Source organism: Vitis vinifera, chromosome 8 (assembly GCF_030704535.1).
Source record: "Vitis vinifera cultivar Pinot Noir 40024 chromosome 8, ASM3070453v1".
In the NCBI taxonomy this organism is placed as follows: Eukaryota; Viridiplantae; Streptophyta; class Magnoliopsida; order Vitales; family Vitaceae; genus Vitis; species Vitis vinifera.
This window is the reverse complement of record NC_081812.1, coordinates 13,334,205-13,406,293: the sequence shown is the minus strand read 5'-3', so window position 1 is coordinate 13,406,293 and position 72,089 is coordinate 13,334,205. Positions and strand designations below refer to the sequence as shown.

Here is a 72,089-nt window from a genome sequence, read left to right as displayed (position 1 = left end):
GCACGTGCTATCAGTCGGACCATCATCATCCGGATTCTCCTAAAGATATGCATGGTGCGGCTATCCTATCCGGAACCCCTCAAGGAAAGGCAAACGACGTTTCAGCTTCTCCTATCCAAGGAAGAGCAAACGACGCTGGCAGAGCGTAGACACCCGGATAGTCTCCACAACACATCCGGATAATCAGCATGATCCATCCGGATATAAATCGTCTGGATGGTCAATTAAAGTAAAGCGAGTCTTACACGCAATCACAACAAGCAGCCATGGCCCACATCCCATTACCTGCAGAATGAGAAGACAAGAGGAAGTGACAGCAAGTCACTTCCCACGATCATTCTACATAATCACTTCCCACGATCTCTGACAGCCGCATCACCTACCATGGTCTCTGACAGCCATTCGTAGGATGATAATGCTCCTACTAACACCTATTGTCATCATCACAATAGAAAATATCTCCTCACCATTAATGAGAGGAACAGTACCCCTGAAGCTGTATATATATGACTTCACACGAAGAAGAAATGGATGATCTCCTGGTAACCTCTTGATACCTAGTAAAAGGCCAACTGCCTCATATATCTTACTCTCTTACTATGGCTAACAACATCATCGGAGGGTGCATCCGGACACCCTGTCCGGATGCCTTTTTGCAGGTACAACCACTGAATCAAGAACCCCTTGTGTGTTGAGAATCGCGTGTCCATCCATCTAGCAGCAACGTGGACCACCGGATACGCGAGGTGACAACATTGGCGCCGTCTGTGGGAAGCTTTTACTTTTTATTTTGATTCAGTCACTAGCAAAGATGGCCACACCTTCCCAAAGTCGATCATCTGGTAGAGAGGAAGAAGATAATCACGAATGGCGTCAAGCCATCGAAAAAAGACAGTTGGCGAGCGAAAAACAGCTAAGAGCTCTTTTCCAGGAGACGGAGAGGTTAAGGGAAGAAAACGTTGTGTTACGATTCAAGCCTCAACATCAGGACCTCCTCGTCGTCAGCGCTCAAAAGGTCAGGTGGCAAACTCAAGGCCAGAGCCAGAATCAATATATCCTGGGTCAACAGGAGCTGTCCCAGGAACATACAACACAAGGCCCCATGAGCCACGCACACCCATGCCTCGAGCTCCCCGTGAGGAAAGCTCAGATTCCACTCATTTTTCAGCAAAAAGACAACGTGATAGAAAATCACAGTTGTCAAGTTCTATGCGCGCAAGACTAGGCCCACAAGAGCCTGGGAGATCAAGGCCACCAGTAGCCACAACCCGGGCGCCACGCCCCGATCTTATGATTGCTCCCATGGTGCAGAACGTACCTCCGCATCGTGACCCCATGGTCACCCCAGCGATGCGGAACGTTCACTCACACCTAGCGGAACGACCAGCTGGGAGAAACCTCCCAAACGAGCTACCCATTGGCTCCATCAGCAAAAGGCTGGATGACATGCTCTCCACGCCCTTTTGCTCTCATATCACCCATTACGAGCCCCCAAGAGGATTCCTCGTACCAAAGTTTTCCACATACGATGGGACCAACGATCCCTTCGATCACATCATGCACTATCGACAGCTTATGACGCTCGATATTGGCAACGATGCATTATTATGCAAAGTATTCCCCGCCAGCCTTCAAGGGCAGGCCCTCTCATGGTTTCATCGCCTACCTCCTAACTCTGTTGACAATTTCAGGGACCTCTCTGAAGCATTCGTGGGACAGTACTTATGCTCTGCTCGACACAAGCAGAATATCAGCACCCTCCAGAACATAAAAATGAGAGACAACGAATCCTTGAGGGAATTTGTGAAACGATTTGGCCAAGCCGTACTCCAAATAGAGGTTTGCAGCATGGACGCTGTCCTACAGATCTTCAAAAGAAGCATCTGTCCAGGCACCCCATTTTTCGAATCGCTGGTAAAAAAACCTCCTACAACGATGGACGATTTGTTCAGACGCGCTAACAAATATTCAATGCTCGAAGATGACGTACGTGCAGCCACTCAGCAAGTTTTAGTTGCCGGACGGGCTTCTAGAGATAACGCGGACAGACATGCCAAACCTCCGGACCGGCCAAAACCAGTTGACCGAAGGCAGGAAGGGCCGAGTCATCCGGATAGGCCGCCCATCACACCCCTATCCATATCATACGAAAAACTTCTCCCAATGATCCAAGGGTTGTCCGACTTCAGGTGGCCTAGACCCCTCGAAACGGACCCATCTATAAGAGACCGCAGCAAGAAATGCGCCTTCCACAAAGACCATGGTCATACAACAGAGACATGTCGGTCCCTCCAGTATCTAGTTGAAAGGCTCATCAAAGCAGGACATTTAAAACAGTACCTCCGCTCAGATACTGGAGGAAGGGACGCATCACAGCATCATAACTCTGGGGCCCCGAGGGCCCCAGTCGCCCCCAAGGCTGTCATAAACTATATCAACGGGGGCCCATCTGACGAGGAATACGATTCCAGGCGGAAAAGACAGAAATTGCTGCGAGCCGCGTCAATACGCGAAAGCATTAATTCCATCCGGCCGGGTCTTACTGGGGAGGGCCCTCGCCCCATTGATGGGACAATCATTTTCCCACCAGTAGATCCCACCCGGACGCTACAGCCACATCGCGACGCCCTCATCCTCTCTCTAGAAATAGGAGATTTTGATGTAAGACGTATCTTGGTTGATCCAGGCAGTTCAGCCGATCTAGTACAAGCATCAGTCATTGGCCATATGGGACATAGTCTCGCGGGTCTCGAAAACCCCGGACGAATCTTATCCGGATTCAACGGATCATCAACAACATCCTTAGGAGACATTATACTGCCGGTTCGAGCTGGACCAGTCACTCTCAACGTGCAATTCTCGGTGGTGCAAGAGTTGTCACCCTTCAATGTCATCTTGGGACGCACATGGCTTCACTACATGAAAGCCATCCCTTCCACATATCATCAAATGGTGAGTTTCCTCACCAACGAAGGGCAAACTGACTTGTATGGCAGCCAGTTAGCCGCTCGCCAGTGCTACCAAATAGCACGTGAAGCAGTCGCTAACCAGGAGGATGCATCTCCCCCTGAACCTAGCATTGCACACGACCAATAGCAATTATTGGGTCCGGTGGACAAGGATCCCCCGGCAGCAGATCCCTTACAAACAATCCAAATCTCAGAAGAGAATGATCACCTCACAAACATCAGTTCCCTCATGACACAAGAAGAAACCCAGAGCATACAAAATATCCTTCGAAGCAACCATGACATCTTCGCATGGACACATTCGGATATGAAGGGAATTCATCCCTTTATCGCCTCTCACAAGCTTAACGTCTTTCCAACAGCCAGACCCATTCGACAGAAGATTAGACGCTTTCACCCGGATAGACAAAGAGTTATCCAAGATGAAATTAACAAATTGTTGGAAGCCGGGTTCATCAAAGAGGTATCTTATCCGGATTGGTTGGCAAATGTAGTAGTGGTACCAAAGAAAGAGGGCAAATGGCGAGTCTTTGTTGATTACACCAATCTCAATAATGCATGTCCAAAAGACAGTTTTCCCTTACCACGGATAGATCAAATTGTGGATTCCACTTCCGGGCAAGGGATGCTCTCTTTCTTGGATACCTTCTCCGGATATCACCAAATTCCCATGTCTCCGGATGACGAAGAAAAAACAGCATTCATAACGCCACACGGCCTCTATTGCTACAAAGTCATGCCATTCGAACTCAAAAACGCTGGCGCCACGTATCAAAGATTGATGACTAAAATCTTCAAACCTCTGATAGGCCGCTCGGTCGAGGTATACATTGACGATATCGTGGTAAAAAGCAAAACTCGAGAGCAGCATATCCTCCATTTACAAGAAGTTTTTTACCTCTTGCGAAAGTATGGCATGAAGCTAAATCCTTCCAAATGTGCCTTTGGCGTGAGTGCTGGCAAGTTTCTGGGATTTTTGGTCAGCCAAAGAGGCATAGAAGTCAGCCCGGATCAAGTCAAAGCAGTCATGGAGACACCTCCTCCCAGGAACAAAAAGGAGTTACAACGCCTCATAGGCAAGCTCGTTGCGTTAGGGCGTTTTATAGCCCGCTTCACTGATGAGTTGCGACCCTTCTTCTTAGCGATATGAAAAGCTGGAACGCAGGGATGGACGGAAAATTGCCAAAACGCGTTGGAAAGAATTAAACATTGTCTTATGCATCCACCCATCTTGAGCAGCCCCATCCCAAAGGAGAAGCTATATATGTATCTAGCTGTCTCAGAATGGGCAATCAGCGCCGCTCTATTCCGCTGCCCTTCACCAAAGGAGCAGAAACCTGTCTACTATGTCAGCAGGGCATTGGTAGATGTAGAAACCAGGTATTCAAAAATGGAGCTAACAGCCTTAGCTCTTCGAAGTGCTGCCCAAAAGCTCCGCCCCTATTTTCAAGCCCACCCAGTGATTGTACTAACCGACCAACCCCTTCGTAGCATTCTACACAAACCAGATTTAACTGGGCGAATGCTACAATGGGCCATCGAACTGAGCGAATTTGGAATCGAATTCCAACCCAGATTATCCAAAAAAGGCCAAGTAATGGCCGACTTTGTGCTCGAATATTCACGAAGACCCAACCAGCACCACGAATCAAGTGAACAGGACTGGTGGACACTACGAGTTGACGGAGCCTCACGCTTATCAGGCTCTGGAGTTGGGCTCGTATTACATTCCCCAACTGGGGAACATCTGGAGCAAGCCATCCGGCTGGGATTCTCCGCGTCTAACAATAAGGCAGAATACGAGGCCATCCTGTCCGGATTGGACCTCGCCCTTGCTCTATCCGTCTCCAAAATCCGGATCTACAGCGACTCGCAACTAGTGGTAAGGCACATCCAGAAAGAATATGAGGCTAAGGACTCACGCATGGCGCGATACTTGGCCAAAGTAAGAAGCACCTTACAGCAATTCAACGAGTGGACAATCGAAAAAATTAAGCGAGCTGACAATAGGCACGCTGACGCTTTGGCCGGCATAGCTGCCTCTCTACCTATCAAAGAAGCCATTCTATTGCCCATACATGTGCAAGCCCATCCCTCTGTCGCAGAAAATTCCACTTGCAACACCGTTGAAGCAACCCAAACGGATAATCAAGAATGGACGCATGATATTGCAGAATATCTCCGGACAGGCACTTTACCCAAAGATCTTAAACAAGCGCACAAAATCCGGGTGTAGGCTGCCCGCTTCACCCTGATTGGGGGGCACCTGTACAAGCGATCTTTCACAGGGCCTTATCTTTGCTGTCTTGGGCATTCAGAGGCCCAGTATGTGCTAGCTGAATTACATGAAGGAATATGCGAAAATCATACGGGAGGACGATCCCTAGCACATAGAGCTCATTCACAAGGGTACTATTGGCCAACAATGAAGAAAGACGCGGCAGCATATGTCCAAAAGTGCGATAAATGTCAAAGATACGCTCCCATTCCACGCATGCCATCAGCCGCATTAAAATCGGTCTCAGGCCCATGGCCTTTCGCGCAATGGGGCATGGACATTGTAGGACCCCTCCCAGCAGCACCTGCCCAGAAGAAATTCCTCCTTGTCGCCACTGATTACTTCAGTAAATGGGTAGAAGCTGAAGCATATGCAAGCATCAAAGATAAAGATGTCACCAAATTCGTATGGAAGAACATTGTTTGCCGCTTTGGAATTCCCCAAATCATCATAGCTGACAATGGTCCACAATTTGACAGCATTGCATTCAGGAATTTCTGTTCGGAATTGAATATCCGGAATTCATACTCCACGCCACGTTATCCTCAAAGCAATGGCCAGGCGGAAGTCACAAACAAAACTCTAATCAATGCCTTAAAGAAAAGGCTGGAGCAAGCCAAAGGGAAGTGGGTGGAGGAGCTACCCGGCGTCCTGTGGGCCTATTGAACCACACCCGGACGACCAACAGGAAATACTCCTTTTGCCCTCACATATGGAATGAATGCAGTCATTCCCACTGAAATAGGTCTTCCTACTATCCGGACTGATGCAGCAAAGCAAAAAGACGCCAACACGGAACTAGGAAGAAATTTGGACTGGGCAGATGAAGTCAGAGAAAGCGCGTCCATCCGGATGGCAGATTATCAACAAAGGGCATCAGCGCATTACAATCGAAAAGTCAGGCCCAGAAACTTCAAAAATGGTACGCTAGTACTTAGAAAAGTTTTTGAAAATACTGCTGAAGTAGGCGCAGGAAAGTTTCAAGCCAATTGGGAAGGACCCTACATAGTGTCTAAGGCAAATGAAAATGGAGCCTATCATTTACAAAAGCTAGATGGCACTCCGTTACTCAGACCATGGAATGTGTCCAATTTAAAGCAGTACTATCAGTAAAAAGTATACACAAGTGCAAATGAGAAAGAAGTATGTTTTATTGATATGAATAAATGTAATTACAAAGAGATCTCCGGACCACAAGAAAATACAGAAGGAAAAATTACAGCAGAAAAATTGCAAAAAGAGATAAACTATCAGGGAGCAGGTTTCTCATGGAGCTTCTTTTCTTCACTTGGAGGAATTGAAGGGGTATCTCGCTTTATACCGTTCTTCTTCATGCAGCAGCGATACCCAAAGATAAATGTATCATCCACTTGTTTCTGGTAATCCGCTGCAAGTTCCTCCCTTTCCACAGCAAACTCCCGTTCAAGTTCCTCTTTTTGCACATCCAGACGCAGCTGCAAGTCTTCCTTCTGTTTCTTTTCATTCAAAACCTCTGTCCGGAGTTGACTCAATTCATCCCTTAGCCGGGCTGCCTCACCCTCCGCCTCATGAAGGCGACCCGCAGTTGATTCTTCTCGACCCTTTGCCTCAGCCAACTCCACCCGGAGGGCTTCATTTTCCTCTCGCATGGTGGATAGACTGGCCTCAGCCTCCTCCATTCTCAGACGCAGTTGATTTTCAATCTCTTGGCGCCGAGAGGAGAAGGTCCTCATATAGTCTGCAGTCTGCAGCAGCTGAGTAAAAAGATCGTGTTGTTGAGACATGCTACGGAGGCCCCTCACCAGCTGACACACAAACAAGAAAAGCAAAGACATAAATCATACTACAACAAACACATCAGTGCAACAAAAAGTCAAAAAGCAAAAACACAAGACAACGATATACCGTTTCTATCATATCAAACATCTGAGCAGAGGGCTTGATGGCTCTCCAATCAGGAGTAATCTGCTTTAACTTAACTTCCAACTCCGCGTAGCTGAAAGGGCTAGTAGGAGCGGCATCGTCAGCAGATTCCTCCTCAGGTGAGGAAGCAGAGGGTAACTCTTGTCCCGGAATCGGAACCCCCATATCTTCGTCCGGACACATAGGTCCGGATGCATCCTCAGCCGGAATTATTGCCGGGGCGGCTGAGGTCTCAGTAGCCATCTCCACCTCGCCTCCATCCGGATGAGCGTCATGGGCAGAAGCGCAGCTAATTTCAATCTCTTGCTGCCGCTCTTGAAGCCGCTCAAAGAGTCCGGACTGTAGATCGCGCGTCAAACGCGACTTCTTGAGGGGAGGCCCTTTCACCAGGACTATGGCCAGGCGATCCGGGTCGTCGGAAGGCTGACTTTGGCTTTCTGCTCCCGCTTCCTCCAACGGGGCCGTTTCAGCTGCATCAGCATCCGGATTAAGGTTGCCCGGACGGTTGATAGATGCAGCTTCCTCAGCCACGTTAGCCAGACGCGCAGCCGCGACCAAGGAAGGACCTGAGTGATTCAAACCCGACATGCGTCCGGGGCCGCTTGAGATAGAGTGCGGAGCAGCATTTACTGGCTCCTCTATCATTACTTCCCCCTCATAGGCAGTTTGGGGAGAAGGAAACTCCTTGGGAGGAGTGGGTTCCTTCATGTCCTTCCCATGCTTCTTCACCAGCTTCCCCCTTTTTCCTGAAGTTTTCTTTGGAGGAGAGTCCGGACCCCGCTTCTGTCCGGGAGCCTTCCGGATAGTGCCTTCAGTTTTTTTCTGATCTCTATCCTCCAGGAGCTTTCGCCGCCTTTCAGCGTCAGCCTCTTTAGCTTCCTGATAGAGGGGGAGCTCCTTCACAGTGTAATGCTCCCCAGGCACTATCTCATCCTTTGCCAGTTTCCTAGGAAGAATATTGATAACATATTCCTGGGGCTCCCGGACGACCTCTGTCAAATTCCGCGCGGAAAGCAATGTTTTGTAGGCCCTCTCCTTGGGGTCTATTTCAAATAATTTGCAGACGCAGGCAAAGGATGTCTTTTCCACCCAATCCACAAGGTGGCCCCTCAATTCCAAACCTGCGTTGTCAGCAACAAAAGGTGAGAATTCCGTCCGGAAAAATCAGAAAAAAATCAGCAAAGCAAAATCCGGACACAAAAAAGTCGCAAAACAAGATTACCCGGAATTTTTAAGGTATAATTCGGAGAAAAAGGCCTCGACGGATGCTGCGATAGCCCCGCCCATCCACCCCAGACTGCCACCAGCCCCTTCGCCCCTCCCTTTGTCGAATCTGGCAGTTCTGTCACCATTTGAAGGGAGGGCAGGTGAGCGGACACACTGAAGATATCATTCTTTGCTTTCTTCAGGGAATAGACAAAGAACAACTCCAGTAGTGTAAGGTCGAGGCTGTACAGCATGTTGATGATGCTGCATCCCATCAGCACCCGGACAAGGTTGGGATGAATGAAGATGGGTGGAATCTGAGAGAAGTAGAGGAATTCCTTGAACAACGACGGCAGAGGGAACCGGAGCCCCGCGTTGAATTGTTCCTTTGTGAAGAGGATAACGTTTTTTCCACCTTTCTCAGTAGGCATAGCCGCCTCCTCGTTCACCAAGTCTATCAATACGTCATGGGGGATGCGGAATCGCTCCCGGAACTCCTTCGCATTTAGTTTATCTATCGCCTTTTCGCCAGCCTCGTTGACCCGGACAGACGAAACAGTCTTTTTTGGAGCCATTTCTCACCACAAAGCCAAAGTAAAATCTGCACGCAAAAGCAATGCAAACGGTTCAGACCAAGCAATCAGAAAATACACAAACCCTAACCCAAAGCAGTCAGAAAAACCCCTCAAAAACCCCTCCAAACAAACAACAAAGTACCAACATTCAACAAACAATTGCAAGCGACTTGTCCAAAACAAAGCCAGGAACCAAGTTTAAAGAACCAGCAAACGCAACCAAAGGAATGACAGTAGCAAAGAGGTACGTACCAAATAGAGCTCTGAAGAAAAACAACGGTTACTCTCTCGGTATAAAATCACCGGCAACAAACAAACGAGGTCGTTCGAAGTTTTTCTCAGAAAAGCAAAGGACGCAGAAAAAAGTAAGAAGAAGGAAGGCTCTCAAGAGAATGCAGTAGAAAAAATACAAAAAGAGGTACAGTGCCCTATTTATAGCAGGACAGCCCCTCGGAAAGCCAAACCAACAGCCATGTTATCATTGAAACGACATATTGCCTGGGGATACACAGGGTCGGCGGCTCGCCATAAATGCCTTTTTTGGCTTCCGCACCCTCACTCGCCACGTGGCCAAGTTAGACGAATGGACTTTTTCAATTTTCAAAAACCCAGTTATTTTTAACCCGCCCATTTTTTAGGCAAAATAGGCAAGTTAAAAAGGGGGGCAATGTAGGGACCCCTCCCCTTGGGAAACACGTGGCACGCAGCTCATGGTGACGCGTGGCACGTGCTATCAGCCGGACCATCATCATCCGGATTCTCCTAAAGATATGCATGGTGCGGCTATCCTATCCGGAACCCCTCAAGGAAAGGTAAACGACGTTTCAGCTTCTCCTATCCAAGGAAGAGCAAACGACGCTGGCAGAGCGTAGACACCCGGATAGTCTCCACAACACATCCGGATAATCAACATGATCCATCCGGATATAAATCGTCTGGATGGTCAATTAAAGTAAAGCGAGTCTTACACGCAATCACAACAAGCAGCCATGGCCCACATCCCATTACCTGCAGAATGAGAAGACAAGAGGAAGTGACAGCAAGTCACTTCCCACGATCATTCTACATAATCACTTCCCACGATCTCTGACAGCCGCATCACCTACCATGGTCTCTGACAGCCATTCGTAGGATGATAATGCTCCTACTAACACCTATTGTCATCATCACAATAGAAAATATCTCCTCACCATTAATGAGAGGAACAGTACCCCTGAAGCTGTATATATATGACTTCACACGAAGAAGAAAGGGATGATCTCCTGGTAACCTCTTGATACCTAGTAAAAGGCCAACTGCCTCATATATCTTACTCTCTTACTATGGCTAACAACATCATCGGAGGGTGCATCCGGACACCCTGTCCGGATGCCTTTTTGCAGGTACAACCACTGAATCAAGAACCCCTTGTGTGTTGAGAATCGCGTGTCCATCCATCTAGCAGCAACGTGGACCACCGGATACGCGAGGTGACAACATTTACAACTTTTATAATTTTACAATTTGTTGTAAATTTATAATATTTTTTAATTCAATTTATTTATATATTTATTATATTTTAACTTTGGAAGTAAATGTGTATGAATGATGAACTGTGTTTACTTATTATGAACTTTTCATATTTCAAAATGAATTGTTACTTCCCGGTAAGCCAAAATGAGGGCGTGATTGGATTCTTTAGGAAAACAATTTAGAATTTCAAATATACATATTTTACAAAATACCCACTTGTATTTTAATCTAATAACACAATCCTAAATATTCTTTCGTACTATAATAATAATTAATCCCTTGTTAAATATTCATTAATTTTCATATATAGTTTATAAAACCCAATATTGGCTTTTATAGTCCATTACTAGATATCAACATTTTACAATATTTATATAAAATCAAATCATTCTTAAGTAGAACTTTATGTAACATTATTAATGGACAATTATTTCCTAGTATTATTATTCTATTTATAGATTTGATTTACCATCTTTTCTATTTATTGAATTTGGTATTAAAGAATGAATTTATTATTGGACCATAACACGTTGACAATACTAGGTCATGGCTATGGAACTTGGAATGCATAATATCAGAGTGAATGCAATAGCTCCCGGGCTTTTCAAATTCTGAAATAACGGAGGTGCTTATGAAAAAACATTGGATCAAGAGTGTGGCTATAAACCTCGCATTTTTGTTCGATGCATTCCCACTCGATGGAGAAACTTGTTTTCTATTTTATTTGGTGAAAATTTGATTTTTAGAAAAAAAAAACTTGGAATAACTACTTATTTTTATTTTATTTTAAAAAGGAAAAACAAAATAAAAAATAAAAACACTAAGTGTGACTCCTAAAGGAAAAACAAGTTTATGAAAAACCGAATTTGGTTCCGGGAGTCAGGTTACTTATTAAGAAAGTACGGTGGTAAGCCATAGCACCCCTCTAAACTCGTATATATACTGCCTCTATTAAACGAATTAAGGGAATTGTGACAATTAATTAATTAATTATGGATATCGAGAAAAATAATCAATATAGAAGTCACGATAAAAATTAATATACACAAAAATAATGAAGAAATCTAATTATAATAATACACAAAATAAATGACAAAAGAATGATACAAAATGATTTATTGAACTAAATAAATAAATAAATAAAAATATTAAAAAAAATAGTTTTCAAGAAATCTCAAAGGATTTTATTAAAAATGATTTTGAATTAGTGATTTCAATTTATTTATTTACAAAATATTTTTTTAAGTGATTTGATTCAATTTCATTTGTATTTAATTTTCAAAAAAAGTTATTTACACTTATTGTATCAAAAGAATTCATTACAAATTTCAATTTGGACACAAAAATTATTTTTACTTGTTTTTTTTATTTAAAAAAATGAATTTTTACAATTTTATTTACAAAAATATTTCAATTTATTTTCATTTAAAAAAAGTGATTTATACAAATTATTAAAAAAAAAAAACGTAACTTTATTTGCAAAAGAAATCTTAATTAAAAAGAAAAAAAGATTTAAATCATCTGTTTCTAAAAAATACTTTTAATCACATTTTAATTAAGGAAAAAGAATTCATTTAAAAAAAACATTTTTTGGACAATTTTATTAAAAAATAATTTTTTGGACAACTTTATTTACAAAACAATATTTGGACAATTTTTATTAAACAAAGAAAATTTTGGACAAATATTATTTAAAAACAAATTTTCAAACTCCATTGAAAACAATTTTTTGGGGTTTTTCTAAATGCATTTTTCTGAATTTTTATAAATAAATAAAAAAAATTTATTTTATTAAAAATAATATTTTAAAATTGATATTTTATCAAAACACATTTAGTGACATCTTCATTTCATTTAAACAAAATTTCTAGTTTGTTCGATGTTCAATTCTGTACACCCTCAATAAGTATATACAAACGAATATTTACAAGAACTAATAAAAATAAAGCCAAATAAAAGTGGAAAATAAACTTACAACAAGCTCCACGTGTCATAAATTCGTACTCAACCAACAAGATTGCAGATCGGATCCATGCAAAAATAAAAATGTGTAAGTATTCAAAAATATGTAGAGTCGAAAATAATTATTCAAGCCCAAATTCAAACTTCAAATTAATCTAATAAATTTCACCAATTATAAATGGGTCCAAATTAACAAATATAACCCAATAAAAATATCTCACATATCATATACCATAATCTAAAATTTCTAAATTAATAACCAAAATATAAATTCAATTAATCAAACCCAAAACACAATAAATTAAAATAAATCTTATTATGCCTAAATTTGATATTTCATAATCCAAGTCTAATTTAATATGCATCATAATTATCCCATGTCCAAATTAAATAATTCTAATAGACCAAGCTCATATCAAATATTCAAATCATTCAATAAATCTCACCCATATTGTGGGCCCAAAATTCACATCAATTAACAAGCCCACATTAATAATACACATGACCAAATAAAATAATATCTTAAGCTCAATCCAATAAGCCCAAACAAATAACCAATTACCAATAGGCCACATGAATAATACATATGGTCAAAGGAAATAACATTTCAAGCCAAATCTAATAAGCTCAAACAAATAACCTATAAGCAATAAACCCAAGTTCAAATAAAACAAACAATATGCTATTGATATAATCCAAATATCCCAAATTAATCACCAAATGCAATATGCCCACAAATCCAAATTAACAAATTTCAAATTAATCCACCAACAATAAATTAACCCAAAGTACATATTAATCTAATAATTCAAATTTTATAAACTACAAATGCTATTAAAATCAAATCAAGAAAGAGAAAGAAAAGAAAAAAAATAGTAGTAGTAGTAATAATAATAATAGTAACAATAAAAATGGAAAATGAGTGATATGGGAAAGTGAGAGGATGAGAGAAAAAGGAAGGAGGTCGTCAGTGACCTTGCCGGCGGTAGTGAATGGCTTTTTGGAAACAAAAATAAAATAAAATAAAGATAAATAAAAATAAATAAATAAAATGGGAGAAAATGGGGATGGAGGGGGCGCGGGAAAAGGCACCTACGTCACACCGTTGATAGTGTGAGAGTTTAAGGAGGGAAAGAGAAAATAATAATAATAGTAATTAAATAAATAAATATAAAAATGGAAGAAAGGAGCTGGAGGATGGGCAGCCAAGTGTGCCGATGGGGGAGAGAAGAGAAAAGAAAAAAAAATCGGAGGGATGAAATGGGGAGATGGGCCGGCAGTGAATAGGAGTCCGTAGTAGGGAGTTACAGAGATAGAGTGAACGGAGGGGTAAAGAAAAAAAAAATTGGGGGTTGACCCCGTGAGAGTAAGGGGGAAAAAACTCCTCCCAAAAAACCAAAGCCCCCCATAAGCCAAAAAAAGAAGAGGAAAGAGCCTAGAGAGAAGGAAGAGTCGACCACCTTTTCTTGGAAATGGCGGGAATGGGAGGGAAAAAAATGAAGGGAAACCAATTGGGGGAGGGCCCGCCAATCTCGGGAAATGGAGGGAGAAAAAAAATCAATAAAAAAAGGAAAAAAGAAAGATGAAGGGTGGAGAGCGGGAGTTTTGGACGTGGGAGAGCATGGGGGTAGGTGAGGGTTGGTGGAGGATAGGTGGGTGAAGAGAAAAGAGAGGAAAGAGAAAGAAAAAATAATAATAATAATAATAATATATATATATATAATATAAATAATAATAACAAAAAAAACAAAATAATAAAAATTAAGAATTAAAGGATAAGTGAGCCAAAAATATCACATGTAATCGGGATTTAAAATTTGATGACAAAATTTGACTTAAAATTAATGTAAAAATAAAAATCAAGACAAATTTTGGGGTCAACAGTGGCTTTAAGGATTCTTCCCCTAAAAGCACTTGGCTTGTCCGACTTTGCATTGATATCATTAGCGCATTACCTAGTCCACGATTCTTCAAAATACGTATCCTGCAATAGCAGAAATTTTTTATTCAAGTTTGTAAAATGAAAGAAATTTTATTTTTTCTTATTTAATTGCCATAAAAATAACAATAAGATAAATTTGTGCCACAAGTATTTTATTTTTATTTAAAATTGATAGTTAAAACAAGAAAATATAAGGAATAAACCTGATGCAAATACTAGGAATATTTTGTTAGAAAGGAAAATAATTTTCAATTTTGGATATTAGCTTTTTAAATTTTTTTCCTTTTCTTTAATTTTTTTTCTTATGTTTTTCATTTCATATCTTATTATTTTAATATAAATATTTCACCAAAATATATGTTTGGATTATAAAAGTGAGTTTGACAATAATTATAAGAAGTATTTTTGAGATTTATAATACTTAAATAATGAAATTTTTTTAGTGTTACACTTACTAAAATCATTACTCGCATTATAAGAATATGTTTGGTAGTGATTTTAAGAAGTGTTTTTTAATATTTCTAATACTTTAAAAATAAAAAATTTCATAAAAACTTTCAAATATTATAAATGGTAGAAACGCTTCTTAAAATCAATATAAAATGCACTCTAAAGTATAGTTGAAAAAAAAAATTATGACAAATTTTAAAAAATATGTTTATGTTGTAAATGAAAAGTAATGAATGACCACATTGATGGCCATTATGAACTCCATTTACTCATCTTTAAGATGAGTAATGGGAGTTCATATTATGAAGCCTATAAAAGGCTTCTTACCCCCCCATGTAAAAGCATCCTGAGAAAAAGAAAGAAAAATTCTTCCTCTCATTCTCTCTCTCTCTTTTTCATTCTCTCAACTCTCTTCTCTGATTTCTTCTTTCTTATTATATATCAAAGTAAGATATATTTAATCTCTACTACTTTGATTTGTACTGTATTTGTCCTTGTTTTACAACACGTTATTAGCACGAATTGCTCTGAAGGTAATTCTCGTATCTTAAACTTGAAGTTATTTATATAGAATAAAATTTTGCATATTTATATTATTGTTGATTTGTTTTGTTACATATTGTTAAAAGTTATAAACAAATTATTTGATTTTGTTTATAATCAAAGTTATACCAATGCTATCAAGTTATTATAACTGATTCTAATAATATTGTTTTGTCATATATATGAAGTTATTTTACAATGTCGAATATCACAAAACTCGAATTTGTGGCACTTGACACTTCAGGAAAGAACTATCTATCATGGATCCTTGATACTAAATTACATCTTGATGTAATGGACCTTGGAGCTACGATCAAACAAGGAAATCAAGCATCCCTGCAGGATCGCGCAAAAGCATTGATTTTCCTTCGTCATCATCTCCATGAAGGTTTTTTTTTTTATATAAAAAAAGAGCTTTTGATGAAAAATCACCAGTCTCATCCAACTAGATTTGAATCATTCCCTGAAGTGAATGCAATATCGTCCCAAACTCGTGGACGTGGATGAGAACGTGATTATGGTTGTGAAAGAAATCCTCGATATCATGGTTCTTATAGTAATAATTCTCAGAAAATGAAAGCCTCATTGCACCACTAGAAGTGGAACAATACGAAATGGAACAATACTGAGGCAAAATAAGAAAATGGGAAGCATTTACAAGATAAACCTCCTAAGAATCATAAGAAATATTGTTATAGATGTGGTATTAAGGGGTATTGGTCACGTACCTGTCGTACGCCCAAACATTTGGTCGACCTTTACCAAGCATCAATAAAAGTTAAAGGAAAAGAGATAGAGATGAACTTTACCGATGGTGATGGATTAGACCTAACCTACTATGACATTGATTTCTTTGGAGGTCCCAATGAAAAAACAGACCATTTGATAAATGATGAAAAAATTAACATTGATTGATGTTACTTTATATATATAATAATATATTATTATGTCTTACATTTACATCTGATTTACTTTGTTATTTACATTATGCCCTGTTTTTTTGTTATATATGAAATCCATGTGTTATTTGGTCTCAAGATGAATGAGGATGATGTATGTCTCGCAGACTGTGCGACCACGCATACAATTCTTCGAGATAAAAGATATTTCCTCGAATTGACATTAATAAAAGCTAATGTAAGTACCATATCTGGTATTACAAACTTAGTTGAAGGCTCTGGAAGAGCAAACATAACGTTGCCAAATGGAACTAGATTCCATATAAATGACGCGTTATATTCTAGCAAATCCAGAAGAAATTTGCTCAGTTTTAAAGATATCCACAGAAATGGATATCATATTGAAACTATGAATGAAGATAATATAGAATATCTTTACATTACTTCCATTATATCTGACCAGAAACTTATAATGGAAAAACTCCCGGCTTTCTTCTATGGGTTGTATCATACAACTATAAAGTCTATTGAATCATATGTTGTCGTGAACCAGAAGTTCAACGACCCAAAAGTTTTTGTCCTTTGGCATGACAGACTAGGTCACCCAGGGTCTTCAATGATGCATCGAATAATCGAACACTCACATGGGCATCCACTAAAGAACCAAAAGATTCTTTCGCCCAATGAATACTCATGTGTTGCCTGCTCACAAGATAAATTGATAATCAGACCATCTTTTATTAAAGTCATATCTAAGTCACCAATCTTTTTAGAAAGAATACATGGGGACATATGTGGGCCTATCCATCAACCATGTGGACCATTTTGTTATTTTATGATCTTAATAGATGCTTCTACTAGATGGTCACATGTTTGTTTCCTTTCTACACGTAACGTAGCCTTTGCTATACTCCTTGCACAAATAATCAGATTACGAGCACAATTTCTAGATTATCCAATTAAGACAATACGTCTTGATAATGCTGGCGAATTTACTTCTCAAACATTCATTGACTATTGCATGTCAGTAGGGATAAATATTAAACATCTTGTTGCTCATACTCATACCCAGAATGGTTTAGCAGAATCTTTCATCGAACGTCTCCAATTAATAGCTCGACCATTACTAATGATAACCAAATTACCTACTTCCGCCTGGGGTCATGCTATTATGCATGCTGCAGCTTTAGTTCGTATTCGACCTATAGCTTACCATGAATACTCTCCTTCACAACTTGTGTTTGGAAAACAACCAAATATCTCTCACTTACGAATCTTTGGTTGTGCAGTATATGTACCAATTGCACCTACATAACGCACTAAATGGGTCCCCAACGAAGACTTGAGATTTATGTAGGTTTTGATTCTCCATCTATCATAAGATATCTTAAACCTTTGACAAGCGATGTTTTTACAACCCGCTTTGCGGATTGTCATTTTAATGAGAGTGTTTTCCCGTCATTAAGGGGAGAAAAGTTGATTCCTGAAGAACGATGAGAAATTAGTTGGAAAACGTCTACTATGACCCATCTTGATCCTCGTACAAATCAATGTGAACTAGAAGTTCAAAGGATCATTCATTTGCAAAATCTTGCAAATCAATTACCAGATGCATTCATTGATACAAAGAAAGTGACAAAGTCACATATCCCGGCTGCAAATACTCTAGCACGGATTGATGTCCCTGTAAGACAATTAACAAATGAATCTAAGATACGCCTGAAGTGTGGTAGACATGTCGGCTCAAAGGATGTAACTCCCCGAAAGAGGAGAACCCAAGAAAAACTTGGCATTCTAGAAGAGGCCATCAAAATGACTGATCAGTTTAAAATTGATAAATCTATAGCCCTAGAAGAGGCACAAATAAGCCTTAGTGAATACTTGCTAAAAGAAGGGTATGTGAATAACCCTATATGCCCATGCATCTTCATTAAGAAATCAGAAATCGGATTTGCAATTATTGCAGTGTATGTTGATGACTTAAATCTTGTTGGAACTCCTGAAGAGCTCACAAGAACAACAAATTACTTGAAAAAGGAATTTGAGATGAAAGATCTTGGAAAAACAAAATTTTGTCTTGGCCTGCAGATCGAGCATTTTCCAAATAGAGTTTTAGTACATCAATCAACATACATTAAGAAAGTTTTGAAGCGTTTTTATATGGATAAAGCGCATCTTTTAAGTTCTCCAATGGTTGTCCGATCACTTGATGTGAAAAATGGACCCATTTCATCCTTGCGAAAAGGATGAAGAGTTACTTGGTCCTGAAGTACCATATCTTAGTGTTATTGGTGTACTTATGTATCTTGCCAATTATACACGTCCAGACATTGCTTTTTATGTCAATTTATTAGCAAGATACAGTTCTGCTCCAACTCGAAGACATTGGAATGGTATCAAACATATATTGCGTTATCTTCGCGGAACTACTGATATGAATTTATTCTATTCAAAGGAATCAAAACAACAATTGCTTGGATATGCAGATGCAGGACATCTTTCAGATCCACATAAAGGTAGATCACAAACAGGGTATGTGTTTAATTGCAATGGTACTGCTATTTCATGGAGATCTGTCAAACAAACAATGGTAGCCACATCATCAAATCTTTCAGAAATACTGGCAATTCATGAAGCAAGTCGTGAATGTATATGACTAAGATCTATGATCCAGCATATTCGGGAATCATGTGGACTATTCTCTATCAAAGGTGACCCGACAACATTATTTGAAGATAATGTTGCATGCATTGCACAAATAACAGGGGGTTATATTAAAGGAGATAGAACTAAACACATTTCACCAAAATTCTTTTATGCACATGAACTCCAGAAGAGTGGTAAAATTGATGTGCAACAAATACGCTCAAGTGATAATCTAGCAGATTTATTCACAAAATCATTGCCAACCTCAACATTCAAGAAGTTAATACACATGATTGGAATGCGTCAACTCAAGGATATCGACATGAGAGGGAGTATGCTTGTAAAAGGGTGTTAATGTATTGTACTCTTTTTTCCTTCGTCCAGGTTTTGTCCTACTGGGTTTTACTGGCAAGGTTTTTAATGAGGCAGTCTTAATATACCAAGAAAAGAATATTGTACTCTTTTTCCTTCGCTAGGTTTTTCCTATAAGGTTTTTTACTAGCAAGGTTTTAATGAGGCGTATTCTTTTAATATGGTGGTCATCCAAGGGGGAGTGTTGTAAATGAAAAGTAATGAATGACCACATTGATGGCCATTATGAACTCCATTTACTCATCTTTAAGATGAGTAATGGGAGTTCATATTATGAAGCTTATAAAAGGCTTCTTACCCCACCCCCATGTAAAAGCATCCTGAGAAAAAGAAAGAAAAATTCTTCCTCTCATTCTCTCTCTCTCTTTTTCATTCTCTCAACTCTCTTCTCTGATTTCTTCTTCCTTATTATATATCAAAGTAAGATATATTTAATCTCTACTACTTTTATTTGCATTGTATTTGTCCTTATTTTACAACAGTTTAATATTTTTTTAAATGACGTTATTTTTTCCCTTTTCGGTATCCTGAAATAAATACTCTTTGCAGCTGTTCTTTATTTTATCTCTCTGCCTCTCTCTATAAACAGTAAACATAAACTGAGATCAGAGGCAATGGCGAACCAAGAGTCGAACAACCCCGAGCCATGGAACAACCTAGAGGGTAAGGTGATTTTGGTCACTGGAGCGTCCTCAAGTCTCGACCGAGAATTGTGTCTCAACCTCGCTCGAGTCGGCTGCAAGATCGTCGCGGTGGCTCACAGGACAGATCGACTCAAGTCTCTCTGCGACGAGATTAACCATCCTGCATTTTCTGGCTCTCCTTTAAACCCTAACACCACTGTCCGAGCAGTGGCCGTGGAATTCGATGTCACCGCTGATGACCCTACCATCGATGCGTCCGTGCATAAAGCTTGGGACGGGTTTGGACGCATTGATGTTTTGATAAATAATGTCGGCTTTAGAGGTGATTATGGTTTCCTTCTTCTATTTTCTCGAGAAATAAAAAGAAAAGAAAAATTTTGACTCTCGTGGTTAGTTAAAAATTGCAGATGTGAGACGTAATTTATATTTGCTTTTGATTATTGTTGTTCACCATGCGGCGGGCCTTTTTGCACAACTACAATAATTTTTATGAAAAATAATCATTCCACCATAAATATTTCTAAAATCATGTAGTTTCGTGATCTAATATTCCATTATTCGGAAGAAAGTTTCTTAACTCTATATAAAAATTCATCTTTAATTTTATATAGCATAGGAGAGAAAGTTCGAGCGATATATATAAAGATTTTTTTTAATCTTATACGTATTTTAAAATTATGAGACTCATTTGTTTTCAAATCGAATAATATCATATGATTAGATGTGGTATTTGTCTATTTAACCGTATTATTATATTTATATTTATAATCCATAATATAAAATATTTTCACTAAATCAATAATATAATCAAATAACCATTGAATGTTATTAATGCGTAAGCCTAAATTTTGATTCAATTTTATTTTCTTTATGATTGATTTTTTAAATGAAAAACCACACATGTAATCCCTCTAATCTAATGTTACATATTTAACTTGTATGGGGGTGGTATATAGGTACTGTGAAAAATTCATTGGAGTTGGACGAGGAAGAGTGGGGTGAGGGTATGAAGACGAATTTAAATGGAACATGGCTGGTGTCGAAACATGTATGTAGACGGATGCGTGACGGGCATCAAGGAGGGTTATGGCCACAAAATTGTTTTTTGTTTTTCAAATGTGAACAACACATTTGTTTTTGTTTTTCAAATCCAAAATTTGAAATTATTTTTTATCAAATCCAAGATTATGCAAATTATACGTGGTTACCACAAAATTGGTTTTTGTTTTTCAAATGTGAACAACACAGGTCATGGCCATAGAATTTGGGATGTACAATGTGAGGGTAAACGCAATATCACCTGGACTCTTCAAATCAGAGATAACAGAGGGCTTACTACAAAAAAGTTGGCTGAATAATGTGACTCTAAAAATGGTTCCTCTACAAACATTTGGCACCTTGGATCCTGCAGTGACCTCCCTGGTGCGATTCTTGGTTCATGATTCTTCTCGATATATTACAGGCAATATTCTTATTGTTGATGCAGGCAGTTCCCTCCCGGTATCCCAATTTTCTCTTCCCTTTGAGTTTTATTTTTGTTTTAGAAGTTTGGTCTTGGGCTTGGGCCCCTCGCCTTTCCCCACTGGAATAAAAAGAGACCACTGGTGTTTGAGTGGGCTCCGTTGTTGATTCAAGTGTGAAGGCAATTTCTATTTAGCAAATTTTACACCTCTTTAATTTGGGTCTATTTAAATTGTCTTTTCATTTATTTGTTTGGTTGTGGAGAAAAATGTGGAAATTTGAAATTGATTGAAAAGTGGGAATTTTTATTTTGGGACTTTATCAAACCTCCAAGTTTTAAGAATGGTCTGGGCCATTTTCTTCTTTCCCATCATGATCATGCAACTCTTCTACTTTCCAAAAACCTTTCTGCTGTAATCTGATTCTTGGTCTGATGGGCCTGTTGGGTTCTGTCTTCATAAACTATAGAAGTTTTTTAGGCCTGCAGTCTAATTGGCGGCCCATATAACAAATGTTGATCTTAGAGGGTTTCAAGATTTTACCAATGTTGGGGCCCATGGGCCATGCTTTGGGCAACAGATCCCAGCCCACCCTCCAGCAGGGATGGCATAAAAAATCAGCCAGGTCGTGCCCCCGGGTAATCCATCCCTAATGGAGCCGGATTAGGGATGGGGAGCCCCGACCCAGGGAAATGACACTATTCCCTATCCAAAACCCATCCAAACTATATACATATAATATTAAATATATTTCTTTATATATAATTTTTTTTAAAAAGAAATTATCATATTCACTATAAAATATATTAGTTTATATATTATTATATATATATATATGTTTTTTGAAAATTTTAAATATGAATTCTAAAACCATGAATGGGGATGAGAGATGCATACAAGAAACTTCTTTTCGTAATAGGGAATTTGCCGATGGGAAAAAGGATAAGGATTGGGGAGAAAATATATTATTTTATATACATATTTTTGGAAAAGCTTAAATATGAAGTCTAAAACCATGAATGGGGTGAGAGATGCATACAAGGAACTTCTTTTCCTAATAGGGAATCTGTCGATGGGAAAAAGGATAAGGATTGGGGAGAAAATTGTAAGATTTTTGTTTAAAAGCACGTTAGCAAGTAGGGGTGGGTGGCAAAGTGTTCAAAGTAAAAAATAGTAAAAATTTATTTAATTCATATGACTTATTTAATCATCATGTCAAAAACATCAACATCTGACATAAACACCATAAACACAACTCATTTATTATATAGGTAACTCAATATGATTCATTTAACTCATTTAATAAATGGGTTAAATTGGACATAATAATCAATTAACATGATTTTAACTTTATAAATATATTATTCTAAAATACTTTTTAGTTGTTTTAATTTTTTAATCTTAATTAATGTAATTATTTAATTTTGATTATAATATAAAAAGTAGGATAATATTTTAATTTTTATATTTACTTATTATTTTATTTAACATTTTAACTATAAACTATTTTTAATATTTCTAATCAAATGTAATTTTATTTAGTTATTTAATGTTTTTACTATATGATATTTATAATTAATAAAGTATTTATAATTTTTATAATTTGAATGTATAAAATTATTAAATTTATACGGCTTAAATAAATTATTTTGATACAATTAAGCAGATAAATCATAAACAAAGTGAATAATAAAACCCAAATAAAACATGTTTAGTAAGACACGACACAATCACATGCAAACCCAAGCATATTAACAATCCTATCATTTTCAAATTGCATTATCGTGTCGTGTCTAAATTGTCATTTCTATTGACGGATTTTATTAAACAATTTTAGTTCGATCAATTAACATCATGTATCACTAAAAAAAATATACTCAAATATTGATAGATGATTCCTATAAGAGATGTAAGAAGTTTTTTCTTATTCATCAATGGCATCAAATATGGGATTCTTTAAACAAATGAGAAAATTAAAGGATTTAAATTTGATTAAAGTATGGATTTTGTTTTCCAAACTCATTTTATTTTTTGGATTTTTAAAGTGAGTTTTGCCGTTAAAAGCAAAAGTAAATAATAAAAATCCAAAACTTTGTCCAAATACATTTACAAGGATATTAGACACACTCCAACTTAGATAATATATTTGACCAAATTTTGAGAAAAAAAAATGTTTTTTCAAAAATTTGTTGTGAAAATAGGTTATTTTAAAAATAATTTAAAAGTATTTTCATATTTTATTTATCAATTTTTTTCGAAAAAATAAAGAAAAAATATTTAAAAAATATTTTGAAAACTTTTACATTATAAGTTTTATGGATAATAAGTCAAAAAATTTATTTTTTATATACAAGATCCCAAACAAAAGTTTGTTCTAAAAAATTATTTTCCCTTTATGACTATTTTTATTTTACATAATTGGAAAATTATACCAATGGAGAAAATTATCAGGCATTGAAAAATTGTTTTTTTGATACTAAATTTAGAAAGATGTATAATAAAAGATATGATTTATTAAGTATCAATAACAAACTTAGAGTCGATTTGTTATTGATTTTAGAAAATGTTTTTAATATTTTTAACACTTGAATTTTTTTATAATTTAAGTATTAAAAATTTTAAAAACGTTTTTTAAAATCACTTCTAAATGCAATCTTAAAACCCATTTGATAATGATTTTGGAAAACACTTTTATTATTTTTAATATTTAAAAATTTTCATCATTCAAGTATTAAAACGTATTTGATAGTGATTTTAGAAAGTATTTTTTATATGTTTAATACTTAAATATTGAAAATTTTAAGTGTTATAAACACCGAAAACACTTCATACTATCACTATTAAATATACTTTAAAAAATTACTAAAAATATTTTTTAAAATCATTTTCAAATGTATTCTTAAATTATAGGAATCGTTTATAACATTTAATATTTAAAAATTTGTAAGTGTTAAAAAGGGCTGAGAAACACTTCCGTGTCACTGCCCTTTTACTCGGCCGCCTTTGTTTCAAACAATCCGATGGCATCATCCTAGGACTATGGGCCGCCTTTGTTTTAATGTTGCCTTCAAACAATCCGATGGCACCGCCTTTGTTTTAATGTTGCCTTCAAACAATCCGACGGCATCATCCTAGGACTATGGGCCGCCTTTGTTTTAATGTTGCCTTCAAACAATCCGATGGCATCATCACTAGATTCACTGCAAAGGCGATACATAAACAAATGGAATTTGTACACGCAATGTCGCAATAGAATATATAGGGAGTTTATTTCCCCTTTTAATTCATTCTTATTTATTATCAGATTATCAATTTTTCTTTGCTTTACTTTTTTCCCTCTAAGAGCTGGTGCCTACTTTCTCTGGAGATTCTGAACCGCATTGATGGCATGCCAAGTCGCGGACCACCTCGAGCCATGGCAAGACCTGGAGGGCAAGGTGGTCTTGGTCACCGGCGCTTCCTCGGGTCTCGGCAGCGAGTTCTGCCTCAACCTCGCCAAAGCCGGCTGCAAGATAGTGGCGGCCGCCCGCCGAGTTGACCGACTCAAGTCTCTCTGCGACGAGATCAACAACCTCACCCACTCGAACCTTCCTCCAAACGCTGACAGGCCTGTCCGAGCCGTAGTAGTCGAACTTGACGTCACCAGCGGTGGCTCCTCCATCAGCGCCTCCGTTCAGAAGGCTTGGGAGGCCTTTGGACGTATCGATGTTTTGCTAAATAATGCGGGCATTAGAGGTAAATTTTGATTTTGCACGATCCTGATATTCCTGTATCCTGAATTTCCCGTTTTGCAGCTGACTTTTGGAAACCTTGTTTTTCTCATACTGTCAATTCTAGCGCACGTTTCATTTCATTCAGTTCTAACTGAAATTTGAAACTAATCAGCGAGTCAACTGGGTATCTATACCAAGTCAACTGGGTATCTATACCGAGTCAATCACATATATTTTTCTCATCAATATTACTCATTTAATTTATCTCTGGTGTTCTGCTAATATTTGTGAACGTAATGCGTGGTAGATGTATTTAACCCATGCCCTGTGCCCTGTGTGCCTTAGGCAATGTGAACTCTCCTCTGGATATATCTGAGGAGGAATGGAACAATACTCTGAAGACAAACTTGACGGGATCATGGTTGGTGTCAAAATATGTCGGTATGCGCATGAGGGATGCCAAGAATGGAGGATCAATCATCAATATTTCTTCCATTGTTTCTCTTAATCGGGGACAGTCACCTGGAGCAGTAGCCTATGTGTCTTCCAAGTCAGGCTTGAGCGCCATGACAAAGGTAATATCTCTGACATGTTTTAAATTTGTTTCTAATATATTCTGGCAAACAAAGGTGAGTTAGGAAATTCAACGTTAGATTTAAATATATTGTGAAAATGTAGTCAAATGTTTATGTTCACTATATTATGCTTGTCTTGTTATTTTATTTTTAATTTTTAATATTATTTTTGTCTTTTTTTTTTTTTAATAAGCATGAGGAGTATATAAAATGTATAAAAAGAGAAGATAAAAATCAATGTACAAAAAGTCAATATTCTTCTCACCTTGCTTCCCATGCAAAAAATCCCAATATTATTCTCCGCTTTTGCATGATACGTACAGTTTGTCTATCCAAGATGTAAGTCATTTTCTGTAAATCTGGTTAAGGGCTTGTGTTTATATAGCATTATACTTATTTCGATTCGACATTTTATTGTATATTTCCTGCCATCTTCAACTGTTTTTCCATGCAAAAATGTTGTAGAACCTTTATTCCTACACACTCATCTGAGTCTGGCACTGAAGAATGATTATTTATTTATTTTTTTTCCAAATAATAACAATTCCAGGTAATGGCTTTGGAATTGGGGGCATACAATATTAGAGCGAATGCAATAGCACCTGGAATATTCAAATCGGAGATAACTGCGGGCCTTATGCAAAAAGACTGGCTCAACACTGTGGTTCAGAGAACATGCCCCTTGCGGGCCTATGGAACATCGGACCCTGCATTGACATCCCTGGTGCGATACTTGATTCATGATTCTTCACGATACATATCAGGTAACGTTTTCAATGTCGATGCAGGCGCAACCCTGCCGGGTGTTCCCATTTTCTCTTCCCTTTGAAGCTCTTCTACGGTACTAGTTTTCTTGGGTTATTCATCATGTAATACCCAATACATCTCAGAATTCTGTTTGTGGTATAGCCCTAGAATTTTAATTTGGAAGGTGATGGTTCATCCCGGTACACCACCATAGACTCCAAAGCTCCTTTATTGGATTTCAGACTCTGCAGCTCAGAATTTGATTGTCTCAAAATTATACTGGGAAATAAAATAAGGTATCCGATCCCCCATATCCTTATAATCGTGTTATTTGTGTGGCTTTTTTTGAGTTCTGGTTGCTGAAAATAATGTGGCAATTGGAATGAACCCATTGAATATTAAAATCTACATCTACTGGGTGTAGTGGTTTCTGCTTGATGTTCGGTATTTAAGATTGAACTTCCTGCTTCATGTGGTAATTGAAATGTACATATCGGCATCATGGATGCTCAAAATCAAAAGACAAATTTCACATTGGTTTTTAAAATGCAAATAAATAAATAAATAAATAAATCTTGCTCTTCAATTTACAAGAAGAATGTCGAGGAAGATGGCTTATTCACTTTTCTCATTTGTGCAGGAATTACATTAAAATGTACATATTCCAGGTTGGATGCACCAAAAAAATGGAAATTGGGTTTAGTGTGATTTAGGTGAATAATATAATTGTGTTGGGTTGGAAACTTGGAATTGACGTATATAATTTTCATCCCAAAGGCCTGTTTGGTAGACGTGAATGAGGAGTAGTAATTGTAGGGACCTTCCACGTGTCAGTCCATGCGTCACTTCCCTCAGCATTGTCCAGATAATTGCCACAGTGCTCGGAACTCCCTTGCTACGTGTAATCATTCCCTTTGGAATTAGGCGATATTTCGGCGAAATATCGGTGTGTCGGTGGGTGCAGCAGAGATATATCGCCGGTCAACGCTCGGTCAACACAGGCGGTCAACGGTCAAAATTAAGCTTTTTTTCTTCCTGCTGTTGGGGGGATTCGAACCCCCAACAAAAGATTTCTATGTCAGGCCCAGTTCCACTAGGGCAAACATGCTCTTTGATAAATATGACACTCTAAAGAAATATATATTAAAACTTAGAATATAAATAAAATATTAAAAAAACACTTTAAATAACAAATTAATTATGACTATTTTATAATTAAATGAAAAATTTTCATTTAATTGATTAGTAAAAAATATCATAATTTTATTCATAGAGTTTTTAATATTATTAATATATTAATATTTTATATATTTATTATCATTTATTTTATAATATATCACTATTTTAATATTAAACAGATTTTAAAATTAAACATATTATAATCACAATATTATCATCAAATAATATTTTATATAATTCAATAATCAATATACACTTATCAAATTTATATTTTTTATTAACATGTACAATATTATATATATATATATATATATATATATATATATATATATATATCAATTTATTCGAAAAAATAACTTTAAAATGTCTATTATGTTTTTAATTTTATTTTTAAAAGTTTTTTTTAATATATTTTTATAAGTTTTGATCAATTTTAGATTTACCGATATTTTGTGTTAAAATATCCATCGAAATATATTATAATCAAATATCACAATATAATGATCAAATAATATTTAATATAATTTAATAATCAATATACACTTATCAAATTTATATTTTTTTATTGACACGTACAATATTATATATACATTAATTTATTTAATAAAATAATTTTAAAATATCTATTATATTTTAATTTCATTTCTAAAAGTTTTATTTTATATTTTTATAAGTTTTGGTCAATTTTAGGTCTACTAATATTTTATATCAAAATATCCATCGATATATTTCCGATATATCCGTAAAATCGAAATATCGATATATCCGTAAAATCGAAATATCGATATATCCGTAATTACCGATATTTTCATCCTTGATGTCAACAAATTATCACACATTGCCTCATATCTCCAGAAGGTTGAAATGATGGGCAGCTACATTATGACACATCATTTGATGGAACTTGCTAGTTGCCCTAAACTGCAATGATTGCTCTGCCACCTGCAGGATAACCATTATTACAGTGAAGGTCAAAGTATCTACTCAGCACTACATTAACTTTCTCTTGAGCACTATAAAAAGTCTTCCTAAAGCATAACCCAGGTATGCACACCTAAGCTAGTTTATTCATTTTCTCCCTATAAGCTCTAACCTACCTGTGTCTGACTTAAGCTTCAGAGGGGCGTGCTCAGACACCTTGTCCGGACATCCTTTGTGTAGGGAAAAAGCTCACTTAGTCCCTTGTTGCTGGGTAAAAGCTCTCAGTGGCACAACATAAGGCGGATCTGACTCCAGTTAACCTCGCATCAACATTGGTGCTATTTGTGGGAAATGTTAAGAATGTCGACGCCCTCAAGGAGCCGATCATCAGCCATGGGTAGCGATGGCTACTTCGACTAGTGTGAAAACATGGAAAGACGCCAACAAGAGAGCAAACGACAGGTACAGTCCTTGCTCTGTGAGACAAGGAGACTTAGAGAAGAAATTGAAGTGTTACGCATCCAGGTGTCTTCGTCAAGCCCCCCTCGTAGCCGACAGCCTAAGAGCCAGTGAACAAACTCCAAACAAAACGAAAAAATGTCATTTCTTAGGGACGCAAAGTTCATCTCTGGTAGCCAGGAGATACGACCTAAAGAAAAGTTTCTACCAACTTGCCAAGCACTGTTAGATGAAAGCTCTGACTCTACCCACATCTCCACAAAAAAGAGGTGTGATAGAAGGTCACAACTATCAGACACAATGTGAGCTCGGCTAAGACCTCAGACACCTGGCATGGAAGGGAAACCATGTGTAGCAGCGACCCAGGAAGCCTGCCTTGGTTTCTCGATTACAATGGTCATGCTAGAATGGCCTTCTCGTCCACCAGCATAACAACAAGTAGGGGCTCTGACAGAACGAGGACTGCTTGGCTCTGTCAGTAGACGATTGGGTGACATGCTCTCCATGCTTTTTAGCCTTTACATCATCAACTACTAGCCCCCAAGAGGGTTCATGGTACCAAAATTCATGACATATGACGAAACAAGTGATCTGTTTGATCATATCATGCATTATAGGCAGCTCATGACCCTCAACATAGGGAACGATGTGCTATTATGCAAAGTCTTTCCAACTAGCTTACATGGCTAGGCCCTTTCGTAGTTCCACCATCTCCTAAAGAATTTTGTGAGTAATTTCTAGGATCTATCAGAAGCCTTTGTGGGACACTACCTATGCTCGGCATGACAAATAGAACATAAGTACCCCGCAAAACATAAAAATGTAGGAAAATGAATCATTGAGGGAGTTTGTGAAACTGTTCGGACAGGTCGTGCTCCAAGTAGAGTCTTGTAGCATGGACGTCATCCTACAAATCTTCAAAAGAAGCATTTGTCCGAGTACGCATTTCTTCGAATCTCTCGTTAAGAAACTATCAGCGACAATGGATGACCTATTCAAACGAGTAAACAAGTACTCCATCTTGAAGACGATGTTTGTAAGACTACACAGCAGGTCCTGGTCACTCGTCGATCCGCCAGGAACGATCATGCCGAAAATTCTAAGCTCTCAAACCAACTAAGGCAAGTCAGCAAGAAGCGAGACGACCAGCAGCAGCCAAGCCAAGCTAGTCTGACCCCCCTTAGCATTTCATACGACAAACTCCTTCCCATGATTTGTGATCTGTCTGATTTTAGATGGCCAGAGTCAATTAAGACAGATTCGACGAAACGGGATTAGAACAGGAAGTGTGCCTATCACAAAGATCATGGCCACACCACGAAACAATGCAGAAGTTTCCACTACTTAGTGGAAAGACTAATTAAGGCCAAGCACTTAAAATGATACATCCGCTCAATCGAAGGACAAAGGGAAACCACCCGGGATTTGGCTATCCAAGTGTCCACAACTTCGGAAGCTCTTAGAGCTATCATCAACTACATTCATGGGGGTCTCGTTGACGAAAAATACAATTCCAAACAAAAGAGACAAAGATTGCTACGAGTGGCTTTCGTGAGGGAGTAGGTTAGCTCTATCCAACATAGTTTGCCGAGTGAAGGTGTGATTCATGCCCAATTGGTGTCTCAGTTGATTCGTGTCCAGCTGGTGCTCCTTGATTGAGGGAGTAATCAACAAAATTTATAACCTATTACACCATTTACTAGGATAGCAAAGACAAAGCTATTATAGCATAGTGGCTCTAGGATCGTTCACTGGGATGGGTTTTCACTTTGCAAATGATATTAATTCAAAGCTGAATTGGTGCCTTTTCATTTCAAGGTTAGCTTTAAAAGAAAACATAAAGATGTTTGAATGAAAAAAGTTTGGTTTTAAACTAACCAAAAATAGCAACTGATTTTACTTACAAAGAAAAGTGTTTCTTGGAGTTTCAGATCACTAGGCTCAGATTCCTCATACAAAAAGGAGAGTTCTGGTCACTTGTTTCTTTTCCTCGCATTAGAGAATTAACATGTAGTTAATTCTCTAACCAGTGTTGTACAGATACTTCCCATTAATGGGTTCAAACACTAAATCCCTCTCATTGATGCACCTTGCAATGACTCGTGCCTCTCACCTAGCATTTGTCATTCAAGGTGATCTTTAACCTTGGATTACCCATCAAAAGCTCGCAAGAGATAACTAATGGATGTCTCATTGGAGTCCAAAATCTTAACAAGTGTTGGCTATTCTAGAAAATCCTACCTTCAAACCACCTACCAAAAGCTCGCAAGAGATAAACTAGTGCATCTCCATGGACGGAGATCACTTGCCTTACCAAGTGTTGGCTCAGGTGAATTAAAGGCGTTTTAAGTTAACTAAAAAGATAAAAACCATTAACGGGTCACACTTTCTCTTCATTAAAAACTAAAACAACAAAACTTCCAATTTATGCATGTGGAAAACTTACCCGGTTACCTTAGCTCCAAGAGACGAAGAGCCTAGCCTCTCATCATCTGAGGAAAAATCTTCAGAGTTTGATTAGCAAGAAAATGAAAATGAAAGAGAAAGAAAAAACAGAGCAAGGCTCTGTATATTCTATATATTTATAAATCTATATCCCGTCGGATTACATAATTCTATATAAGAACAAGCTCCCGAGAGCTATATATAAAGAAAATTACAAAACAAAATATCTAAGGTTATTCACCCCTTTGCCAAACTTAATAACTAAGAAATCCTATAATTGGTGGGTTACAAGGAGAAAATGAGGATTTAGTTATCAAAAATCTGAAGCAAAATATCCAAAAGTGTCGGTCACAAATATCGGGAAGCACTAAGGACCATTTCGCAGGTGAAAACGAGGTCTACGAGATTTCGTAGAAGCACAAAAAGGGCTGCGAAATCACTTCGCAGCAAAAGGCTGATTTCGCAGCGCTGCGAAGTTGGCTTTCAGCTTGCGGTATTCGGCTTCCATTGTGACGGGAAACTTCAGGGGAGAATCCACAGCACTGTACAAAAAGGCTGCGAAATCATCTCGCAACAAAAGGGTGATTTCGCAGCGCTGTGCAAAATTCTTCCTTCAACTTAGAGTGATCAACTTGTAATGGCTGTAATTCCTTCATTTCAACTCCAAATTGAACACCATTTGAAGCATTGGATTGTTGACTTCCTGAGCTTCGAAACGACATATAGCATGCATAAATTAGACTTCAGGAAGTGCTCTAAAAGTGGCTGACATGGCTATCATCAAGAATGCTTCATGGCAGATTTCTCTTTGCTTCTCCTCCTTGCATTCCGGATTTGCTTATGACAAAGGACTTCAAAGCTTTGGTTCTTCATGTTTCTGAGCTTTCCATTGCTTTGCCATAGATTCCAAATAACTCTCCTCAATCTCGGATTGCTTTGGTGATAAAAAAGCTATCAAAACACCAAAACTTAACACAAATTGATTAGAAGTGATTGCAAGGGTCCTTAACATGTTAATTGGGTTAAAAGGCAATAACTACTACTCAAAAGTGTTTAAAAGAGTTAATTACAAGCTATGAAATAACACTTTTTGAGTAGTAATCAAGGTGCATGCCTAATGGACGGGATAATAACCTTCCCTCCAGTAAACCCCAACCGAGTACTACAACCACATGAAGACGCCCTAGTTCTAACATTAGGGATAAATGGGTTTGATGTAAGAAGGATTTTGGTTGATCTGGGCAGCTCAGTTGACCTCTTGCAAATGTCGTCATACAAACAAATGAGACTCCTGCCGATTGCCCTAGAAAACCCAAAACAGATATTATTTGGTTCAATGGGACAACGACAACGTCTTTAGGTGACATCGTATTACCCGTCCAAGTTGGTATGATCACCCAGAATGTGCAGTTCTCGATAGTAGAGGACTTATCCCATTTTAACACCATCATGGAGCGCACGTGGCTTCACAACATGAAAGTCATTCCCTCTACGTATCATCAGATGGTAAGCTACCTCACCGAGGACGGACAAATCGACCTTTATGGTAGTAAGTTGGCTACGTGCTAGTGCTATCAAGCGGTACTCAATTTCGGACTCCCAAGCAACAGTGAGCCACACACGAGACTGACAAATACGAAGGAGCAATAGCAATTACAGAGCCTGACGAAAAAAGATCTGTCAGCAGCAGACTCGCTCCAACCCTTGCATCTCTCAGGTAGCAGTGATCGTGTTACCTATGCTAGCTCTCTCCTAGCACTAAAAGAATTAAAATTACTCGAAGGAGTGCTTTAGTAGAACAAGGATGTTTTCGCATGGACTCACTTTGATATGCCCAGAATCCATCCATCGGTAGCCTTACATCGACTCAATATCATACCTTCCTCGTGACCCGTTTGCCAGAAAGTCAGACGCTTCCATCCAGACAAGCAAAAGATCATCCAATTCAATGTGGACAAGTTGCTGACAATCGGGTTTATCAAGGAAGTATAATATCTGGATTGGTTGGCGAATGTAGTGGTTGTTCCAAAGAAAGGAGGAAAGTGGCGAGTCTGTGTTGATTACACCAACCTGAATGATGCTTGCCTGAAAGATAGCTTCCCTCTACCTCGAATAGATCAGATAGTTGAGTCCACTACCATGTATGAGATGCTCTCTTTCATAGACACATTCTCCGGGTACCACCAGATCCCGATGTTCCAACCGGATGAAAAGAAAACCGCCTTCGTGATGCTGCACAGATTATACTGCTATAGGGTTATGCCATTTGGGCTTAAGAATGTTGGAACCACTTATTAAAGGTTGATGACAAAAATCTTCAAACCCTTGATCAGCCGAACCGTAGAAGTCTATATTGATGATATTGTGGTAAAAAACAAAACCCAGAGCAAACGCGTCCTACACTTAGAGGAAACATTTTGCCTAATGAAAGCATACAATATGAAGCTCAACCCGACCAAATGCGCTTTTGGTGTCAAGTTAAAGAGGAATACAAGTGGCCCGATGGGCCTGTTGGGTCATGTCTTCATAAACTATATAAGTTTTTTAGGCCTGCAATCTAAATGGCGGCACATATACATAAACAGATAACAAGCTTAATCTTAAAGGGTTTCAAGATTTTGCCAATGTTGGGGCCCATGGGCCATGCTTTGGGCAACAGTTCCCAACCCACCCTCCAGCAAGGATGGCATAAAAAACCAGCCAAGTTGTGCCCCTGGGGAATCCATCCCTAATGGAGTCGGATTAGGGATGGGGAACCTCGACCAGGGAAATGAAACTATTCCCTATCCAAAACCCACCCAAACCATATACATATAATATTAAATATATTTCTTTATATATAATTTTATATTTATTTATTTTTTTAAAAATTATCATATTCACTATAAAATATATTAGTTTATATATATATATATATATATATATATATATATATATATATATATATATATATATATTTGAAAATTTTAAATATGAATTCAAAGACCATGAATGGGGATGAGAGATGTATACAAGGAATTTCTTTTCCTAATAGGGAACTTGCCGATGGGAAAAATGATAAGGATTGGAGAGAAAATTACAAGATTTTTTTGTTTAAATGCATGTGAGCAAGTAGGGATGGCAATGTCTTCAAAGTAAAAAAAAAATAGTAAAAATTTATTTAATTTAAATATGACTTATTTAATAATCATGTCGGAAACATTCAACATAAACACAACTCATTTATTATATAGGTAACTCAATACAACCCATTTAACTCATTTAATAAATGGGTTAAATCGGACATAATAATCCATTAGTATGATTTTAACTAGTTAACATGATTATAACCCGTTTAACCTATTTTGGAATTTAACTTTATAAATATATTATTCTAAAATACTTTTCATTTGCTTTAATTTTTAATCTTAATTAATGTAATTATTTAATTTTGATCATAATATAAAAAGTAGGATAATATTTTAATTTTTACATTTACTTATTATTTTATTTAAAATTTTAACTATAAACTATTTTTAATCTTACTAATCAAATGTAATTTTATTTAGTTATTTAATGTTTTTACTATATGATATTTATAATTAACAAAGTATTTATTATTTTTATAATTGGAATGTATAAAATTATTAAATTTATATGGATTAAATAAATTATTTTGATACAATTAAGCAAATAAATCATAAACAAGGTGAATAATGAAAACCCAAATAAGACATGTTTATTAAGACACAACACAATCACATGCAAACCCAAACACATTAACAATCCAATCATTTTCAAATTGCATTATCGTGTCGTGTCTAAATTGTCATCCCTATTGACAGGTTTTATTATACAATTTTAGTTCAATCAATTAACACCATGCATCACTAAAAAAAAATATACTCAAATATTGATAGATGATTCTTATAAGAGATGTAAGAAGTTTTTTCTTATTCATCAATGGCATAAAATATGAGATTCTTTTAACAAATGAGAAAATTAAAGGATTTAAATTTGATTAAAGTTTGGATTTTGTTTTCCAAACTCATTTTATTTTTTGGATTTTTAAAGTGAGTTTTGCTGTTAAAAGCAAAAGTAAATAATAAAAATCCAAAACTTTGTCCAAATACATTTACAAGGATATTAGACACTCTCCAACTTAGAGAATATATTTGACCAAATTTTGAGAAAATAAAAAAAGTTTTTTTCAAAATGTTGTTGTGAAAATAGGTTATTTTAAAAATAATTTAAAAGTATTTTCATATTTTATTTATCAAAATTTTTCAAAAAATAAAGAAAAAATATTAAAAAAATATTTTGAAAACTTTTACATTATAAGTTTTATCGAGAATAAGTGAAAAAAATTATTTTTTATATACAAAATTGATCGCTTAGATTTTTGTCATTTATTTGATCAAAACAAAATTTATAACCTAATTCACTATTCTAAAGTAGATTGTACCCGATTAAAAACAATTTTAGTACAAACTACTGTAATATAGTGGTTTTTAGGTGTCGTCCACTAGGATGGATTATTCTCGGTAATTAAGGCTTGAATGAAAGGATAAGAAATGATTGTGATCAAGTGAAATTGATTTGAAAATTCATGATGAAAAATTAATTTGACAATGGTCTAAAATTGAGAAGAAAAATAAAATGTAAAATAAAAGAAAATTAATAGGAGATAAAATTCTCGGAGTTAGGATTTTCTAGAAAACAATTTCCATGGTGAATAGATGTTGAGATCTAATTTTCATCAAGTTAGATTGAAAACCTAAATTTTCATCTAAACCGATTTTTGATTTGACTTTAGGTTTAGATCTAATTTCTCTTCAAATTAGGTCGTTTAATCTAAGAGATCAATTCAAATCATATATTCAATTCATCTTAAATTATCTGCCAATGATTCACACAATGTAACTATTCAATCTCATCAAATCTAACTTTAAGAATTTGATGAATGTACCTAACTTACATTGTCGTAATCATCCAAGACAATTTGAAGAGAAAAATCTCAAAATTTCAATTAATCAATCAATTGGATCAAATTACCTTTGCAATTTAATCTCATTTCTCTAATTCACCATAGATCTTATCTCTATATCCTTTCTCTTCCAAGAAAAACAAGATTTAGCCACTCATACTTTGAGATTTGATCTCACAAGACATGTTTGGCTACCGAGAAAATGAGAGAAAATGAAGGAAAGTAGAGAATTATATAGAGAGAAGAAATTTGGAAAATTCTACAATTAGGAAATGTATCAAAAATCCCTAAATGAGTAAATCAAGTTTCTATTTATAGGCCAAGGTCAAGTGGACACTTGGCATCATCTAAAAGGTCTTCCGGAGACTTTTTCATCAAGAAATTTGGAAAAGATGCAATTTCGCACGAGCTCCAACAATTTCGCATGAGCTCCAACAATTTCGCACGATTGTGCGAAGTGGAAAATCCATCAGCACCATTTTCGTCTTCTTGGAGCGTTTCGTATGGTCATGCGAAATCAATTTTCACTTTTCCCCTTGTGTGCTGCAGCCAAAGTCCATTCTATTTCAATTTGCATGACTGTGCGAATTTTTCTCGTGTTTATGTGAAATTGAAAAACATGGTTTTTCAACTTCTTTTTGCAATTTCTCTCATTTCTTCATTTTGATTCCACTTCAACTACCTCCAAATCCCAATCCAAACTGATTGGATTGCCTCTTTCATTATGCATTTGGATCATCATCAACTTTATTTGTTTTCTTTAATTTGATTCATCTCTTTTGTCACCTATTTATAAAAAACATACCTTGAAATTACCCCAAAACTTCATAAGACTTTTTAGTAATTCTTGCAAAAGTAAAAACATGTTAATTGAGTGTTTTAGGTATAGTTACTACTCAAAAGATATGAAATTCGTGATAATTATTATATAAAATATGCTCTTTTTGAGTAATAATAAAAAAATCATAAGCAAAAGTTTGTTCTCAAAAATTATTTTCCCTTGATGACCATTTTTATTTTACGTAATTAGAAAATTATACCAATAGGGAAAATTATTGGACACTGAAAAATTGGTTTCTTAATACTAATTTTAGAAAGATGTATAATAAAATATGACTTATTAAGTGTTGATCCCTTCACAAACTTAGACTCTATTTGGTAGTGATTTTATGGAATGTTTTAAATTTTTTTAACACTTGAAGTTTTTTATTATTTAAGTATTAGAAATGTTAAAAATATTTTTTAAAATTACTTTTAAATGCACTTTTAGTTTGATAGTGATTTTAGAAAGTATTTTTAATATTTTTAATACTTAAAAACACATTAATAAAAATACTAAAAATATTTTTTAGAATTACTTTCAAATATACTCTTAGAGTCTATTTAACAATTATTATAGGAAGCGTTTTTAACATTTTTAATATTTAAAATTTTTTAATTTTTAATATTTGAAAATTTTTATTTTTAATTATTAGAATGACTAAAAACAATTCCGACAATTCACTGCAAACAATCCGATGGCATCATCACTAGATTCACTACAAAGGCGATACATAAACAAATGGAATTTGATCACGCAATGTCGCAATAGAATATATAGAGGAGTTTATTTCCCCTTTTAATTATTTATTATTTATTTTCATCTTATCAAATTTTCTTTGCTTTACTTTTTTTCCCTCTAAAAGCTGGTGCCTACTTTCTCTAGAGACTCTCAACCACATTGATGGCGTCCCAAGTCGCGAACCACCTCGAGCCATGGCAAGACCTGGAGGGCAAGGTGGTCATGGTCACCGGCGCTTCCTCGGGTCTCGGCAGCGAGTTCTGCCTCAACCTCGCCAAAGCCGGCTGCAAGATCGTGGCGGCCGCCCGCCGAGTTGACCGACTCAAGTCTCTCTGCGACGAGATCAACAACCTCACCCACTCGAACCTTCCTCCAAACGCTGATCCGCCTCTCCGAGCCGTAGCAGTCGAACTTGACGTCACCAGCGATGGCTCCTCAATCGGCGCCTCCGTTCAGAAGGCTTGGGAGGCCTTTGGACGTATCGATGCTTTGCTAAATAATGCGGGCATTAGAGGTAAATTTTGATTTGACTTTGGAAAAGAGTTTAGTTTCTGTTTGGAAAAAAGGAAAGGGAATTTGGAATCTTGTGGTTGATGAGGTTCTGATATTTTAGGAATGCAACGGACTGAGGCAATTTTGATTTTTTTTTCTTTGAGCACTTCTACCTGCCGTTTGGTTCACGCGAAATCTGAATGAAGAAACGAAATTAAAATTTCAATCATCTAAGGGGTGAATATGTAGGGTATAGTATTAATTTACCTGATTTCTCGTTTCATGGTTTTCAATTTTTGAATTTATGGGGTTTTGCACGATCCTGATATTCCTGTATCCTGAATTTCCCGTTTTGCAGCTGGCTTTTGGAAACCTTGTTTTTCTCATACTTTCAATTCTAGCGCACGTTTCATTTCATTCAGTTCGAACTGAAATTTGAAACTATTTGTTTAATGAAAAAGATTAGCGAGTCAACTGGGTATCTATACCGAGTCAATCACATATATTTTTCTTATCAATATTACTCATTTAATTTATCTCTGGTGTTCTGCTAATATTTGTGAACGTAATGCGTGGTAGATGTATTTAACCCATGCCCTGTGCCCTGTGTGCCTTAGGCAATGTGAACTCTCCTCTGGATATATCTGAGGAGGAATGGAATAATACTCTGAAGACAAACTTGACGGGATCATGGTTGGTGTCAAAATATGTCGGTATGCGCATGAGGGATGCCAAGAATGGAGGATCAATCATCAATATTTCTTCCATTGCTGCTCTTAATCGGGGACAGTTACCTGGAGGAGTAGCCTATGTGTCTTCCAAGTCAGGCTTGAGCGCCATGACAAAGGTAATATCTCTGACATGTTTTAAAATTGTTTCTAATATATCCTGGCATACAAAGGTGAGTTAGGAAATTCAATGTTAGATTTAACTATAATGTGAAAATGTAGTCAAATGTTTATGTTCACTATATTATTTTTTTTTTGATAAGTACGTCAATGTATATTAAAAAAGAGGCCAATAGCCACACAGTATACAGGAGATATACAAGGCAGCTAAAGCCTCACAACCAAAAAACAAAAGGGACCAAGAAGACCTCACCTCCCCTAAGTGGCAGCTAGCCACTCTAGAAAGCCTAGAAGGGAGAGAGAGTTATCTCCAATATCCAATCTAGCCCAACCCCACAAATTACAAACAAAAAAATTCTTTAGCTTCTGTCTATGTATCACACCCCCTTTAAAGGCTAACCTATTCCTTTCTTTCTAAACCGTCCAAAATATGCATAACGGGATGGCCTTCCAAATCTTTTTCCTTTTTTTTCCCACCCAGTGACCTTTCCAGCTAAACAAGACCTCCTTTACAGATTCTGGAAAGACCCACTTAACACCTATAAGCCCAAGGACTAACTCCCAAAGGGCTCTAGTCACTATACAGTGAATAAGGACATGATTTACAGATTCTTCTGCACAACCACACAAAAAGCAGCAGTTAGGGAGTTGCCATCCTCTTCTCTGAAGTCTATCAAGCGTTAACACCTTCCCCCATGTAGCCTTCCACGCAAAGAAAGCGACCTTGGTAGGTACTCTATCCACCCAAATGCATTTTTCCGGGAAAACGGTGTCCATAGGATTGACTAAGTAGCTGTACGCTTTCTTTACTTTGAATTTACCGCTTTTTCCTCCCTTCCAAGAGACCGAATCTTCCTCCAAAGAAGGCCTAAACCCTCTCAGCTTAAGGAGCAGATCTCCTACCATACCCACCTCCCAGTCATTAAAATTCCTCAAAAATCTTAGATTCCAACCTCCTTGATCCGAACTCTGATCCTACATCTCCTCCACCGTAGCATTCCTATGAGCAGCCAAGACAAAAAGGTGCGGGAAGGTTTGGGACAGCGCTGAGCCCGCACACCACACATCAGTCCAAAATCTGATTCTAGTACCCTTCCCCACCATAAACTCTATATTATCCCAGCACCAATCAGTCTCCTTCATGATCTCCTTCCACACCCCTACCCCAAACGCCCCATTAGGCTTCCATCCATCATCTTCTTGCCCAAACTTTGCCACAATCACCTGCTTCCAAAGATTCTCTCTTTCACAAGCAAACCTTCATATCCATTTTCCAAGCAAAGCTCTGTTCAATAGGCCAAGCTTCCTCAAACCAAGCCCACCCCTCTCTTTTTCTCCACACACTATCTCCCAATTCACTAGGTGAATTTTCCTCTCCATACTTCCCCCTCCCCATAGGAAGTCTCTTTGCAATTTTTCTAGCCTTCTAACCACAATCTTCGGCATCCGGAAAAGAGACATTTGATAAATGGGTATGCTGGCCAAGGTGCTTTTAATCAGAGTGATTCTGCCACCTTTAGAGATAAATTGCCTTTTCCAAAGCGCAAGTCTTCTCCTCACTCTTTCTTCTACTCCATCCCACACCGAGGAGGCCTTGTTAGGAGCCCCTAAGGGTAGACCCAAATACTGGGACGACAAAGATCCCACCCTACATCCTATCTCCGCTGCCAATTCCTCAATATCCTCCACCTCACCCACCGGGATGATTTCACTTTTACCCAGATTAATCTTTAGCCCCGAGACCGCTTCAAACCAAAAGAGGATCCAACTTAAATGACTTAGATGGTCCTTTTTAGCTTCACAAAAAACTATCGTATCATCTGCAAAAAATAAATGCGAAATGTTCAAAGTTGTCCTTCCTCCCTCCCGAATGTTACAACCTGACAGGAAACCCCCTTCAACAGCTCTCCTAATAAGAACCCCCAATACTTCCATTCCCATTACGAAGAGGTAAGGAGATAGGGGATCTCCTTGACGAAGCCCCTTAGAACTCGGGAAAAAACCAGCAGGAACCCCATTCACTAAGACTGAAAATTTTGCTGAAGATATGCAACTCCACATCCACCCCATCCACTTTGGCCCAAATCCCATTTTTTGTAGAACTTTCATTAAGAACTGCCAATTCATACTGTCATAAGCTTTCTCAATGTCCAATTTGCAAATGACCCCCTTCTCTTTTCTTTTTTGCCACAAGTCTATCACCTCATTTGCAATTAGGGAGGTGTCAAGGATCTGTCTTCCCATCACAAAAGCATTCTGAGCAGGGGACACCACCTTCCCAATCACTTTTTTCAGCCTATTAGCTAGGACTTTAGCCAGTAATTTATACAATCCCCCCAAAAGACTTATAGGTCTAAAGTCCCCAATATCTTCCGCCCCTCCTTTCTTAGGGATTAGGACCAGGAATGTATTATTTAGGCTTTTGAGGAAAGTGTTGTGCTCATGGACTTCCTTAAACATTGCCAAGATCTCCTCTTTAACAAAGCCCCAACAACTTTGCCAAAAGGCTACTGTAAAACCATCCGGCCCCAGGGCTTTATCCCCATTCATCTCCATCAAAGCTGAATGAACCTTCGCCTCAGAAAAAGGGGTTTCCAAATTTTCTGCTTCTTGGTGGCTGATCTGATCTAGGCGCAGCCCCCCAATGTCAGCCTGCCATCCCGACCCCTCTGACAGCATCTGCTGATAGGCACTTGCAATTCCTTCCCTCATTTCCTGCTCCTCAGAAAGACACACCCGTCTATCTTAATTCTGTCCATATAATTGTTACTGCGCTTTGCATTTGCCATACGGTGGAAATAGCCCGTATTTCTGTCCCCTTCCCTTAGCCAAATCTCCCTTGATAATTGTCTCCAATGCGTTTCTTCCAACAGCACCCATTTTTTATAGTTTTCCTTGGCCTCCTTTTTAATTCTGTTTCCTCCATTGACAAAATTCTGTCACTTTCCACAAGGTCCCATAATTCCACTTGTTGCAAAGCTGCTGCTTTATTACACCCCAAGTTCCCGAACACCTCCTTGTTCCAAACTTTCAAATTCTGTTTAATTTCCTTCAGCTTTGTAGCTAGTCTAAAACTAGCACTACCTCTCACCTCAATCTCCCACCACCAGCTTCTAACCAAATCTTGGAATCCCTCCACCTTAAGCCACATGTTCTCAAATCTGAATGGAGAGGGCCCTCTTCTCAGGCCACCACCCTCTAATACAACCGGAAAGTGATCAGAAAGAGGCCGAGGCAGTCTCCGTTGAAGCACTCCACTGAACTGATCAAGCCAGCTAGAGTTCACCAAGAACCTATCCAGCCTAGCCCAAGTCTGATTGTTAGAGCCCCCACTCCAAGTAAACACTCCCCCTTGCAGCGGAATATCCATCAGCCCAACTTCATCAACAATCTGAGCAAAACGCCTCATAGCTGAGGTTATTCTTCCTTGCCTGCTCCTTTCTCTTTGGAACAGGGTAATGTTATAGTCACCCCCAACACACCACGGGTCTTCCCATAGACCTCTGATCGCCCCAATCTCTTCCCACAGGCACTCCCGATCGACTTTTGTAAAAGGCCCATAAACCCCCGTGAATACCCAAATAGTACCATTTTCTACATTTCTGAATCTGCAAGATAAGGAGAATTGGCCCTCTTCCCACTCCAAAATCTCCAACGTCCTTTTATCCCAACATATCAGAATACCTCCCGCAGTCCCACTAGCGTCCAAGGCCCTCCAATCTAAGAATCTCCCCGAGCCTAAGCTTCTCACCACTTCCTCCGTCATTTGTTGGATCTTTGTTTCCTGGATACACATCAGGTCCACCCTCTGATTTCTTATGAACGTCTTGATAATTTTTCTTTTCTCTTTTTCGTTCACTCCCCTCACATTCCAACTCAGCAATTTTAGCTTCATTAAACCACTGTAATTTGACACCCTTTACCCTGTGAAGGGTCTCTCTGCTTTCTTCCCTTCTCATAGTTCACTGAACACTCCAGCCTCTTTAGTTCTCTTTCAAACTTAGACTTTTCTAGCAGCGCCTTCCCATGAATTCTCTCCCTTCTTTTTCTAATTTTAATAAAAAAATCCAGGATTTCCTGTTCCAGACCCTCGGTCGAAAAGCCCAAAAAGAGACTGAATTTTTCCAGTTCGCTTTCCTCCCATTCCTCCTCCTTCTCACCTCTGAGAACTTGATGATTATTCAAGCCTAAGCCCCACTCCGCACCCCTATCTTTATCGCTGGCACCATCAGTCGCTACCATCTCCCAATAGCCCTTATGTTCACTATATTATGCTTGTCTTGTTATTTTATTTTTAATTTTTAATATTATTTTCGTCTTTTTTTTTTCTTTTATTTTATAAGCATGAGGAATATATAAAACGTATAAAAAGAGAAGATAAAAAACAATGTACAAAAAGGGCATACTAAAGTATATAGGAGGTATACAAGGGGCACTAAGCAAAAGTAGGAAAAAAAAAGCACAAATCTATCCCATGCCCAATTCAAACTTACCTATCAACAAAATCCCACATAGACATAGATGTCTCTCCTGTACAAAGCCTAACACTATCCAAGAAACTGCACATAAAATAGGATTTGAATGATTGTTACAAAATTTCCACATTTTCAAAACCCTTCCCATTTCACCAAGTTGTCCAAAAAAAGTAAAGGGGCAGCTAATCATGCTTTTTTCCGCCTCTTTTGGACAATGTGCCAATTCCAACTTAACAACATTGGTCTTATAAAAGAGTGGATCACCTAATCAATCCCAAATAAAGAAAAAAATTGGTTATCACATGATTTTGGCTAATGATCAATCTAAAAGAATGTGATCAACAATCCTCTTCCCTTTTACGCATAACATCTGTTCCCTAAAGATACTTCTTTCCTCTTTAACTAGTCCAAAGTCAATATTCTTCTCACCTTGCTTCCCATGCAAAAAATCCCACCCTTATTGGGACCCATGAGTTCTAAACAATCGAGGTTACGAAAGGCTCTTAATCTCTTGGTACCCAAAATGAGTCGAATGCTTTAACTGATAACTTCCTAATCTTTGAATCTAACCAAGCTGTCTTATCCTCAGAGTCCCCAAATCACTGCTTACTTTTGAAGTTTCTACAAAAAGACCTCCACCATGTTTAACTCATAATCATGAAATTGTCTAAGAAAGTGTGGGCTTCAATGACCCCTCTCCCCCTGTTGCTTTCACATATCTGCTACCTATGCATCTTTTGAGTTTGCTACGGCGAATAATGTGAGAAAAGATTCTCTCAGCAATGGTTCACCATACTACCTATCCAACCAAAACATTACTCTACTCCCATCCCCCACAGCAAAGTGAATTCTTCTTTTAAAAGCCTCTCAATTTCTCCTAATGGCTTTTCACTAACCAACTTTAAAACCTTCCTTTACCACCTTAGAGCGCTAACCAAAACATTACTCTCCTCCCATCCCCCACGACAAAATAGGGGCATGATCAGAGACTGGCTTGGGCAAAACCTATGAAGAATGCCACTAAACTGACTCTCCTAATCCTTTGAGACAAGAAACTGATCCACCCTCGACATAGAGTGATTATTCTAACCTTCACACCATGTATGGCAAATCGTGCAATTTTAGCTCCTCAATTATCTCAGACAAACACACCTCATTACTGAAGAATTCTTGGAACAATTCCTCTTTTCATCAGGAAATCTGACCATGTTGAAGTCTCCCCTAACACGCCGAGGATTATTCCTGAGATCTCTAATGTTAGCCAGTTAAGCCTAAAACTCTTCCATCTCCTCTCTAAGCATAGGGGCATACACCTGAGTAAAAAACCATATGAAATCATCCTCATAGCTCTTAAAGTGACAGAAGATGGAGTAGGCACCGACCTTTGTCTCTATAAGCTCACGAGCCCTATTATTCCAAATGACTACAACTCCCCTAACAATACCCCTGGCTTCCATTGCTCTCCTGTCTAAGAATCTGCCCACCCCTAGGCTCCTTGCCATCTTAATTGACATCCACGACATCTTATTTTGCTGTAAGCACACCAAATTAGCCCTTTGAGATCTAATCAGGGATTTTATAATTTTTCGTTTCTCTCCATCGTTTATCCCTCTTAACATTCCAAGAAAGAATCTTCAATTTCATTTTCTAACAGGAACTAACTCCCACCCAATCTTTCCACTCTTCCTTGCTTGAAGACCCTTTGTAATTGACTGAACACGCCAACTTCTTTGTGCTCTATATCTATTTTTGTCAGGCCTAAACTTCCTCTTACTCCCTAGGGTCAAGCCCCTAGAACTCCTACGAGCCTCCATCCTTTTCAGCAAAAGCAGAATTTTATTTTCAAACCCATGCACAGGCATCCCCAAGAACTTGCTAAACTTCTCCAATTTGCTATCATACAAATTTGCCATTGACTCCACCCCTTCCAAACATTCTACAGAAAGTCCCACTGACAAACTCTCCTCCTTCCTCCTTGCAACTGCCTCCATTCCCCTTGAACTATTTGTAATGTTCTCTGGAAACTCTGCTGAACAACCATAAAAAAAAAAGCATACAATCTCTCCTCCCTCCCCGAGCAAGAAGGAAAAATAAATGAGCAATTACACAAGATGATTTCTATCTTAAATTAAAAAAAAATAAAAATCATAACTTCAATTCCCTATTGCTTTGACTCAAGTGTTAGAGGCTTTAATTTTGTTTTACTAGGCAAATCTAATAGTTTTCTTACTAGAGGAAAGTTTCCTAAGGTTGTTGAAGGAGAGGGCCAAATGAATGGATTCTCAGCATTCACATAATTGTGGAGTTGTTTGTAGCAGGATTGACAGGTACAGGCATGTTGGAGCAGGGTGTGGTTGAGGTGAACATTGTACTTAAGCTCAGGTTAAGATGTTGGGCTGAGCCTACAGGTGATCTCAGCCCACTCTGTGTGATTGAGGTCAGCCCAATCTTAAGCTGGTCTAAACTATCAACAAGCTGAGCTCTGGCCAGCTTGAGCTTGACTCATCAGAGTGGCAGCCCAGAAAGCTGATATAATGTTTCATCCTAGGGTTGGGATTATACACCATACTGTTGAAATGCCATTTATTTGGGCTAATAGGGTGCAGATATATAATTGAATTTTGGTATTTTCTAATTTTTTAAATCTCAGAATTGTGTTGTGAAATACTGTAAGATATCTGCTTGGTGGGGTAGAATGTGTGATCAGAATGGCAAAAGATAAAAGACTGGAGATAATGGGTCAGGCTTTAAGAATGACTGTTATTTGAGCTTTTCTTATGGGCATCTTGGAAATCCTGTCAGAGAAGGGATTGTAGGAATGAAGGATGAGAAGGTAAAGGGAGAATAAAGAAGAAATGATGAAGGATATAAGGGTCTTCAACCACGTAACATATGAGGCTCTGCTGAAATGATTAATACATGATGCATCATGTTCCTTCTTCCAGTATTTTCAATAGTACCAATGGTTGTATCTGAAGAGATGCTTGAAATATTGGAAAAAGTATTGACAAACCCATTACCCTTGCTACTATTCTTCCAGCCATGATTTTGAAATTTCAATCACATTTGCCCTCCCAAAAAGTTATCTCATGACATTTTGAGAGATGATTCCAAGATCTAATACTATGACGTTAACATGGGTGTGTCTCATCCAATGTATAACACAACCTAGCCATTTCATGTTTGTTCCAACTATAATAGGAAACTCAACCAGACTAACCCACCATACAAGCTTGGTTGAGTGTAGGTTTCTGTTTTCTCCAATCCCAAATATTTAAAAATTTTGGATTCTAAATTTCCATTATTTTCTTTTCTTATTTTTTCTCAGCTAATATAAACTGAGAATAAGTGGAAAAATTGTAGTATAATTCTCCTCATAATGGAAAAAATGGAAATGTAGAAAGCCAACGAATATCCTCTGAATTTTTCCCCAGAATGCAAGGAAGATGGTAAAATCAATGCAGTTTTTCTCTCGAAGCCATTAGAGTGTCCCTGGATGCAAAGGGAAGATTAAAGATTTCTATCAACTAAGTAATCAAAAGAGACACTTCATAGAAAAGACTTGTTTTCTGTTTCATTCCTGCACAATTAAATCCTCCATGCCCATAAGGACATATTTGCTAGCAAAAATTTGTAAATCAAAGGTGCAACAACCTCCGACTTTAAAATCAGGAAGAAAGAATGCTGTGCTTCAATGGATGTTAGCTTTCCAACATTTTTTGAAGTTGTGGACTGACACATTCTTAGACGAAGCTACATTTTAAGTGGACCGTCACTGCAGGATTCATTGTTTAAAATTTCCACTAACCAGCCTTCTTTCATATGCTGTCTATGTTTTGAAGTTAGAGATCACCTTTGTTGGCTGTCTGACTTCGATAGTTGGATGTAGTGCCTGAGTTTTTATGCACTATGTAACGGGGACGCCTCTTAAACATTTGTTTATTTATGATCCCAGAGTCATTTTAATATGGGAGCCTATCCCTTGCATGATTCGTACAGTTTGTCCATCCAAGATGTAAGCCATTTTCTGTAAATCTGGTTAAGGGCTTGTGTTTATATGGCATTATACTTATTTCGATTTGACATTTTATTGTATATTTCCTGCCATTTTCAACTATTTTTCCATACAAAAATGTTGTAGAACCTTTATTCCTACACTGCTACTCACTCATCTGAGTCTGGCACTGAAGAATGATTTTTTTTTTTTTCCAAATAATGACAATTCCAGGTAATGGCTCTGGAATTGGGGGCATACAATATTAGAGCGAATGCAATAGCACCTGGACTATTCAAATCAGAGATAACTTCGGGCCTTATGCAAAAAGACTGGCTCAACACTGTGGCTCAGAGAACATGCCCTATGCGGACCTTTGGAACATCGGACCCTGCATTGACATCCCTGGTGCGATACTTGATTCATGATTCTTCACGATACATATCAGGTAACATTTTCATTGTCGATGCAGGTGCAACCCTGCCGGGTGTCCCCATTTTCTCTTCCCTTTGAGTCTCTTCTGCGGTACTGGTTTTCTTGGGTTATTCATCATGTAATACCCAGTACATCTCAGAATTCTGTTTGTGGTATAGCCCTAGAATTTTAATTTGGAAGGTGATGGTTCATCCCGGTACACCACCATAGACTCCAAAGCTCCTTTATTGGATTACGGACTCTGCAGCTCATAATTTGATTGTCTCAAAATTGTACTGGGAAATAAAATAAGGTATCCAATCCCCCATATCCTTATAATCGTGTTATTTGTGTGGCATTTTTTGAGTTCTGGTTGCTGAAAATAATGTGGCAATTGGAATGAACCCATTGAATATTAAAATCTGCATCTACTGAGTGTAGTGGTTTCTGCTTGATGTCCGGTATTTAAGATTGAACTTCCTCCTTCATGTGGTAATTGAAATGTACGTATCGGCATCATGGATGCTCAAAATCAAAAGACAAATTTCACATTGGTTTTTAAAATGCAAATAAATAAATAAATCTTGCACGTCAATTTACAAGAAGAATGTCGAGGAGGATGGTTTCATCACTTTTCTCATTTCCTTTTTCTTTTTTTATTCATTCTCATATTTGGATAATTTAAGTGATTATATGAATAAAATAAATAATAATAATAATAAAAATAAAATCTCATTTATTAATTTATCTATAATATAAGGCGTTTTAATTCTCTCAATGTAAATTGTTTTTAAAAATATATATATATTTTTTAAAAAAATAAAAAAAATTATTAGGGTAAATTGTTTTTGAAAATAATTTTACAATTAAAGATAATTTAAATAAATAATTTTTAATAAAAAAATGAATGGTAATGCTTTAATAAAATTATAAATTATATATTTTTTTTGTAAATATTATCAAAATATGGATATTAACATCCTTATGAAAATATATTTGATTTATTTTGTTAAAAATAAATAATAATAATTGGTGATATTATTTTATTTTAAATAAATTTAAAAATAAATAAAGTTTAATTTTTTAAGGGACATATGAATCAAACTTTTTATTACATGCATACATTTGGTACTCATGTACATAAAGTATTCTAACTTTTTTTATTTAATCTGTAATTAATTAATAAACTCTTTACACTTCAAATTATTCTTAAAAATTATAAAATTTATTAAAGAATTAAAAATATTAGTAATTTTACATTTAGTTTAGAATTTATTTATATAGTGAGAAAATTCAGAAGATATAATTATGTATGTGAGAAATAGTGAGTTATGACATATAATACATTGGTTTTGGGTTATCATTTTTTATAGGTACTATATATATATATATATATATATATATATATATATATATATATTTTTTTTTTAAGTTTTAAATTATTTTTTAAAATTAATAAATTTAATACAAAGATTGCCTTGATTTGAAATTTATTTTTTAATTTATAAATAATTGAAAAAATATGTTTAAGAAAAAAAACAATTTTAAACTAATTTTTGTCTATAAATATTTATTAAGTCACTAATTGAGTTTTAAATTATTTTAAAAAATAACTAAGCCCTTTAGCAAATCAACACGCTTAAATTTGAGTTTATTTGCATAATAAAAAAACCGACAATATTATGATTATATATAAAAGAAAAATTAAAAATGTTACTCAAAATGAATTTAGGCATGTGACTTTTTAATGTTAATTTGATTAGTTTTGAGTTTTATGACTTTCTAATATTAATTAAATTAATTTTTAAGTTTCAAATTATTTTTAAAGAATGATAATATTTTTTTATTAAGTGTTGTTTGATATGAAATTTGTTTATTTTAGAAAGAAATTCAGAGAAGTTAAAAGAAATTTAGGAAAATATAATATTTTAAGATTTTTGGTAATGGTATTGGTTGGTGGAGAAAGCCAAAGAAATATATTATTTTCATTTAATTATTTTTTTTTTCAGAATTTTTATAAAATACACCTACCAATATTTTGGTAATTTCCCACATTTTAATCTCTGCGCCGGATGAACCCTGTTTTCATTAAAAAGAATTTCACTGGGTGCCCAAGCCCACCCAAGCCACGACCGGGCCGGCCCTTTCTCCCGGAGATTGGCGCCTCATCGCAAGGCAGTTATCAGCTAAGTCGCTTACGTTTTTCCTTACATTCCTTTTGTTTACCATAACGTCCTATCTGATAAGATATTCCTACGAGGTTTCTTGAATGAATGTTTTTTTTTCTCTCCCATTTTCTCAGCAATCAAACATCGGATTTGATTAATCAAAATAGCAGTGAATCAGTGAAGAGATCACATATTTTTCCCGGATCTAACTGGTAAGTGCTTTAGGGCACGATTTGTTATGATCCTACTTATGCGTTAACGAAAATTGTGAGACAACCAATCTGATATTTGAAATTGAAAATTCAATTTTAGACCAGAGATCCTTACCCTACAATCTTTCATTGCCACAACTCCGAAAGTAAATTATTTTTTGTTTACAGGGCGCTAATGGAATTCTAATGACTCAATGAAAGTATACAGCATTAATTCTGGTTTTTAAAAATGATTTTTTATTTGTCACTAGAGTAAGGGGGATAGAAGACTTTGTTTCTTTAATTGTTGTACAGGGCACCATTTTCTCTCTCGCATAAGATTTTCCGTAAAAAAAACTAATCTAAATTTGGTTATTATGATGTTTCAGTTCGAAACATCGAGTTTGGATCGGATGTGGTAGAAGCTGAAGTAATTCTTGGCGGCCGAAGTAGCACAGAAGGTTTTTAAACTTCAGTATTGGTGTAAACTTTGTGACTGCTGTAGGAAAGTTAATATTTGGAAGTGTGTTACTTAAAACTACTTTCATCCCTTGATAACATATCGTGCTTGGAATTTTTCTTGATCGTTCATAAATACCTTTTCATCCTTTCCTTGTTTTCAAGGTACGTAAATAAAGGGTTAGATCTTCTACTCCAGAGACTAATCAGTTTTTTCATTTTTGTGTTGTTGATCAGATGCTATCAGTGAAGGCTTTGGATAAATTTTTACGGTTGAGAAGTTTCTTTTCTTGTACTTCTATTCCAATAATGTCAAATTTGGAGGAGCCAGCTGTTTTTGGCAAGCTTTCAAGATTTGGTGGTGATAAAGTTAAAATGTTTTCCTCTAATCCTTGCATGATCAGAGAAAATGGTACAGGAATCGGAGATTGCTGGGTTGAAGGGTCGAGCCTTCACTCTCCAAAAAATAGCAAGTAAGCATATGTCTATAAACCTGAAGCCCTCTGATTAAAATCTTCTTAACTCTTGCTTGAACGTTGGCATAAAAATGTATTTTCAATTTTTTTTTTAATCTTTTCTTCTACATTCTTTATTTTATTTCTCTATTTTTTTTTAATAAATTTGTTTCCATCTACATGCTTGCCTGGTAAATCACAAAGAAACTTTAATTTTGATTTATCACAGTCAACTGTCACATTCGCACCCATGTGTCCCCTATTTTCATAAATTCTAGGCTTTTGTAAGGATATTAGATGCTAAAATCCACGTTTCTATTCAGTTGTCCTTATGTACAGGTATATATGTTTGCGTGTGCCTCACAGATTAAAACACCGAGATGTTCATTACCACTGCCTGATGTGCTATGACAGTGCTTGACAGCTCATGAATCATGTACGAAGAATTCTGAAGTCCCTTTCCATTTCTTTCATTCTTCTTTTTCAGGTTTCAGAGCCTTCCAAAAGCTTAATTTTCTAATTCTGGGATCAAAAAACAAAATTGTGCCATTAGTCATTAAGTCCTTTCCTTCCTTCCTTCCTTCCCTCCATGGGTCAAGTGGTCTATTTCTTTTGTATAGTGAGTTGATTTGGGAAGGCAAAGTTCCCTGAAAACTAAAGAAATGAGTGGTTGGTAACTTGAGAAAAGGATGATACCAATATCAATCCTAAGGTTCTTTGGATGCTATAGAACACTTACTCTTGATTGGTGTGCCATGTGTAGAGTGAATAAGGAGACAATGGGTATTCATTTCCCTTTATCTTAAGAGTTATGGCAGTGCATTTTCTATTGAGTGGTAATGTTGGGGTAGCTGCCCGGGAAATTCCTTCTTGCATGGAAATTTTCTTCATATTATCAGCAGGAGAGGTAGAGGGTAAGTACCAATATGAATCTTCAGGTTAAATGGCCCAATAGAGTGCTCACTCTTGATTTGTGTGCCATGTGTAGAGTGAGCGAAAAGACTATGGATATTCATTTTCCTTTGACTTGTGAGTTGTGGCCTTTTCTATTGCTAGCATGGCTGGGGTGACTCCCAGGGGATTTCTTTTTTGATGGGAAATTCCATGTCAAATAAATTCTAGACATTTGATTTGGTTATCTAGAACATTCATAAGTTATTCTTTTGCAGTTATGAGTATACAGAAGAAGTATGCCCTTGGAGAAGACAAATGAGGAATGTGTCACGGGGGGATTTCTTAAATCGTACACCTGCAAACATGAGTAGAAATCATAGAGTATTTCGAAGTGTTCCTGATGCTTGTTATTTGACAGATCGTCCTTATAGCTCCCATTGCAATGATGAATGCACAAGGGATAATAAGGTGCATTACATCTCATGTAGACTTTCTATTATTGGTGGATAAGTGGAAATCTTATTATAAAGAAAAAGAGGGAAGGAGTTATAAACTTTGTCTATTTCTTTTCTTTATTTGTAGGGTCATTGTTTGAGTCCTTGCTCAGTGAATTAGATTCTTTAGTGACTTTATTTTGAGCCAAATCTGTAATTTCATGCTGATATAAGAAACATCTGTAATATTCTGGCTATGAGTATTCACACATGTTCAAAGGCTGACAATTTCAATAATATATACCACATTTTTTCAGATTTTTCTGGACATATATGCAAGTCTCAAGGTTTGGTGGTTTTCTATTTTAAATACAGGAATTGTGTAGTCTAAAAGTTTACATGATGTCTTGCAGTTGCTAAGAAGTATGCCAGGATTTGTGAAGATTGTGGAAGTTGGTCCCAGAGATGGATTGCAAAATGAGAAGGACATTGTGCCTACTGTTGTAAAGGTTGAGCTGATTAAGATGCTAGTTTCTTCAGGATTGCCTATTGTAGAGGCTACAAGTTTTGTCTCACCAAAATGGGTGCCACAGGTAAAGTAGGCTTTGGTAGTTTTTGGGAGATAGTCAACCTTCTTGTAAAGTCATTTGCTTTGCATGCCTATTCTGTATGTTCATTTTTGCATAGATTTGTCAGCCTTGTTACCTTAACTTTGCTAAGAAGTTTCTCCTTTTTGTTCAACTTCTTGTGTTTGCAACAAAATAAATAAATAAATAATTGGGCCTTTTATTTTTGTTTTATATTCTGTGATGTGGCTAGCTATCTTCTGCATTTGAGTGTGTTTTAGATGTTAATCAAGACCCTAACCTATGATGTTAGTTGTTAGATGTATATTTTACATTGGATCTTGGAGCCAATTATGTGAAAATTTATTTCTTGACTGCTCAAGTGTAGAAATATATTTAAGCAATAATAAGAGATATAGATGGCTGTTTGATAGTGATTTAGGATTTTCAGAACTGTAAAAAATGTTTAGAACTTTTTAATGAAATAAGTTATGACTTGTGAGAAGTTTTTTGATGATCACCACAGGCATGGAAGCAGACTAGGAGGTCTGATAAGGACAAAGGCTGTTCTGTTATTATGGTTGGATCATCTTGTCAAATAAGTTCTATCTCATCATGGAGCTGGGTAGCTTATTACTTTAGTACTAATATACTAGAGGATGTGGCACACATGATATGCGGTACAAGTGTAGAATTACTTCTACTCTTTGAGAAAAAAAGGGAGTAGTTGATGTAAGAAGAAGGCAGTTTTTTAGAGGATAACTTCATCCCACTACCTCCAACTATTAATTTTAAGTTGCCTGGTTTCTCCCTATCTAGTGAAGGATTTTGAAATCAAAGTCTCTTACTTTTTTACTCTTATGAAGTGCATTATTAATTATAAGTGGAAGAGTAGGGTATTTGGTTTATTTGCAAGGGAGCTGATGTGAAGATGGCTTGTCCTTTTGTAGGAGCTAGATAAGTGAAATTGGACAAAAATATATGATATGGTGGTGAGGGAATACTTTGCTTTATGGAGCTGAAACAAATTCAGACAGTAAGCAAGTAGAGATGGATTTGAAAGACAAGGCAAAATCAATTAATCTTAGTTTTTTCTGAGGAAAAAAAGTTACCAGGTTGGTTTGTGGAGTGCCTTAAGACAAAAAGTGGCAGTGGTAAGGACTCTCTTTGTGTTAATTGAAAACCTTAAAAGACATGGGGACCTCAAAAGGACTAGGATTCAAGATATACACTTCAACAGAAGAAGAAACCCAACATAGGATGAAGTTATACACAAGATTCATGTAACCTTTACCATTTTTCTACCTTTGCTAATTTATTTCAAGCACAACCACCATGGGGTTATATGAATAAGCTCAGAAAGGTTTTTATAAGGCTAGTGTTGGCCCAAGGCTTCCCTTAATGGAGTTTTGATGATAATAAAATGAGGTTAATGGTACTAATAGTTCAATTAAGTTTATTATTTCAGGTTTTGAAGGAATCAAGGCAAATTCAAGGATCAATCAATAGACGATTTGTGTTATGAAGACTAGGTCTTGTTGAAGTCCTAGGAACCTTTGTAAGATTGGATTTGTTGGTGCACTAGGGTTAAATCAATTCATTCACGCACTTAACATTTTTAAAATCATCCTTTATGCGTTTTAAATTGAATATATTTTCATAAAATTGGATGGTTTCATGTTTTTCAATAACCTGGGAATTAAAGGATTTATGAAGTGTGTTGGAAGCCTTCCTAATGTTTCCTTGCCTTGATTTGGTCTCAAATTTGCAACAATAGTTCATTTGGTCGAGGTGCAGGGGAATCGAATGAGCTGGTTTGGCTTGAGTAGTCAAGGTGGTACTTTTGTGCGCTTGGGGCCCAAAAGGCTGCTTTAATCGATTGAGGCAGAAGCCTCGATTGGTTGAGCTCCTGGACCTCTAACAGTCACCTGTTAGGGCATTAAATGCTCAATGACTAGTAAGTCGGTCCTATCCAAGTTGTGGGTTCTGGGTTTTTCAAGTTGTCGAGCTATAAATTGAAATTTTTAAGAGAATTTATACACATGAGATCATGAGTATTCAATTGCTAACCTACCAAAAGTCTCATTGAAAGCTCTTGAGTACATTCTAATTCTCTTGTGCACCTTAAACCAATCCTAGTTTCATTGTAATTTTTGAGCCATTATTGTTCATTAGGATTGTATTGTCCTTTCATTACTTCTTTCAAATTATTGATGTGTTGTTCAATTGAGGTTTACTACTTGAGAAGAGTTGTCAAAGGTGGATTGACACCATAATCCAATTGTACACATTGAAGGCTTGGATTGAAGCCTTGAAACTAGTAGAACTCTCACTCGATCGGAGTTTGAGGAGAGTGGATATAGGTCAGGGTTTGGGCCAAACCACTATAAACTAGAGTTAACAATTCTTCTTCCTTCGCTCATCTTATCTTGTCTTGTTTTAATTGCTCATTATTTTTGTTCTTGTTATTTTCATTGTCTAATTGTAAAATCTTGTAAAATTGCCCTTCAACCAATTCACCCTCACCTCTTGATGATTATTTAGGTTGAGTTAGCTATTTTTCACAACTAGTTAGTGCCAATTGTGGGCAAAACTTTTGTGCTTATCTCTCTTGTTGTATGCTACTTCTTCATTAGCATTAATTGGTCAATTAAGATTTGATTCAAACAATACTTTCTTTTTTAGTAAGAAATATTTTGTTTAAATGAATATTGTATTACTTACTGAAAACATTTTAGTTGCATGGCAAAATCCAGTTGGCTTTTACAAATGGAAAACAAATGTTCATTTCTTCCTTAGGTGTTTGTACCCATTGATGTGAGTATATATAACAGGGGCATGTTTGATTTTTTTTTTTTTTGACTTTTTGATTGTTAATGAGGCACATTTTGTAGTCCACCAAATTCAGCTATTTTTCTTAAAACTCTATTGATAAACTTTATATTTGAGCATAAAATTTTAAATTTTTCTTCATATGCAAGAGAAGGAATATCAGCATCAAGGAGAAGCTTTTCCTTTCTTGTTATCACAATGACTGCTAAACATTGCTTTGTAAGGCCATTATTTTTGCTACTTGTTTGTAACATATCTTGCTTGTTCTCTCCCTCCATCCCTATCTCTCGTTCTCTCTGTTTTTTATTTCTTTCCTTTTTCTTTTTTTGGTTTCTATATAAGTATGTGTTTATGTTTTGTGTTTCTTCTACCTGTCTGGTGGTGTATCCTCTTTCAATTTCTCCAGCATCTTTAAATTAATGTGCTTCATTGGATTTGGATCTTAAAGTCAAATTTTTTGATAATCCCTTTTTTTATAGATATCCTCATAGTTGTCAACTTATAAAATGTATCGTGCATTGTTTTTCTATTTTTTGTATTGTGTATCGTATTGAATAATGTATCTTAAGTTTTTAAACTATATCATATTGTATGAAAACATTGAATACTAGGGTTTTAAAAAGTTCCATTTAACAAAATATGAGTTTAATATATAGGTTCATCACAAAATTCACAAAAAAAAAGCTTTTAAAATTTTTAGATATAATTTTTAATTCCAAATTTTACTAAACATATGTACTTATGTGTATATATATATATATATGTCATATGTCATCTCCAAAGTTTCAACTTTTAATATTCACAAAACTAATAGATTAAGTAAAAAATTTTATTCATCAATTATGATCATTTTCAATATTAAAATTCAAATCATTGAAATGGAAATTCTCCAATATTCATTGTAAGAATAAATTTATTTAACTTCTAACATGAGTTTCGACAACAAGAATGTAGCTTTTTATATAAGATTATTTTACTTCTCTCACCTTTTTATGATCAATTTCTAATGTTATAGAACATTTTAAGCAATTAATATAATGCTTCTTTTAAGAAAAAAAACTTTTGAATATGATTTTTCTTAAAAATTATGAAAAATAGTTAAAGGTGTGTGCTGTTGTATCATTATATCTCGCATCACAAGTATCTTAAGCTATGATTAATATATGAAATAGATTGTGAAATATATCGATTTTCATAAAAAATGTATCATATTATTGTATCTATTGTGTATCATAAGTTTTTAACTACTACGGGTGTCCTAACTTGTGTTCTCGTATCTACTATTATGTTTTCTCATTTTTTGGATTATCCTCCCAAACAAAATATAAGTCTGCCTGTTTGAACTTTTCATGATTAAATTACAGCTAGCAGATGCAAAGGATGTAATGGAAGCCATTCGAACTGTTGAAGGTGGTAGATTTCCTGTGTTGACACCTAATCTTAAAGTAAGCTGTCTTTTATGGATGAATTTGCACTTGTAACCTGATGTTCAATTTGTTTGGATGAAATTGCTGATTTTGGTAATGTTTTGTTTTAGGGCTTTGAAGCAGCTGTTGCAGCTGGAGCTAAGGAAGTGGCCATCTTTGCCTCTGCTTCTGAGTCATTTTCAAAGTCAAACATCAATTGTAGCATTGAAGATAGTCTCACTCGTTACCGTGATGTTGCTCTTGCTGCTAGAAAGCTCTCAATCCCTGTTCGTGGGTATGTCTTCTAACTCAATTTCAGCTTCTCATTTCTTCTAAGTTTATTTAATAAACTCTTTTAATTTTTTTAGGCAAGTTGATTCAATAAATTCTACTCATATATATTTTATAATTATAAAGTAGTTTAAGAGTAGTGAAAATATCATAAATTTCTCTTAGGAGATGATTAAAATAGAGAGATAAATATATCTATGTTACACAAATGACAGAAACTGTTATCTGCAGAAGAAATATATACCTCATATGTCGTGCGTTCTGTTGTCTAGAATTTTAATAAAAAGTCTTCTCCTTAATGGTGTGTTATTGATCCTCTTTGCACACATAGTAGATGACTTTTCCTGATGTTGTCTCCCATTTGTGCCATTCTCTAGCTCCTCATGAATCTATCATTTCTTGTTTCCACCCTCTTCTTGTATTGCCACTTGTCCATCTTAACACCTGAATCTTCACTTTGGCTACTCATCTTTTTGCCTACAATTTTTTGTAGTATTTTATACCATAAAGCATAGCTGGCATGAGAATTTTCATTTCCTGATAGGTACTCTTAGAGTCCGTTGGTGGTGCTTTTGGAAAACACTTCTAGCATAAAAAATGTTTTTGAAGAAAAATTAAGCGTTTGGCTAAATTTGTGAAGTAATTTTAAAAAGTTGAAAAATCATTTGTAATATTTCTTAGAGAAGCACTTGATAGCCAATTCTCTGAAAAAACACTTCTAGAGAAAGCACTTCAACTCAAAGTACTTCAAATAGAAACACTACCAAACACACTCCTAATCACCCAAAAGAAAAAAAGAGATCTGCATAAGCAACATTTGTCCTCTTCATTCATTTACTACATATTTATCACTTTTAGGCTCCAAATTTCAGGTTTTGGAAACTTTGGGGGAAATAACTAGTGAAGGGAAAAGGAAGAAAAGGAAAACAGAAGGGTGGTTTGAACCCAATAAATTTTTTCTCCAAATCTCTCTTAACTTTATTCACTTGGAAAAAAGAAAAGAAGAGAGTTGGAGCTTGAAAATGTATAAAGTTTAATATTTCATTTTTTCAGTGTATTTTGCATCTCAAAGAAACAAGATAAATTCAGTATTCCATCAAATGAAGAGACTTGGTGTCTAGTAAAATCTCTTTCTGTTCAGTTATTTAGATGACAAAGCTTCATTGTGAATTGTTTTTTTTTTTTTCTTTCCATCTGATTTGATTCATCGATTGAGATGCTTAGAAATGAGCACCTTGTTGGAGATGGCTCAGAGATGAGATTTACTATCTATCAACCTTTGACTATTTCCTTTACCGTTTTATTGTTACCCCCTAGATAAATTTATCTTTTATCTTTTAAAATTCTATACTCTCTTTCTCTTCATTTGATGTCCTCAAATAAAATTTATATGCCGAAGGACTATCTTTTGAGTTGTAACTATTTTTTGGCATAAAAAAAAAGGATGATTTGTAAAGAATCTAAATATATTTTAACCTTTGTGTTTTATTGTTGATTTCTATTTGTAACCTTTCATTGAAAAGAAGTGGCTAGATGTATGACATGAAAACTAATTAGTACTTTTCTATTTTAATTCAATTTCTTGCTTTATATAGAAGGGTAATAATTAGTCCTTGATGTTCTCAGATACATATCGTGCGTTGTGGGTTGTCCACTGGAAGGAGTAGTATCTCCATCAAAAGTAACATATGTGGGTAAAGAACTTTATGATATGGGTTGCTATGAAATTTCCCTTGGCGATACTATTGGTGTTGGTACTCCTGGTAATGTCTAAAACTGCCTTTTGTTTTTTCTATTTGTCAAATGGTGGTTAGGTTCCTTGTGTGATAAATAAGAAATAATATGTCAATTTTTGCATTGTAAAGTCATTACCGAAATAATAAATTGCCAAGTGTAGGAGCTTTTGCAACCTCATGATAGTACCTCACACAAACTATTGATTTTGATTTTAACATGTCATTTGTGTTTTTAAAGGAACGGAAACTTACTAGAAACTCTTGAAACATAGTATAAATGGTGTAAAATTTTGCAAAGGCTTGGGAACATAAGCCAAGGCTTATTATTTACAAACAAGTTCAATCCATTAAGTCTTAGATTTGGACCTTATAATTTATCATATAATCAAATTAAGTTAATTATGGACTAACAGAAAAATCAAATGTTCATAATTAATTTAAATTGTGACCTATTAAAAATTGTTACATAGCATAAATTTTTTATCAATAGAATAATGTCATGTGTAACATAGGCCCTGGACAAAGAACTATACAATTTGTCATCCATTTAAATAAAAAAGTATATATTCTGATGAGTAAAATATAATTGTTAGAAATAGACAAAAATGGTAAATTTGATAATTGGAAAAAATAATTATCAAGTCTTGTTAAGAAAGAAATTAAAGACTAGGGAATTTTTTTTTTTGATAAAAGACTAGGAAAAATGCTCTTTCAAATCTTCTTAAACATTATTTTAATTAAAGAATAATATTTTAATGGATGCAAATGCGGTGCTTTTAATCCCTATAAATAGGGCTCATTCCAAAGCTCTCAAGAAAAGTCAAAAGACAACAAAAGAGCAGAGTTGGAAAGATTGCTTCAGGAGTTATTCAAGCTTTGTCTTTGATCTTCAAGTCCAAATTTGAAAACTCTTTAAGATCAAGTTATGGATTAGAAGATTCTTTAAGAAAAAGTTTGAAGGTTCGAAGTTCTCAAGAACACATTCAAGTTCTTCAAAATCAAGTTTTAAATGTTTTCGATTGAAAATTAAGTGTTCAAGTCCTCGTATCAAACATTATTTCCTTTTGTATAGAAGAATCAAAAGGCAAGATAGAGATTTAATCTCTATTCCTTAAAATTAATAAAATTTCAGTTTGGCCACCAATTTTTCTTTAATAGAAATTTGTGTGTGCAAATCTCTCTAGCAACGGTTTAGCTTTCTTCCTTTCCCTCTTTGAGAACTTTCTGAACAGTTTTGTTGATTTAGCTTCATTGTTCTTTCTCAATTTGGCTCTTTTTTTCTTTTTTTTTGTTCAAAGTTATTTTTTAGATGACTTTTTTATGAATACTAAGGTCGTTCTCTAACTTCTCTTATACCATGTTTGGTTCCCGGAAAATTTGAAGGAAAATGTAAGGAAAAGAAGATATAGGGAGAAAAAGTAGGAGAGAAAAATTGAAGGAAAATGAAAAATAGATTTCAAGTTAATAAATTGTTTTTACATGCTATTTCAAATACATTTAACTTATTTTATTCTTCTATATATGAAGATTAAATAATATAAAAATGCATAAGTTTCCAATGAAATTTAATTATATTTGATTTTCTTTTATATTTTTCATGGTAAAATCAAACATGAGGAAATCATTTTCCTTAATATTTTATTTCTTTCCTCAATATTTTCTAGAAACCAAAAATAGCCTCACCTTTTATTTTCCATTTTTTCCCTTTATTTTAATTTAGAATTTTGATTGGTAATAGGTAATAAGCATATTAAATTTCTTGTTTTTCAAACATCGTAAAATTGTGGGACATTGTATGTGAAAAAAATAAATTTGTAGTCAGCAAGTAGGGGCGGTTTAGTTTAGGTTAGTTTTTAACCAACCCAAGACTAAAAGCGAGTTGGTCAGTTTAAAATAAATTGGAACCAATTAGAACCAATTTAGTTATTGACCAAAACCAACCCGACTTAACATCAGTTTGATTTGGTTTGGGGCATAATTGGGCCAATACTTTTTTCAAAAATATGGGAGCTTCTATAATATATAACCCAAAAGTATGATAATCTAATTTAGAACATTATACACATAATAATTTAACCTAAAACATCACATGTTCACATTAATATAAATCCTTACAGTGGAATAGCCCAGAATTTAAAAACAATTTATGTATACATTTGGTTTAGTTTTCACCAGTTTAAAATTAATTGATTTCTTAAATTATTTGTTGCACATACAAATGGGCGTGCTTGCTGGCTTGCATATACAAACACAAATTTTGGAACTGTCCATGTTACATAAATAATCTAACTTCTGCAAACAAGGGATTTTAATTGAAAAACAATGAGTTTAATAGCATAATACAAAACATAGTATAATAATAGGATTAACATGTGACTGGATACCTTATGGTTATTGGATGAAGTCAGTGTAATAAAATTTACACATTGGATTTATTTTTGACCTATAGACCTAGAACATGAAAATCTAAAATTAATTATAGTTAATATATGCATTGAGTATAAGAAAGGAGATGTGCTTAATTTTTTTTTTTTTTAAGAGTAGGAATAATGCTTTCTTTTATCTGGTGCTTTTCTCTTTGTTGATTTATTTATTATTTCTTGCTTTCTTTCCCTATGTCTAGGTACTGTCATTCCAATGCTTGAAGATGTTATTGATGTTGTTCCTATTGATAAGCTTGCCGTCCATTTTCACGATACTTATGGGCAGGCTCTTTCAAATATTCTAGCATCACTCCAAGTAAGCAACCTTCTTATCTTAATTTGCACATGAAAGTCTGAACCTTTCAAATTCCAGTATATTCTTTGTGGATTTATTTTTCTTGGGCAGATTGAGGTTGAACTGTTCTTCATTTTTTTTTTCTTTTTACATAATGCATACTCACAGTATTTTAGAGACTGTTCGACTCCCCTCTATAATGAGTTAGGTTTTTCTGATTAAGATGCCATTTCTCTTTATTCATATATGCATCATTTGTGAAAATGATTGCTCCTGGGTGAATTATTTTTTAACTAAGGTTTTAAGGATATTGTGAAATGATTGACACTAGAAGCCAAATATATATGTATGAAACTAGAAATTGACCCAGAATTCTCTTCCTAACACATACCTCAAATTGATTATGTGATGCCAGTGTGAGTTTGCTATGGAGTGATTAGACAAAATCCCTCAAGTGGAGGTTTCTTGTTGTGTCCATTTATGTTCTGTGCAACACATTTTTGTTGATGTGTTCTCTAAATTAGGGTACATGGCCATCATAAATGCACCCATTCTCTCTGCTAATACCAAAATTTAATTAGATTTTTTTTTGAAATGTTTTAACAATGATCTTATCTATATATTTCCTGAGGATGACACAAGTACAGTTGATCAACCAAACTGCAGAAGATACAAATAATGATTGCAAAGATAAAAAGCAGGGGGAGGTGGCCCTAGATTAACACACAACATTTGTAATGAGGAGATTCTCAATTATCATAATGTGCAAAATCAAAAGAATTTATCAAATATAGGATGTGACATGTGACAATGTCAGAAGCTAATGAATCTCACATTTAAAACATGAATTAGGTGAAAATTTAATAAACTGGTTAAAAAGTTGGTTTGAGGACAAAAGTGACAAATGATTGATGATAACAATATTAAGCTAGTCTTACTGATTCTACTAGGCTGTGATCTACCTGAGGAATAATGTTGACTTAAACAAGTAATAACCATTAGGTTCAAGAACCCTGATGGTTATCTTACTCTAATTGGTAGTAAGAAACTAGACTAAAGAAAAATGCAAGACCCATTATTAAGTTTTATATATTACTAGTAACAGATGGGATTAGTAAATGATATCATAATATTCTTCTTCGAAAATATATGAGGAAGTGATGCATTGGCAATCTGAACCCTAATATTGCATTAACAGATACACTAGAAAATGATTATACATAATTGATTCGATTAGAAGTTTTTTAATTGATGATTCAACATTTACTTCTGATAGGCCTCCTATATGTTATGTGTATACTAGAAAAGGGAAGAGGAATGTACTGCCATCTAGCAGTTAGTTGTAACGGCCTTAGTATAGGCTAGGTCACAATTTGGATATGGGTTGGGATGGTTTAAATAGGAAAAAAGAGGGAATTACAGGGGCTAGATATCATGTGGATTTGGTAGGAGAGTGATAACCTCTCGAATAGCTATCTAAGTATCAGTTGGGTCCCTTGTTTCTTGAAATTCTTGAAATACAATAATAATTCTTCATTAGATACCTATCAATTTGGTATCAGAGCATCGATCTAGATGGCTTAGAAAAAGAATGAAGGTCGGGTGGATTTTCTAGAGAAGGAAGTTGGAGAAATCAGAGAGGAGATGCAGCGCTTACTAGGAATGGAAAAGACGGTGATGGACCTTGCCTAGAATGTAATGCGAGTTCTGCAATCGTTGGAAGAGACACAAAAGACGGTGGCGGCGTTGTCATCGGGGCGGGTCACGACGACTGCTGCTCAACGAGAAAACCATGCAAAATGGATCCCTGGAGTTGGGGAAACTAGTGGGGGGTGGATGGCATCAGATGAGACGAGGCGAGGCGGAAACGGGGAATGGTGTGGCGGTCGACGGGTGGAGATGCCTGTATTTACGGGAGAAAACCTGGATAGCTGGATCTTCCGGGCCGATCGATACTTCGCGACGTATGGACTCATGGAATAGGAGAAATTAGTCGCTGCTGCGATGAGTTTAGATGGGGACGCACTCTCTTGGTACCAGTGCACTGATTCGAGGGAGGCGTTTGGGAGTTGGGAAAATTTGAAGAGGCGGCTATTGCTTTGCTTTCGTCAGACTCAAGAAGGGAGCCTTTGTGAGCAGTTTCTGGCAGTGTGACAACAAGGGACAGTGGCAGCATACCAGCGGGAATTCGAGATTCTAGCGACTCCCTTGAAAAGGATTTCAGAGGAGGTAATGGAAAGTACGTTTATGAATGGGCTGCTTCCTGAGATCCGGGCTGAGTTACGTCTTCTGCAACCATATGGGCTGGGCCACTTGATGGAAATGGCCCAACAAGTCGAAGATAGGAATTTAACCCTAAGGGCGGCCCGTGAACCAAAGGACCCAAAGAGCACCAAAATGTTGTCATCTGCAAATCGAGGTGATTGGAAGATTGGGGAAAATTTTCAGACTAGGGCAGTGGTTGTTAGTGAGAAGACGATGAACTAGCGACGTGAGATTCCGATAAAGAGACTGATGGAATCAGAGCTTCAAGCCCGTAGAGAGAAGGGGCTCTGTTTTAAGTGTGATGAAAAGTTCTCACTTGGTCATCACTGTAAGAAAGAATTAAGGGTTTTATTGGTGCACGAAGATGAAGAGGAGGAGGATAATCAGTTTGACGACAGAGCAACCAAAGAACCTTCACTCATCGAGCTGAAAGACGTTGTGGAATTATCTCTAAATTCCGTGGTCGGTTTAACTATGCCGGGGACTATGAAGATTAAAGGGACGATCGGGTCAAAAGAGGTAATCATCCTTGTAGACAGTGGGGCTACCCACAATTTTTTATTCCTTGATTTGGTTCAACAATTAGCACTTCCATTAACTACAACAACTAGTTACGGGGTGATGATGGGAACTGGGATATCCGTGAAAGGGAAGGGCATTTGTAGGGGAGTTTGTATTTCGATGTAGGGGCTCACTGTAGTGACTTTCTTCCACTTGAATTATGCAACACTGATGTAATTCTAGGAATGCCTTGGTTGGGGACTTTAGGAGACGTGAAAGTAAACTGAAAGATGCTAACAATGAAGACCAAAATAGGGAAGGCAGTGATAGTGTTAAAGGGAGACCCGAGCCTTAGTCAGACCGAGGTGTCTCTTAAGGCAATGGCTAGAGCATTGCAGCACCATAGCCAAGGGGTATGGGTGGAACTCTGTTAGACTTCCACCACTTCGGATTTGAGTGAAGGAGTACAAGAGGTCCCGAAAACAGTCAAAGAAGTGTTAGCTCAACATCAACGAGTTTTTGGGCCAATAACAGGGTTACCACCAAGTCGTGATATTGACCATGCCATTCAATTAATCCTGGAAGCATCTTCGGTTAACGTCCGTCCCTATCGGTATCCACATATTCTAAAGAATGAAATAGAAAGATTGGTGCTAGAGATGCTTGAGGCAAGAATTGTTCGGACTAGTTTAAGCCCATTTTCTAGTCCAGTGTTGTTGGTTAAAAAAAAAAGATGGAGAATGGAGGTTTTGTATAGATTACTATGCTCTTAACAAAGTTACAGTCCCGGATCGGTTCCCCATTCCGGTGATCGATGAGTTACTCGATGAACTTCATGGCGCGACCATTTTTTCCAAACTAGACCTCAAATCGGGCTACCACCAAATTCAAGTCCGACAACAAGATATCCACAAAACGACATTTTGCACCCATGAAGGTCACTACGAGTTCTTGGTGATGCCTTTTGGGCTAACCAATGCACCAACGACTTTCTAATCGTTAATGAACCGTATATTTTGGCCACACCTTCGGAAATTTGTGCTCGTATTTTTTAATGACATATTGGTGTACAGCAAGGACTTGAAGGAGCATTGTGATTATTTGCAAAGTGTGTTGTCCATTCTGGCGAACCACCAACTGCACGTCAATGGAAAGAAATGTCTCTTTGCTAAACCACAGCTGGAATACTTGGGCCATTTGGTTTCCGCCAAGGGGGTTGCTGCTGATCCCAACAAGATTTCGGCCATGGTAGAGTGGCCCACACCCAAATCCCTTAAAGAATTACGAGGATTTCTCGGATTGACTGGATACTATTGTTGATTTGTCAAGGGATATGGAGCTATTTCTTGGCCCTTCACTCAGCAACTCAAAAAAAAAAATGCTTCTAGTTGGAACCCAGAGGCCAAGGCAACCTTCTAAAAATTGAAAACAACTATGACAACGATTCCTGTATTGGCTTTGCCCAACTTCAGTCAACTCTTCATTGTAAAGACGGATGCCTCGGGGTATGGTTTGGGTGCCGTTTTGATGCAAAGTCATAGACCAGTAGCTTATTTTAGCCAAATCCTCTCAGCAAGGGAGTGACAAAAGTCCATATATGAAAGAGAGTTAATGGCTATTGTCTTAGCAGTTCAGAAGTGGCATCACTACCTGCTTGGTCGCCACTTTATTGTGTGAACAGATCAAAGTAGTTTGAAGTTTCTACTAGAGCAAAGGGTGGTGAATGAGTCATACCAAAAGTGGGTTGCAAAGCTGTTGGGGTATGACTTTGAAATTCAGTTTTGGCCTGGATTGGAGAATAAAGCAGCTGATGCCTTATCTCACATCCCCATTTCTATGGAGTTAGCTGCCCTCATAGTTCCTAGTCGCTTAGACACTTCGTTGATTAGTTCACAAGTTGAAGCTGACCCACACCTTGCTAAGATTCGGCAGAGGCTGCTGGTTGATCCAGATGCTTATCCTTGGTATTCTTTGGACCATGGCATTCTCCTCTACAAGGGGCACCTAGTTCTTCCCAAGGCCTCACCCCTTGTTCCAGCACTTCTTCAAGAGGGCCATGCTAGCGTGGTTGGAGGGCATTCCGGGTTCTTGCAGACTTACAAACGACTCATACGAGATTTTTTTTTGGGTTGGCATGAAGAATGACATCAAAGAGTTTGTATGCCAACAAAATAAGGCCCTAACTTTGTCGCCTGCTGGGTTACTACAACCACTGCCTATTCCAGAAAAAATATGGGATGATGTGACGATAGACTTTATTGAGGGGCTTCCTAAGTCTGAGGGTTATAACTCCATTTTAGTTGTTGTGGATTGATTGAGCAAATATGCTTACTTCTCTCTGCCATAGTACTGCATCTCATCCTCAAATGGATGGACAAACGGAAGTGGTCAACCGTTGTGTGGAGACATAGCTTCGATGTTTTTCATATAACAAGCCTAGACATTGGTTTACATGGCTTCCATGGGCAGAATACTGGTATAATACCACATTCCACTCCACTAATATGACACCGTTTCAAGCAGTTTACAGGTGAGACCCACCACCGTTGCTACGTTATGGATCAGATTCCACCTCTGTTCTGGCAGTGGATCAGTTATTGCAAGAGTGTGATCTAATTTTAAATGAACTGAAGGACCATCTCTGTTGTGCCCAATCTAAAATGAAGTCATCTGCAGATGCCCATTGTCGTGTAGTTCAATTTGAAGTTGGGGATTTTGTCTATATAAAACTCCGTCTGTATTGTCTTCGTTCCCTTGCCAAACGACCCAATGAGAAGCTCTTCCCACGATATTTTGGCCCTTACAAAGTGGTGCAGCAAATTGGTCTGGTGGCATACAAGTTAGAGCTTCCTTTTTCGGCAACTATTCATCCAGTGTTTCATGTTTCACAGCTCAAGCGGGCTCTTGGTTCAGCTGATTTATGTCAGCCACTTTCCCCTATTCTTGCTGAAGATATGGAATGGCTTGTGGAGCCTGATCAGGTCTTAGATATTCACCTGTCTCCCAATAACAATCAGACTGATATTGAAGTACTTATTCAATGGAAAGGACTTCCTCAGTTTGAAGCTTCATGGGAATCAACCGACACAATTAAAGAACACTTTCCTGACTTCCACCTTGAGGACAAGGTGTCTCTCATTGAGGGGGGTAATGATAGGCCTCATACACGTTATGTGTATACTAGAAAAGGGAAGAGGAATGTACTGCCACCTGGCAGTTAGTTGTAACAGCCTTAGTATAGGCTAGGTCACAATCTGGATACGGGCTGGGATGGTTAAAATAGGAAAAAGGAGGGAATTACAGGGGCTGGATATCATGTAGATCTGGTAGGAGAGTGATAGCCTCTCGAATAGCTATCCGAGTATCAGTTGGGTCTCTTGTTTCTTGAAATTCTTGAAATTCAATAATAATTCTCCATTAGATACCTATCAACTTCACTTGAAGAGAAAACCAAATGCATGCATGTGCACTTGTGAATCTTTATTAAAACAATTAATATGAGTGCGCGATAGGATTGTTTGTTAAATAGAGTTTCAAAGCAGCTTCAAAACAATATCAGTAGCTTGGGGTGTTGAGGAAACGTTGTTCAATGATCACACATTTCCCAAATTATCTCTTTAGCTTGACCAGATCTCCCACAATGATGACACTTAAAAACTGATCCTTGCCATTAGTTTTTACATTGCTGTGGTTAGGTTTTCTTCCTCTTCCCCTTTTAGGCCCCTCTAGGGCAAAGGTAACAGTGAATAGAGAGTTCACCATTGCATAGAGCTGTCCCTTTTTTGGGTTTACACTATCAAATAGAGCTGTCTTTATTATTATTATTAAAAACTGATCCTTGCCATTAGTTTTTACATTGCTGTGGTTAGGTTTTCTTCCTCTTCCCCTTTTAGGCCTCTCTATGCCAAAAGAAACGGTGAATAGAGAGTTCACCATCACATACAGCTGTCCCTTTTTTGGGTTTACACTATCAAATAAAGCTATCTTTATTATTATTATTATTATTTTTTTTTTTATTCTTTTAATTTTAATTTTTATCTTGTGGGTTTATATTGAATTCATTGTTGCTGCTGCTACTAACATATTTGTCAAACAAGAAAAAAAAGAGTACTTACCATCAAAGGCTGATATCTCAAAAATCCTTGTTTGCTTGTCTAAGCCACCTTACTTGGACAAGTCAACCCCAATCTTTTTCTCCTGTACCACTACTAAAGAAAATTATATGATATATAATGCTTATAGATTGAAATAAGGGTCTAATACAGTTAGCATAAACACTAAGGTAAAACATAAAATAAAATGGGAAACTAAAAGGAAAATATATTTGGGGTCCATTGGATGGTAGCCAAGGGTCATTCCATTAACGAGTTCAGGCCTCAGAAATATTGTTGTTTTGAAACTGAGAAGAAAATTAGCATTGCTAGAAGAATGAATTACTTTAGTAACAGCCCCAAGTGGGATCAAATATATTGCAAGATACGTGGTAATGAGATATTGAATGTCCTTAATTTTTGTACTATAATTCCAATCATGGATACCAATCTAATATTATTATAACTTTCATGAAACATTTCACTGACCCAACTCAAACTAGATTGTAATAATAACACATTGCTTAGTAGACTGTTTAGAGTGCATTCTTCAACATAAGCTGCCTTCATCTTGTACCAAAAAAGGTGTAATCTCCATGCATATTATGTTGATATGAACATCAAAGTTTCACCTTGGGGGTGCAGTTGGATTTAGAAAATTTTAAAAATCATTACTCATGAACATAGAGATGCATATAATTGAGATGGTGCATATAACTGAATTTTCAGTGGTTTAAGATAATGATGCATCTTTAAATCACATCTACTGAGTATATGCAGAACTTTCTTGAGCTTGCTTTAATGATGTGCTTATCATTCACTTAGAAATTCAAAAAATCAGAATTGCATACTCAGTTAAGGATCAAAATTGGCTCAACAACATTACTAATCATGATGGGTGTTTGCTTTATTCCATATTTTATACACTATCTCTTTTCTATACAGATGGGGATCACCACAGTGGATTCATCAGTATCTGGTCTTGGGGGCTGCCCATATGCTAAAGGTGCTTCTGGGAATGTTGCGACTGAGGATGTTGTTTACATGCTAAATGGACTCGGGGTGAAGACAAATGTGGATCTTGGGAAGCTCATGTTGGCTGGGGATTTCATCTGTCAGCATTTGGGACGACAATCTGGTTCAAAGACAGCAATTGCCTTGAGTAGAATCAGAGGTCATGCCTCCAAGCTATGAGGTACAGGAGGGTAGATCATCTTATATCCCACCCATTGGAATTTTGAGCATTGATCATCTGAAATTTTTAAATCACCCCTTGAAGAGAATGACTGTGCACAAGCCACAAGTTGTGGTGTTATCTTAGTTTTACTATTGCATTGTGTGTTTCCTGTTGCGTTCCATGCGTTTGTGCCAGGAACAATACCATCAGAGTCCATTTTTGGCTGAACCAAAGTGATGCTCCCGAATTGTAATGCTGTCACATTGAAATATTTATATGCAAATGCCTGCTCTTAAGGCTAACATGAATAGCACTGGATTTATTTTATTTTATCTTATTTTTCTTGAGGGTGGGTTTGGGTGCTCTGCAAATCCAAAGTAAAAAAACCCCCCTAGTTATCCTTTTATGGACCTGAACTTACCTTTGGACTGTGTCATGGTTGTTCCATTTCCGCCTTTGTGTGATCCTTCTAATGATTGCATTCCTGCCTTCCATTTTTGTGATTACATAGGGTAGAAAAAAGAATGAAGTTTACAAATAATGTCTACTCAATCGTTCTTCTAGAATTGCTTGCTGGTTTAAGCATACATGGAAGAGTAGAATTGCTTGCTGGTTTAAGCATACATGGAAGAGTAGAATTGCTTGTTAGTTTAAGTATCCATGGAAGAGTGAAAGTACAACGGTGGATATTTTAGTTTACAGATTTTAAACAAAAATTTTCAAACTCTTAGATGGGGTGGTCGGACTCATTGCACGGGAGTGTGTGTTTGAAAATTAAGAGGGTTTCCAAAATTTAGTAGCTTGATGACGTACAAGGACTTCGATAGCGGAAGGTAGGGTTTGATCAAGCAAGGTGCAGTACAATAGCCTGACTTCCTGAGCAGCAGAATCTTAAGAGAAGCCAATTATGTTTTGCAGGCATCATGTGAATATGTAGTTTCCATGCAGATTTTACAGAAAGTAATTTTAATTTGCTTGCCTTAAAGTTTAGATTCTTCATATTATATTAGCTACAGTCTCAAGTGGAAAAGCATGAGCCGGGCAGCAGTTAGAGCATTGGGAATGAACATGTAAATACTTATAGCTCCCTCTCTTCTTCATACTTTTTGATTATTTGTCAAAACACTTCATAAAAAATTACATGAAAACACATCTGTAAAATTATCCGTTTTAAAAAATATTCTGTTTTCATGATCAATTTTTTTAAAAACTTCTTTGGGTAATTCAAACCCCTAATGTTTTTTGTCATAATAAGAATCCGTCTTAAGAGAGCTTAATTTGATCAGTTGAAGGGGGGAGGGAAGTAGGCCATGGGGCTGCAGTCGCGATGAGAATGGACGGTTTTAAGAAGCTGGTGCATTAAATGGCTTCTTTAATAGCACTGGGGAGTTGTCGGGTGACGGGGGTAATTTGATATGGGAAAGTTATAGAGGAAAGGAGTCTGAAATGGAGGTTTGAATGGATACAAAATTGAAATTGTTGGTGTGGATGACATGACCGTTACCTGACATTTTCCGTTTTCTATGTTACGTTGTGGGTTGTAGTTTTTTGACTTTTCAAATCCTGCCCTGCCTTTCTTCATTTTCCTGTACTTCAATTTTGTGGCCTTACTGCCTTCGGTGGTTTGTGAATGCAGGTATTACCGCCATTGACACTGAGAAGTGGTCTTCTTTGGGACCTTTTATAATTTCTGATTTTTATTTTATTTTATCAAAACCAGAATGGATTCACAGTCCTACTGGTTATCCTTGAATTC

At 36.6% G+C, this 72,089-nt stretch overlaps 4 protein-coding genes across 13 annotated transcripts; all 4 read left to right on the top strand.

The window, feature by feature from the left end:
• The first annotated feature begins 19,870 nt into the window (after positions 1–19,870).
• Positions 19,871–21,426, top strand: LOC100255068 (uncharacterized). Its single transcript, XM_059739359.1, is given in 4 exon segments — positions 19,871–20,222; positions 20,857–20,983; positions 21,085–21,392; positions 21,395–21,426. Coding segments are annotated over 4 exon segments (819 nt in total).
• Positions 21,427–24,310: 2,884 nt separating this feature from the next.
• On the top strand, positions 24,311–26,833 carry LOC100253435 (uncharacterized). Its single transcript, XM_002282699.5, has 3 exons — positions 24,311–25,095; positions 25,419–25,648; positions 26,199–26,833. Exons 1-3 carry the CDS (start codon positions 24,744–24,746, stop codon positions 26,475–26,477), a joined length of 861 nt encoding a protein of 286 aa, XP_002282735.1. The 5' UTR covers positions 24,311–24,743; the 3' UTR covers positions 26,478–26,833.
• A 10,993-nt stretch (positions 26,834–37,826) lies between these two features.
• On the top strand, positions 37,827–48,604 carry LOC100248318 (uncharacterized). The gene is made up of 3 exons (XM_010655319.2): positions 37,827–38,440; positions 39,036–39,265; positions 47,970–48,604. Exons 1-3 carry the CDS (start codon positions 38,089–38,091, stop codon positions 48,246–48,248), a joined length of 861 nt encoding a protein of 286 aa, XP_010653621.1. The 5' UTR covers positions 37,827–38,088; the 3' UTR covers positions 48,249–48,604.
• Positions 48,605–50,151: 1,547 nt separating this feature from the next.
• Positions 50,152–70,641, top strand: LOC100243192 (hydroxymethylglutaryl-CoA lyase, mitochondrial). Of its 10 annotated transcripts, none has more exons than XM_010655322.3 (11): positions 50,152–50,529; positions 50,898–50,969; positions 51,205–51,440; positions 51,789–51,858; positions 52,592–52,784; positions 53,164–53,343; positions 57,513–57,593; positions 57,686–57,849; positions 59,472–59,608; positions 62,205–62,320; positions 70,102–70,641. In XM_010655322.3, exons 5-11 carry the CDS (start codon positions 52,632–52,634, stop codon positions 70,348–70,350), a joined length of 1,080 nt encoding a protein of 359 aa, XP_010653624.1. In that variant the 5' UTR covers positions 50,152–50,529; positions 50,898–50,969; positions 51,205–51,440; positions 51,789–51,858; positions 52,592–52,631; the 3' UTR covers positions 70,351–70,641. The 10 variants fall into 10 exon arrangements, with proteins under 10 accessions (XP_010653624.1, XP_010653626.1, XP_010653625.1 ...); XM_010655324.3 differs by having other exon boundaries at positions 51,762–51,858; XM_010655323.3 differs by having other exon boundaries at positions 51,746–51,858.
• The last annotated feature ends 1,448 nt before the right edge of the window (positions 70,642–72,089 follow it).

What these genes read in the sequence shown, in the direction of transcription:
- LOC100253435 (XM_002282699.5), top strand. Translation starts at nt 24,744, where the DNA reads ATGGCATGCCAAGTCGCGGACCACCTCGAGCCATGGCAAGACCTGGAG. An exon ending in AAATAATGCGGGCATTAGAG is followed by an intron (nt 25,096 to 25,418) that starts GTAAATTTTGAT and finishes TGTGTGCCTTAG; the next exon opens with GCAATGTGAACTCTCCTCTG. An exon ending in GCTTGAGCGCCATGACAAAG is followed by an intron (nt 25,649 to 26,198) that starts GTAATATCTCTG and finishes TAACAATTCCAG; the next exon opens with GTAATGGCTTTGGAATTGGG.
- LOC100248318 (XM_010655319.2), top strand. Translation starts at nt 38,089, where the DNA reads ATGGCGTCCCAAGTCGCGAACCACCTCGAGCCATGGCAAGACCTGGAG. An exon ending in AAATAATGCGGGCATTAGAG is followed by an intron (nt 38,441 to 39,035) that starts GTAAATTTTGAT and finishes TGTGTGCCTTAG; the next exon opens with GCAATGTGAACTCTCCTCTG. An exon ending in GCTTGAGCGCCATGACAAAG is followed by an intron (nt 39,266 to 47,969) that starts GTAATATCTCTG and finishes TGACAATTCCAG; the next exon opens with GTAATGGCTCTGGAATTGGG.
- LOC100243192 (XM_010655320.3), top strand. Translation starts at nt 51,205, where the DNA reads ATGCTATCAGTGAAGGCTTTGGATAAATTTTTACGGTTGAGAAGTTTC. An exon ending in AATGCACAAGGGATAATAAG is followed by an intron (nt 52,785 to 53,163) that starts GTGCATTACATC and finishes GATGTCTTGCAG; the next exon opens with TTGCTAAGAAGTATGCCAGG. An exon ending in ATATTCTAGCATCACTCCAA is followed by an intron (nt 62,321 to 70,101) that starts GTAAGCAACCTT and finishes TTTTCTATACAG; the next exon opens with ATGGGGATCACCACAGTGGA.